At 37.4% G+C, this 58,875-nt stretch overlaps 2 protein-coding genes across 3 annotated transcripts; one reads left to right on the forward strand and one right to left on the reverse strand.

Moving 5' to 3' along the window:
* The first annotated feature begins 2,027 nt into the window (after positions 1 to 2,027).
* On the forward strand, positions 2,028 to 31,505 carry COQ2 (coenzyme Q2, polyprenyltransferase). Of its 2 annotated transcripts, none has more exons than XM_016156253.2 (7): positions 2,028 to 2,296; positions 9,066 to 9,232; positions 13,245 to 13,366; positions 14,622 to 14,707; positions 16,583 to 16,716; positions 18,665 to 18,853; positions 30,387 to 31,505. In XM_016156253.2, the coding sequence occupies exons 1-7, from the start codon at positions 2,044 to 2,046 to the stop codon at positions 30,558 to 30,560; spliced, it is 1,125 nt and encodes a 374-aa protein (XP_016011739.2). In that variant the 5' UTR covers positions 2,028 to 2,043; the 3' UTR covers positions 30,561 to 31,505. The 2 variants fall into 2 exon arrangements, with proteins under 2 accessions (XP_016011739.2, XP_016011740.2); XM_016156254.2 differs by lacking the exon at positions 30,387 to 31,505 and adding an exon at positions 20,672 to 21,231 and having other exon boundaries at positions 2,029 to 2,296.
* Positions 31,506 to 43,503: 11,998 nt separating this feature from the next.
* On the reverse strand, positions 43,504 to 45,142 carry LOC118608666 (endogenous retrovirus group K member 7 Env polyprotein-like). The gene has a single exon (XM_036227784.1). The coding sequence runs from the start codon at positions 44,126 to 44,128 to the stop codon at positions 43,535 to 43,537; it is 594 nt and encodes a 197-aa protein (XP_036083677.1). The 5' UTR covers positions 44,129 to 45,142; the 3' UTR covers positions 43,504 to 43,534.
* Between the last annotated feature and the right edge of the window lie 13,733 nt (positions 45,143 to 58,875).

Raw genomic sequence — 58,875 nt, forward strand, 5'->3', positions numbered from 1 at the left:
TAAGTTCAACTCCTTCTTATGCTTAGGTGTCAGAGGTGGCGTCATCCAAAGTAAAGCCTAAGACAAGGACTTGTGGTCAGGTATTTTATTTGGGAGATGATCTCAGTAAGCAGGCATGAGCGATCAAGGAGAGTGAGACAGAGGAGAAGGAAAAGACAATATTAAGACTTACTGTTTAGTTTGCTAAGACAGACAATGACAGTGCAGTTCTACCGGCACTGCAGGGAAGCTTATGGGATGCCTCTCTTATTATGCTCATATTTCTTGGCAGCTATCATTTTATAGTCACTTTATTGCCAATTACTATTTTTATAAAGAGCAGCAACTTCACATAAAATTGTTTTAAGGCTTGAAGCGATTATTGTTATTGATTGTACTATTTAAACTTGAAAGTCACTTTTACACCTTTAATATCCTATGTTGGGAAACAAACGATTTTTTTAAATCTAAAATATTTTCTCTCTGACCCACCCCAAAATCAAATGAAACATAGTAAATAAGTAAAAATTGTTCCAAAGATCAAATATTATAATGAATTAAGAAGTGTTCAAAAATGTAGATCTATAAAAATTAAGTATATATATAGAGAGAGAATGTATTGATTGATTTATCATTAAACAAATATTTGCGGAATGAATGAATTTATTCACCATCTACTAGGTAATATTACCTGTATTAAGCAGTTTTTCAGAGAAACAAAACCAATAGGGTGTGTGTATATATAGATATAGACAAGAATTCAATAAATATTTTGTTAAATGATTTAGTCTGAGTTTACAATCAAAATGAGCAAAACATACAAATTTGCGTAATACAAAGACAAATTACTTAAATTCCGTAAAAGAGATAAAACAGTTCTATTAATGTTTCAGAAGAGGAAAATATCTTATATAGTTGTAGGATTATGTCAACAATTCTAAGTGCCATGGCAATGCTAAAGAGAAGATGCCGTTCTCTTGTGTAAGTTTCAGTGGAGGACAGTGTGGATAAACAATAACAAACTCAGAAACTCAGTTTTCACCTTCATCCTGGCCCCAAAATTCAGCTCTAAGGTTCTTTCTCCTACTAAACACACACACACACACTCACTCACTCACTCTGATGGCAAGTCTAATGATTCCTCTCAAGTAATGAGCCCACCAAGGAAGCTAGAAGAAAACTTGCTCTAAATAAGGGTACTCCCACTGATGGTGAGAATTGCAGGACTAGGTCTGGGACTGGCACCTAAGCATCAAGTTGCAGAGAAAGATCTGGACACGATGGAAGTTCCAGTTTCCTCTGTATCTCCCATGAGTTCTTTTCATCAGAGACCAGACAACCTACAGCATTCTTCCAAATTTAAATTTTCTAAAAATGATGAAAAGGAAAGGAAAATGCGGAACCTTTCTCTCAAAGGTGAATCTTTCCTCTAAATCTTTTTGAGAGTCTTCCAAGAAGTATAACTAAGAATCACATCTCATAGATATTTTCCACTTCGGGAACAATCTAAGTACTTGATATGCCTACTGAAACCCATCTTTCCAAAGGCCAAGGCAATGTCTTTGTTGAGCTGGAGTTTGAGAAACACTCCATTGTCTTCTAACAAAACAGGACTGCAATAACTCCTGTCTCCATGCAGTAGATCTCACCCAGCAAAATATTGTAACTTTTATAACTGGAGAAGGATAAGAAGAAAACGTCCATGCCAGATAGCTGGGTTGGCAAGGGCTGCCATTTTAGAACTCTCCTCATCCCCAGAGGCAGGCTTGCAAATCACTAATTGAAATAGTTCTGACATCAGTCTATTTATTTTTGGCTGAAAACTGGCAGTCTCTGGGTTCAATAGGTTTTTTGCATGTTTGTTTGTTTTTCTAGGACTCCCTATAGGGTAAAAGTGACCATGCTACTCCCTATTTCAAGTTACTCGAAAGGCTCGGACCACAACACTGCCGGGACGGGACAGGAACGGACAACCATCCCGCCGGCGTCACTGCGCATGCCTAACCGTGACCGGGCGCCCTGGAATTAACGTCAGGCCCTGCGGGGTCACGCCTTCCGAGCGCCATGCTGAGCTTGGGCGGCGCGGGGGTCGCGCACGGCCTGCGGGCCGTGACGCAGGCGTGGCTGGGGGGCTCGCGCTACCGCGCTCTGACCCTGGCGCGCGCGGCGGGCGCGTCCAGCGCTGGGGACGAGCGGTTCTCGGCGAGTCGGGGGCAGCGCGGGCGTCAGCTCAGCCTGTCGGCCGCGGCGGTCGTGGACTCGGCGCCTCGCCCTCTGCAGCCCTACCTGCGCCTCATGCGGTTGGACAAGCCCATTGGTGAGTGTGGCGAATCGGCGCGCGGCGCGGGATGTGCAGGGGATGCGGCCTTACAGGAAATAAAGTCCGAAAGGCGGAGCTTCGCCGCCCGGCGCAGGATAGTTTCGAGACACCCGAAGCAGGCGAAGTGACCTGCCGGCCGTCACGCCCTTTCGAATCTTGAGCCGGGCAGTAAATTCGCTCGTTCCACAGCCCTCGTTGAAGTAGTGAATCGAGCAGAAATGCCATGCTCGTGTCCCTGCATTTGCACAGATTTACAGTATTGAAGCACTTATACTTTCCTTACGTTTGATCTTGTCCATAATCCTATCAGGCTGTCAGATCACATAAGACAGTAAAGACGCTGAGGAAACAAACTAAAGCTCTTCGGCAGGGCCAGAACCTAGTGTTTTGTTGCTGAATTCTAGCTCTTTGCCCTGCACCACCGGTACCACCGCAGCACGTACAGCACTGATGGACTGCCATATTTGCTCACAATCGCCTCCTGAGGATTTCCTCGACCTTCCTATTTAAAATATCACCTACCACCTCACTCTCTATCCCTATAACTACCTCCCCCGCCCCCCCCCCCGCGTTTTATTCATAACACTGTCCACTAAACTAACCTTATGCATTTATAGGTTAATTGACTTCTCTAATACAGTATAAGCTCCACATAAATGACATATTTCTTTGTAGTGCCTAGAACAGAGCCTAGCAGTAGTATTGGAAGTGTTAATAAATTCCTACAACATCACGTGACTAGCCTTAGGGCTAGGGCTATGGAAACTCCCTGCTCTCAAAGAACTCCCAGTCTAGTTAAAAAGCTGATATACGTGATACAGATAGTATAGCGGGAAAGATTAATTATTGTGGATCTTCATTGATGGAAAAAGTCAAGAAGAAGGTGTAACTCAAGGACAGGTAGATTTTGCAGAGGCGGGAAGAGATCTTGATTGGTGGGGGAAATATTTTTGCAAAGATCCTAAGGTAAAGTGTTAGAACACTAAGAATATAAGCTGATCTGGAACCCCAAGTGGATGTAGAAGTAGTGGGAGTTCAGGCTCCTTGCAGGACACTGGCCAGTGCCAGCCAGTCCATGGCCTGGGGCTTGGGGACCTCTGTCGATAACATTTGCCGTTGCAGTGCATAGAAATGCAGTCAAATGCATAAATTTTCTCCACCGTTTTCCTGCTAAGACCCCAAATTAGGCCTTGTTTTTGGCACTCTAAGTTTATGCACTATCTATTTGGGATCAGAGCACTAAGAGTTTATAACAATCAACAATTAAAGTATAAAAGCAAAATAAATAATAGAGACAGCCCTGCTATCATGACCCCTTACATTTTGGCACCAGATATGAATTGATAGGCATAAATTTTCAAGGCCAGTTCTAATCTGAAGCCTAACTATAATTATGTTCTTAGGGTCTGTGTCATGGAGCTGCAGTGCAGGCTTCCAGGCATCCAAGACAGATCAACAGCTGCTGTAATTCTTGTTTCCATAAAACTCTGGCTTCTATTTCAGTGGTTAGACCACCCCACCACCTAGTAAGAGGCTATATAGGAGTTACATGTAAAGCTCTCAAGCCAAACCTTTTAGTTTGAATCTTCCTTTTGCCCACTTGAGGGACCTCAATTAAGTTACTTTACCTCTCTGGGCCTTCATTTCTCATCTATAAAATGAAGATACTAATAATACTGACCTTTATAAAGTTGTCATGAGAATTCATTAACATAGGTCAAGTCTTTAGAACAGTGCCTGACATAATAACTGCTCAAGAAAGTTAGCCCTTATTACTTGAGAAGTGAAAATTGGATAAGATCAGGCAATAGTTAACTATGTGTGTTAAGAAGATACCAGCCTGCTGTGCTGATTCTAAATCAGGTGACGAGTACAGGATTTTTAAGACAACTTATTAATAGTTCTGTTACAGATCATTTAACAAAAATTTTTTGAGCCCCTATATATGCCAGGAACAATAAAGTGACAGTAGTGTAATCCCTGTTTGATATTTCTTTATTTAAAATCTTTTGTGGGGTAATTTTATGTTCATTGTTTCACTTTGTTGAAGTTTAATCTTACTATCTTCATAAACCAAAGTGTATTTCATTATTTTTCAGAATGGATTACATACAACTTACTTTAAATGGGTAACAAACTGTTATTTCAAGAAGTTTCAGTAGATGGCCCTCTTTCCACTAAATTGGTGGTATATTTTTTTTTTGTTTTACTGCATTTGTAGGTGAAATTTATGTTATCTTAAAGATAATGTGTAATTATTGAATGACTCCGGACTCTATTTACTCAGCCTCTTTGGTTTGCCCATCACCTGCCCTAAGTTGCTCATTTTCTTAAATCTTTTCCTCAGAGTTTTCCCTTTTTCTACAATAAACATTTCTTTATAAAACCTATCTGTATCCTCACCACTTCTGCATCTTTCTTCATAGAAGACATAAAGAAACTGTCATAGGGAAGACAGAAAAAAATGTTGCCGAGAATCAGGAAGGCAAAAGAACAATAAGAGTTTAAGGGTGTATAGAGATTTGGGTATAGAGAATGATAGTATTGTCCTTTGGACATAGATTGGAGCCAGACTGCCTGGATTTGAATTCCAGCTATGCCACATTTTACCTATATGACCTTGCTTCAGTTTCTGTCTTTGCTAAATGGCTATAATAAAAATAGTGCCTATATCATAAATGTGTTGTGAGAGTCAAAAGTGTTATATGACAGCACCTGACATTTGGTGCTATATATTTGTTGTTATTGTTTTCATTTTCATCATCACCGGTATCATCTTTTCATAACAACTCTGAAAATTAGATATTCTTTTCCCTCATTTATAAAAGAGGAAGGATGAGCCTTAAATTTAATATACTTTAGTGTCTGGTGCTACTCCACTTACTAGTGGCAGACATTAAACCAGACATCTAACTTTCCCCTTTATTAGAGGAGCCCTTCTCTTCTGTAGGGTCACCCTACAGATTCCTATTAGTAAGTGAATACATCACCTGTAATTCAGACTTAAGGCCAAGAAAATTTTGTTACTGACACAAAATACTATGGGTGCTTACACGTCTTTTTTCTAGAATTTTTTTTTAAAAATGGAACCTTTTGTTATGACCACACCAGGAAAATAATGCTCGTGAAGACATGGTCTTTCTTTTCTATTGGGGCAGGATCAAGCTACTCCTCTGTCTCTCTGAGTTATAAGGAAGTAGTTAAATCCATTGTTTTACTTAATCTGTGTATATCTGTTGCCTCAGCTGTAAAATAGGAATAATAATAGTGCCTACTTTATAAGGATGTTTTTGCGGATTAAATTAGTTTGTACATATAAACTATTTACAGCACTACTTGACATTTCACAATCATTCAGTAAATGTTAGTAGAGTTCAGAAGGAGTTGCCCCAAGATGTGCCTCTGTGGTATGGGGATTATTTTGAGCCAAAGGCAATCGAAACCCTGCAGGCTTTTACCTCTCCCTTAAATTTCAAATTGGAGGCCTTGCCCGTAACAAGAGTTATTGCCAAAAATAACTTTTTATGACCTGTCTAGAGGGTAGGGCAAACACCTAACTACTTAACATCTGCTCTTCTTAGCAATCTGTGAATTACCCGCTCCTCTGAAGCCCCAGAGCTTTTACCTCATTCCTTAGCTCAGGATGTCATATATACCTCATTTTACTTTCTATCTCTGAACCTCTCATGTTTGTGGGGCTTCTGACTCTCTCTTATATGTGGGGTTCCTGTACATATGTATGTAATTAAATTCGGTGGTTCTCTCTTATTAATCTGTTTCATATGAATTTAATAATTACACTAGCTGGAAAAACCTTGAAGAGCCACTCTCCCCAATGAACTTGGTGGCATAAGCCTTTATAAGACCTTTTACTTGCCCTGTTGTTGAATTGATCTATTTTATTGTTATCGTTTGTTGAACTGTGTTTCTTCCTTTTGATTTATAATCTGTGTAAAGGCAGAGACCAGCTCTCAGTCACCATTGTATTCCAGTTCCTAGCACAGCCCTGGCACAAAATACATGTTTTATAAATATTTGCAAATGAATAGAGCTTAAACTTAAGCTGTTGATGTAAGAAACGTCCAAACCTGCAGAGAATTTTCATGAGTTTCTTTGAACCAAACTGACAATAATTGCCTGGTAGCAAAATTTCAACAGGTTAAGAAAATGCCCCCAGAGAAGCATTTTTGCAGCTTATTTTATATATTAGAACCAAAGGAAGAGACATAGGAGGGTTACATGAAATCCATTGGCGGTAGATTAAAGTGGTGGGAGAAAGCAAGCAGGGAAATCCCTGGGATTTTGGACAAAATAAAACGGAGGGACACGTACTACTTTTACATTGACGAGTACAGGGAGAGTTAGTAATTAACATTTACAGCACTTAGAGATGGTATGCAGGGAACAAGATAACCATGAGGGGTTCTGTGGTCTCCTGCTCTGTTGCAGTGGGTTGTACCCTGAGGGGTCTGACATTCCAAGGGTATATTTATTATCTTAGATGCAAAAAGAGGATAGACAGGCTCACTTAAGGTAAAGATTTACCTTTATCAAGAAAGCTCCAGGCCTAGAACATGACTACCTGCCATGATCTGCTTTAGTTAGGAATTTTCTTGTTCAGACCACCCTGCATTGTTAATTTCGGTCCCTGAGTTTGTAGGGCCCACCATGCTGACCTCTGAGCTTGTCAGGTTTGGCATATGGCCCCTTTTTCATCCACAAAGCTTAAACATGATTATTAGGACTTTGTCATTTGACTTTTTGTACGGGATCTGATCTTTCTTAAGCCACATATCTTTTTTCTCTTATATTGCTAAATGGGGAAGGAAAGCTAATAGGCTTTCTAGAGTTTATAGAGTTTATCTAATAGGCACCATTTCTAAACATTCGTTGAAAGACTTTCTTTTGAAACCAGGAAACTCCTTAAAGTTTATGTATGAAGTCTCCTGTCCCTACAATCTGTAGTAGTTGCCTTTATACATGGTTTCACTTTCTGTGGTTTCAGTTACCATATGGTCAACCATGGGCCCAAAATATTAAGTAGAAAATTCTAAAAATAATTCAGTAAACAATTCATAAGTTTTAAATTGCACACTATTCTGAAAAGCACGATGCCATCTTGTGCCATCTGGCTTGTCTACCCAGGATATGAATTGTCCATTTGTCCAGCATTTCCATACTGTGTACACTGCCTACCCATTAGCCACTTAGTAGCAGTCTTGGATGTCAGATCCACTGTCGTGATATTGCAGTGCTTATGTTCAAGGAACATTTGTTTTACTTAATAATGGCCCCAAAGCAGAAGTGTAGTTCTGCTGGCAGTTTGATTATGCCAAAAAGAAACTGTGAAGTGCTTCTTTTAAGTGAAAAGGTGAAAGCTCTCAATAAAGAAAGGAAAAAACATCGTATGCTGGGGTTGTTAAGATCTATGGTAAGAATGAATTTTGGATCCATGAAATTACGAAGAAGGGAAAGAAAATTGTCCTTGTTTTACTGTTTCACCTCAAACTGCAAAAATTATGGTCATAGTGCATGATAAGTGCTTAGTTAAAATGTGAAAGTTATTAAATCTGTGGGTGGAAGACATGAACAGAAAACATGTTTCGATTGACGGCATCCTGTTGTGCCAGAAAGCATTGAGCCGATACAATGACGTCAGTAAGGAACACCTAAAACGAGTGACTACGTTCAGGTAAGTTCTATTGTAGTATATTGTTATAATTGTTCTAGTTTATTAGTAGTTATTGTTATTAATCTCTTACTGTGCCTAATTTATTAAACTTTGACATAGGTATGTATATATAGGGAAAATGTAGTGTATGGAATTCAGTACTGTCTATGGTTTCATGCATTCACTGGAGTTCTTGGAACATATCCCTTTCAGATAAGGGGAAACTGTTGTATTTGGTTTTAGCTTAATTTCATGTGGTTTATAGACTAAGTGTCAAGAACTCATCCCATTTGTACATATAGTTGCAAAATATTAAAAATAACAAGGTTAATAACCTCCCTGTCCCCAAATTATTTTATTGCATTAATAACTGTAAAAAGAGTTAATTTTTTTGAGATAATACACGAATATAATACAAAATTAAGGAGGTACAGCAGTGTAGAGCGAAAACTAAATCTCCCACCGTTGTCTCCCAGCCAACCAATTACCCTCCCCAGAGACAACTATCGTTATCAGTTCCTAATATAGTTCTAATATAGCCTTCCTGACATGGTCTGTGAACTTACTAACATTCAAATGTATATATTTTATATACATGCGTGTGCGTGTGTGTGTGTGTGTGTGTGCGCGCTGGGGGTGTACACCCACACACACAAAATGTTCAGATTGTCCTTTGTAAGGGTTAGACCGTTTTGTAACCTCATTAGAAATACATGAGAGTATCCCACTCTCCAGGGTTTGTTGTCAGACCTTGAGTTTTGCCAATCCGATAGGTGAAAAATGTTATCTCAGTTTGTACGTCTCAAAGTTGATTATCTTTTCATACATATAAGGGCCATTCATATTTCTTTCTGTAAACTTCTATCATCTTTTTTGTCCATTTTTTCAGTTGAACTGTTTATTGACGTCTTTAGTTTCTAGGAACCTTACATATTAGGATGAATAGTCCTTTGTGATATGAGTTGCGAGTTTATTGTCTCAGTTTTGTCATGTGTTTCGACTTTGTGTTTTTTACTTCTTTGGGATGTGGTGTTTAAACAAATGAAAACAATTAACTTGAATTAGTACCTTTTTTTTCTTTTTACTTTTCCTTAGGAACCTGGCTGCTGTATCTGCCATGTACCTGGAGCATTGCTTTGGCAGCTGAACCAGGTTGTTTTCCAGATTGGTACATGTTATCTCTGTTTGGCACTGGAGCTGTTCTGATGCGTGGAGCAGGCTGTACTATTAACGATATGTGGGACCAGAACTATGATAAAAAGGTGATTTTGTCCTGGAAAGGATCAGAGAGGTTCCTCTCAATTCTGCAGAGTAACATGGTGACATTACTTTGATTGTCACATAAAGCAATTGGATCGTTTAGTATCCTCATGTGTTACAAAGGACACTGTACTTTCTTTCTCAACACAAGAGCAGCCATGGGGGCAAGGTGCGTACTTCATTCTTACAAAATGAACTAGGATTTAGAATGCTGGGGTAAGGTTAGTAGGAGTATAGTTAAAAATTTCATCTGAACCTTTGAATGTCTGAAAGAACTGCCACCCCTTCCTTTCAGATATATATATTGGAGCTGTACTATTCATATTTAAATCAAATCTTAATGTAAATGAACCAAGGCACTTCTATTGTTATTTTCTCAAAGGAGATCCATCTCATTTGCCTTTTATCCTAGCAGCCACGCCATAACAAGTACAAGATCATTAAGATCATTAAATGCTTGAGTAAATAATCAAATAAACTCTCAGTTTAAAAGAAAGCCATGGGGAACTATATAAAGTGAATAATCATCTCTAGTTTGCCTTTCACATGAGTGAATTTTCCTTAAAGAAAGCACACCTATAATCATTTTTAGTTTATAGAACAGTATCATATTAATATATTTTTTAAATCACAAACCATTTGTTGACTACTTACTGTGTGTGAGACACAGTGACAGGTTCTAGGACTGCAAAGGTGAAAGACACCATTTCTGACCTCATGCTTTTGTAGTTGTGATACAGCAGCACTGTCATGAGAATGGTGTTCACAAGAGGACTTAACAAAGAGCACCTACCTGAGCCAACGGGAGAAGGTCAGAACTTTGAACTGTGGCAGAATCAGATGGCAAGAAAAGGGTGGGCTGCAGGATGAAGTTCAGTTTGGGCAGAGAGAACAGCAGATAACAGAAGCATGGCTGTGAGATAAAGTATATTATGCTCGACGACTGGGGTTTACTTGTGGCTAAAGAATAGGTTAGTGGCAAGGTGGCAGGAACTGCGTGGTAAAGGCCTCTCTATGCCCCACTGAAACAGGTGGGATGCCTTGATCCATGCCAGGAGATGCAAACTTTTTTGATTTGGGGGTTCACACATCCTGGTAAGTTTTTCATTCTGCATTACTGTGTGAATGAGGCTTCTGGCATATGTCATTTCAAAATAATGCTTGAACATGTTTAGAGCAACTAATGCCTACATCCTGGTTGTCATATTTTACTATTGCAAGATGTTGTCCTTGGAGGAACTTGGTATTGGGTACATGGGATCTCTATATTTTCTAAAATACAGAGATTAAAAAACAACTGCATGCAAATCTACAGTTGCCTCAAAAGAAAAAGTTTATCTAAAAAAGTAACATTCAAACCAACCAACTTTTTCCAATTTTTTAATTAACAAAATATGACCATTTCAGTTCCCCCCCTAAGTGATTTTTTTCTCCCTAGATCAAAGGGAACTGATTATATATACTTTACATCTCTCCCAGGATATTTTTCTCTGATTAGAAGAATCTAGATTCTATATTGTCATGCAATAGAGTACTTATATGAGTGTTTTAGTATTATTGAGGTGGTTTTGCTAACACACATTTTAAAAGGCTATGTACATCTCTTTTAAAGGATAAGTTAAAAAGCTCGGTCAAATTGTAATGCTTATCTCACAGTTTCTTAAAGGTTGTATTTTGTTAAGGACACGTTTATGGCTCAAAGTTTTAAGTGAATTGCTATTAGGGTATCTAGGTTAGGTGTGTTTTGTTGGCGTCTATAATCTACCAGCCATGCGATAAACATTAGGTCCATAAACATTGAAATAATCTCACATAGGTTATATGTGAGATTGGTTTTGTAAGCTGTGAGCACTTTAATTTCATAAAAACCACAAGAATATGTACTGAAAGTGTTAAGGGTGGAAATTTTTCAAATGGCCAACTTCTGCTTCTATAATCTGCTTGCTTGTTTAATGTTAACCAGGGTGTATTTCTAGGAGATATCCTGTGCAAAGATATGCTAATGGACAACTTCAGCTTCTGTAAACCTGCTTGCTTGTTTGATGTGGTTTTAGGCTTTATAAGCTGCCTCCTCTGGAAGCTCTGGACTGATCTCCTCTAACCCTGTGTGGTAGAGTAAACCTGCTTGCTTGTTTGATGTGGTTTTAGGCTTTATAAGCTGCCTCCTCTGGAAGCTCTGGACTGATCTCCTCTAACCCTGTGTGGTAGAGTAGAGAGTCAGTCACCGGCCGGCTAATAAAGGCTCACAATTCATCTCAATTGGCTCCGTGGGTCTTAGATTTGATCGCACCACAACAAAAGGTCGGTGTAGTCTTGTGGTTAGTAGTGTCATCAGTGGGACTGGACTGACTTGCTGCTGTACTATCTGTGACTTTGGAAAGTTTCTGAACAAATATATATTATTTGTTCACAGAAGTTTTCTAAAACTTAGAAATAGCAAGACCTTATGAGTGGTTAAAAGATAGGGTTGTTATGAGTATTCAAAGATGTGATGCATACATATAGCTCATAGAATACTGGCACCTTAAATACTCAGATACTTGCTGGAATAATAATATCCTAAAACATGTATGAGAACATAAATATTATTTCCAATTAATATTATAGGGACCAAATAAAAGGTAGACGATCCAGTTCTAGTACTTTAACCAAAATAAGTAATTATAGTTTGACAAACTGTTTTATTACAGAGTTAAGCATACTAAGAATTGGGTCAGCAGTTTTTTTCATAGAGTTGGGTAATAAACATTTTAGGCTTTGTGGGCCAGACCGTCTTTGCTGCAACTACGTGACTCTGTTGGAGCAGGAAAGCAGCCATACACAGTATATAAACAAATGGTGTGTCTCTTTTTTTAATAAATCTTTATTTTTAGACACTGAAATGTGAATTTCATATTTTCATGTGTCACAATACATTACTCTTTTTTAAAATCAATATTCAACCATCTAAAAAAGTAAAAACCACCTTAGCTCATGGGCTGTATAAAAACAGGCAGTAGGCTAGATTTGGCTCACAAGGCATAGTTTGCTAACCCTTGATACAAATTATACAAAAATATATTACTAATAATTAACATTTATTGCATGCTAATATGCTTCAGATACTGCATTTACTCTGAGGTCGATGATATTATCACTCCTCTTAGTTCTTCTCCTCTGTTTTACCTTTAGCAGGTAAGAAATAACCTAAGCCTAAGAGAAGTTAAGTAATTTGCCAAAACTCACACAGTGATGGAATTGAATTCAAATGCTGGACTCTGATCCCAGATCCTGAGTTCTTAACTTTTAGCAATATTGAAAATTTTGGTTATGTTCTTTATTTGTGGTTGAGTTTAGAGTAATCACATTTTGTGATCTCTTAAAAGGAAAAGAACAAATTAATATATGTTATTTGTTCACACACTTACTCCGTTCATGTCCTTATAGTGGGTTTGCCCTTTATATTTGAGTGCAACTAATATATGATAGTAGACCCATTCCTAAGTAGCCTGGCAGAAGCGCTCCCACTTTCAAAACCAGATAATCTGTCTTCTTTCTATTTTCACATCACTTCCCATACTCAAAACAGTCACATGATATCAGCCTTATCTTCATGCACTACAATTTTTTTTCTTGAGAATTCTCATTATTATTGTTCCTCTTTTCTCTCTGGAAATTGAGTATACTTGCTGAGTAGCTAAATAGCTAAAAGTAGAGTTGCTTTGTTTTGTGTGTTTGGAGGTAGGAATGGGAAATGGAAAGAGGGGAATGAGTAGTGGGACTTTTTAGTTCTTTTCAAAGCTATTTTAATATCAATTTTTGATTCTTGGCAATATTTCCACTGTTGATTTCACCTTTTATTCATATTTTTGCCTTAGTACTTACGATGGCTCAGTCTCTTGATGAAATGTTTAAATAAATGATTGACGTCTTAAAACTATGTAACTGTCTAACCAATGTACTGTATACTTGAAACTAATAATTTAAAAAATGATCCATTACATAAGGCTAACATATCTGTTTTTATGTGTTAAGGTTGCAAGAACAGCAAATCGCCCAATAGCTGCTGGAGACATTTCTACTTTTCAGTCCTTTGTTTTTCTTGGTGGACAGCTGACCTTGGCACTGGGTGTTCTTCTGTGTCTGAATTACTATAGGTATAGTAAATGTGCTCTTCATAATTATGTATAAAATCTCTCCTTTGAAATGGAGGAAGTAGGAATAAAGTAAAATTGAAATACCTTTATCACGAAGTTGTTTATTAGCTGCCTATCGAGTATCGATAAACTAGCAAGTATAAATCACCATACATTGTAAAATCAAGAATGCTTTCAACCAAAAGAATTAACAAATTAGCATTTAATTTATTCTGAGACATCATCAGTACTCATTCCACATGTTCCCAAAGGACGTAAAGCACTTCATAGGTTTTCTAGGTGTATGCATGGATGTGTGTGTTTATATACCTATATATGTAATTTTATTTATCCTGATAGAATCTCTGAAGTAGATAGAATCTCTGAAGTGATTATACTCATTTTGCAAAAAAGAGGAACTGGTTCTTTCCCAGAGTCATGTTTCTAGTTATGACAGAAGAAAAAGTAAAAGAACTTATTCCTATATTTCTTAAACAGAGACAGAATTAAACTTCTGTGCACCAGATGGCTATTTATAGAGTGCTTCAATAAGGCAAAAAAGAGGAGGTCAGCAAATAAACATTACTTTATAAAGACTAGACTTAATGTATACCTTGCCCTGCTATCATCAGTCACATAAAAACACTGGAAGATTATTCCTGAAGGGATGGTGGTAGGTAAGCTTTGAGGAACATCTTATGTTATCATTTCTTTCATAAGGGCTTTGTGACCTTATCTTCTTCTAGAGAAATAACACCCCATTGTTCTAAGAAGGGATCTCTTAACTCTAATTATCTGTTCGGATATCTCAATTTACTAGCTGTAGCATATGGTGGGTAATAAGTTGGACTCTGGAGCTAGTTTGCCTTAGGTTTGAATCCTGGCCCTACTACTAACTAGCTTTATGACTATTTGGCAAATTAATCTCTTTGTGCTTTAGTTTTCTCATATGCAAAAAAAAACAAGTAGAATAAAACTACCTGCCTCTTACGGTTGTGGTGATGGTTATAATGAGTTAACATATGTAAAATAGTTAGAACAGTGCCTAATACATAAACACACTATATGTGTTAGCTGTTACTATTTTCCAGTCATCCTTTATCCTAAACAAAGTCAAGATAATTTTACATCCCAAAAAAGTCAAGTAAGTTAATGTTAATAACAAAACATAGAATTTTTAAGATAAATTATTTTCTCAATTAGTGTTACTCTTGCTGTTTTAGTGATTTTTAATAGGTGATATATTAACTTTTTTAATGGTTTTTCTTGATTTCAGTATAGCTCTGGGAGCAGCATCCCTACTTCTTGTCATCACCTACCCACTAATGAAAAGAATTACATACTGGCCTCAATTATTCTTGGGTAAGCATGAAATAACTTTAAGTACTTCCTTTGATACCCTCAAACTATACTTTTAGACATAATATCATACATTTATATTTAATGTGGCAGAGATAAAATGTCAAGTCAGTCATGAAATTTTCCAAACCAAGAACAGATTTTCATATTTTAAAGGACAATTAACTATTTCTGTTGGCTAAAAAGTCTTACATATTTATTAAGATTGTCATTATTTTCTGAAATGCTCTTTTAAAAATCTAGATATGTCATGAAGAAAAAAATTAGCTGCCTTGACTCTGTCCTTCTCTTTAGGTAGTTGATCTAGACACCCTGAAGACTTTGGGGACTGGTGTAGAAAGCACTCTGAGCTGGAATGAGAGTTAGTGTGTATGATGGCTTAGCTGGCTTCGCAGGGCTCTCCTCTTATAAAACCTTTTGACCTCCTAGGAAAAAGTTATAGCAAATGGGCCCCCACAGCACTCTGATGTGGTACTTACTCATTTCAACAGCGTTAATTCAACGTGAAGATATTGAGAGCTGCCTCTGTCTCCCCATTAATAAATTGTAAATGCCTAAAAGAAAAGCATTCTTTACATATGGATGGCTCAGCATCTAACAGCACTTGATAAATCACAGGAATTCAGTAAAAGGTCGTTAGTAGAGAGAGAGGAAGATTAGTAGGTAGGTAGTCTTTTAGTAGAAGATTAGTAGGTAGGTAGTCTACTAGTCTTTTCTGTTCTATTCCTTGAATAATCTAGAATGTTCTTAAAACTAGTTCTTGAACTTTTTTTTTTCTCCCAGTAAATAAAAGAACCAAAAGACACTCCAAGAAATTGATGTGGGCCTGATGTGGAAAATTGTTATGGAATATTTATCTTTTTGTAGGATCCTCTCATTCAATGTTGTGTTTCTTTTTATTATTTAAAAAAATAGGAGATTATCGTCTCAACTGACCTGGGACTCTTTTGATAAAAGGATAAGCATATCCTATTTATAAGATAATATTAAGAAAGCTGGTATATTTACTTCAAATATTTACTGAACCCCTGACTTTTGCTTTGTGTCAGGATTCACATCATGTGCTAAGAAAATTAAAATGACTAAAACACATTCACTCTCTTGAGGGAGTTAGAGAAGACAACAGATAAACAGGCCATTACAGTACATTATACTGGCATGCATGAGTGCTGTGGGAACACAAAAGAGAGGTCCATCATCAACTGAGGAGAGATTCTGAGTGGAAATAAGTAACAGAAGTGGAGAGAAGACTTTTGGGATCCATTGTGTTTGAGGTACCTGAGGGACCTGCAGGTAGAGATATCCAGCAGACAGTTCAGTATCAAGTCTGAAGCTCAAGGAAGTGATCCAGCTTGTATGGAGAGACTTTGGAGTTGTCAGCGTGTAGATGTTTACAGTCCTCAGAGAGGGTGGGATTGTGGAATAAATAAGGATCCCTGTCTATATACTCTTGTTTCTGTAGTTTATAAGGGAAGTAGAATGCTAATGGAAAGATCACAAGACTTTTGACTTCAGGTCTCAGTTCAGACCCCAGCATCTACTGTTCATTGGCTGTGTCAGGCATCATACTAGGTAGGATAAATGTTCTCATAAAATCTACTTATCAGGGGGATATTATTCTTTTTATTAGCTCTGTTATTTTAATTGTTAACTAACCTCTCTGAATCTGTTGGGGTTTTTTTGTTTTGTTTTTTTTTGTTTTTTTTGTTTTTTAAATATACCTAATAACTATCACAGAGAGCTGAGAGAATTTAAGGAAGAAACGTATTAGAAAATAGCATACACAGAAGCACTTACTACATGCTAATGCCCCTTTCCTTTCCTTTGGAATTCTGAAGTACATTTAGACATTTCCTCTATCTGTTTCACTCATTGTAGGGTTCACTTTTAACTGGGGAGCATTACTTGGATGGTCTGCTGTGAAGGGCTCCTGTGACCCATCTGTTTGCCTGCCTCTTTATTTTTCTGGAATTATGTGGACCCTAATATATGATACTATCTATGCCCATCAGGTAAAGAAATTTTTTTTTCTTAACGTTGGTGTAGTTGTTTTTTAAAAAAACTTTAAGAACCTAATTAAAGGAAAAGTATTTTTTGTTCTGAAAAGTAAATCATTTACACTTACATGGCATCAACAAAGTTTTTCTGTTTTTACCAAAAAGGTCACCTCATTTATTTTATTTATAATAATTTAAATAGTATTTACTATGCGCTAGACACTCCAAATACCAATTTAATCCTCATAAAAACCTGCGAGGAAAGTACTTTTATTATCCTCATTTTACAGATGAGGAAAACAAGCATAGAGAAGTAATTTGTTTCTGTCACACAGTTAATGTGTGGCAGAACTGAATTTGAACCCATACAGTCTCCAGAGTCGGTGCTTTTAATTGCTGCCCTCTCCTGCCCTTCTATTGAGGCCTCTAATCGTTGCACCAGGCAACTTTTTTTTTTTAGGTAGTATAAGTAATAAAAGTTTTTCCATATTTTTATCTTTTTTTGTCATTATTAATTTAAGGCTGCATAATAATTCATTTATTTAATATGCCATAATGTTTTTTTAAATTAACAATTTGTCTATTTTGGCCATTTAAGTTGTTTCTGAGTTTCTGCAATTATAAATGACATTGTTCTAATTACTAATGTCTTTATGACTGAGCTTTTTGAGTAAATTTTTAGGAGTGGTGTTACTTATTTAAAGGATATAAACGTTTATAGCTTTCAATATTGTCTTTTTATAAGTTTAATAAAAACTTTTTACTTTTCTTGATTTATGTTCTTAATTTTCTTACATGTATATGAACTTTGAAAAAAGGATTTTTTCTTAATATTTTTCTGAAATATGATTGAATTCTCAATCATTTACTTAAAGAATATGTCATGATTTAATGAAATTTTTTCTAGTACTTCAGTCTGGATTTCATCTTGCTTTCTTTCTATTAACCTCTCCCCTCCACTACATTTATGTTACCATGAAAAAGTTTGCCAGTTCTATAATCAGCCTGATTTCCTGAAATGAAACTTAACTAACAGTTTAAAAGAGATCCCTATACTTTTTGCAGTTGGCTTTGGAACCAGTGGTCTGGATAACTGTACTCCAATTAGATTAACTTCTTCAGTAAAACACACATACTCTTTGACACTTTTGTGGTCTACATAATTAAAAACACAGTTTACACCCTCAAGGTGCTTGCAGTGTGAAAGGAAAAACATACACAAACCTCACACTCATTATAACTTGGATTTGTGACTTCAAAAGATAGCTGTCCACCAGCAACTGGTTGCACACGCAATTCAGCAGGCAACCTCTGATATCACAGGACCATAATTACAACTAAAGCTGCTGGAGACCAGTCAGATAGATGTGAGCGTATCAAAACCTAGCTCTACTTAAACAGAAAGGAGTCCATGGGAGAGGCAAGGAATAAATTGAGCTGGAAGTGAAATGTGAATGGTTGTGGTTAGATGATAAGTGAGCATTTTTCTACATTGATTTTATTTTAGCAAGATTGAAACTAAAATGTACAGCAAATTACTGAGATTTGAGAACTCTGTGGGAAGGAAGAGCTATGAAGAATTTGAGTTAAGTTTTACTTCTAAGTAAAAGTTTTACTTTTAAAGTATAGTTAACAGTTATTATAGGATTATAAGAAATACAGTGACATATAGAAATAGAGCTGGAAGTTCATTTTACCAGTTACATTTAACTTTGATTTGGCCTGCACATCCATCCCTGACTGATCAACCTGTGTTTCTGAGTTCACTGTCATCTTTAACAGTTCATGGTCTATCTTTACATTTACACATCAGTGTTCTTTAAGAGACAGTTTCCCCTGGAATTAGATAGTGGTGATGATTGTACAACTGTATGAATATACTAAAACCATGAATTGTATACTTCAAAATGGTGAATTTTGTGGTTTTAATATAAAACAGACAATTTTTTATTTCTGACGTTAGGACAAGAAAGATGACACTCTGATTGGTGTTAAATCCACGGCACTGCAGTTCGGTGAAAACACCAAGCCATGGCTCAGTGGCTTCAGTGTGGCCATGCTGGGGGCGCTGAGCCTGGTGGGAGTGAACAGTAGTCAGACTGTGCCCTACTACACTGCTCTGACTGCTGTCGGCACCCATCTGGCTCACCAGGTTTGACCGTCTTATTTTTTCCCTCATTCTTCCTTGGTATAAATTATAAATATTATTTAAACAAAATGACCTCTGGATTTACCCACCAAGGTACTTCTCAAAACAAACACTTGCCTTGAACTGTCTTATACGGCCCTCACCCCCGCCCCAACTTATCATATGAAAGAGCTAACTATATTACTTTAGAGAAGTAACCTAAAACTGAACATATTTTTTTCCTCTGATTTTTCTGGAATTACTTCCGACTTATGTCTGGAAAAATTTCAGCACTGTCTGAAGGTTGTGGGTTGAGCTGAATTACTCTGAAAGCAACTGATAAACACAACTACATTTTTTAAATGTGGATTTCTAGTAATGATTAGCAAAGTAATTATTCATAGTTTTGTGACCAACGCCAGATAAGCCATGAAATGCTGCCATGTCAGAGTTCTACCTAGATAGTAAAAAACTCATTTCAGGATATGCCCCCCGCACCTCAGCACCTGCAAGCTTATATTATGAATCTACATTATTGACTTTTGTAAAATGAATGGACAAGATCTAGTTTTAATTAAGTAGATTTCTAGTAAATAGACTTTTTGCATCAATGTTACCATTATTTTCTTTGAACACAATCCAATAGATGTTAGTGATATTTTATTTAGATGACCTATTTGATACAGATTATTACAAGTTATCAGTGTAAACAAGACTTGCATAACATGGCATGAAGAAACCAAAATCCGATGTCCATAAAGTAAACCCCATGCTCTCTATCACCTTCATTGTTTAGCAAAGCTAAAAGGATTCTCCAGATTTCATCATTCTCCTCAGAATTTCTCAGCATCCCCTTTTGGTTATAACTCAGCTCAGTGGGGTTGTCGTCATCAGTTGATTGTCTGGTCAGGATAATGGTGATTTAGCAATACTTAAGCACCTGTATGTTAGTGGACAAAGGCAAAAGTTTTGAGGGCCATCACAAATATTATAAAAATGTTTAGAGCCACTTTATATTCTCAATTGGACTTGTGGTCCTCTCTCCAGTCTTTGACACAGTATTTTAAGATGGACATAGCCTTCCAGTGTTTGAAAAGACAGGAAATCATGATGATTTTAAGTCTGCAGGCCACATAATAAAGAATAGTTGGGAAAATGCAGGATGCTGATGCGTAAGCCTAGGGAAGAGTAAGATGGGACATGAGACTTTCCTAATATATTTGCAGGACTACTATGGAGGAAAAGGACTATATTTGTCCTAGATTGCCAGCTGCAAATCTAGGTCGCTAGATTCCCTTCTCTATGTGGGGATAGGAGGGGATTTACACATGTATGGAGGTATTTTTGATTATCATAAGTGAACTGAAGGACTTATTACAGGCATTTAGTGGATGAGGGCCAGGTATATTAAATATCTTTCAACACGCTAGACAAGCCCGTACAATAGAGTTGTCCTGCCAAAATGGGACTTGTTCTCCTGTTGAGAAACATTGCTCCAAAAAATAAAGCTAGAACTGGAGAGTAGGAGCTGTAGAAAGTAGATTTTAGATCAGTCATTGGAAGGAAGAGCTTCCTAAATAGAACTAAAAATTTCATGGGTTGCCCCTTAAAGTATTCATGCACCCTTCATGGGGAAGTTTTTAGGACACAGCGTAGATGATATCCAGTGAGAGAGAGATGGTAGATTTTTCTACATCTTGAAACTGTTTGGGGAACATTAAGGGCTTCCCATTGCTTAAAATTCTATAACAGGGTGTTATTCTTTGTGTTGATATGTTTATTTGTAAAGCTAAACAAAAGAATGGGTACTCAGTACTCATGCACCATTGTGTTGTTTTACAGATTTACACTCTAGACATCCACAGACCTGAGGATTGTTGGAATAAATTTGCCTCCAGTCGAACAGTAGGACTAATAGTTTTTTTAGGGATCGTCCTTGGAAACTTGTGGAAAGAAAAGAAGACAAAGGAAACAAAGAAAAATATAGATAGTAGAATAGAAGATTAGCAAATGAAGTTTATGTAGGAATTTTTAAAACAAACTTTTACAACACACTCTCAAGGTTATGTTACTACATAATTAGATTTAAATAAACAGTCTTATGATATGTTAAAGAATTAAGAACCAGAAGACGAAGACTTGCATATTTGCCTGGATTTTAGTTCTAGTATTTACTAGCAAAATTCTTCCCCTGTCACAGAAACCAGAGGGACTCTTCAGGATATGAGATGACCTTGAGTATTTAAGTTGATGCATTCTTTTGTTCATTATAATTCTCATCTTTAGTTATGGGAACTGTATGTATTTTGGCACTTTAGAAGAAACCAGACGTGTATCTCATCTAAATAAATGTATGAAAATAGACTCTTTAGGGAAAAATAAAAGCCGCTACAGAAAGTTGAGGTTTATTCTTTATTGTGACCTTTATTCACTGCCAAAATCTATAATTCAGAAAATTTTTGTTTTTTATTTTTTAGGAGAATTTGAGTAAAAAAATTATACATACTATAATTCATACATACTAATATTCATACGGAGTAGTGTTGTTACCAACCCTGACATTTATTTGGGAACTCCAGTCTGTGTGTAGCCATGGTGACCAGAATGGGTAGGCAGGCCAGCACCAGGGACTTTTTTTTTTAATTCTCATCTGATTGTAATTCACAGGATAGTGGCATATTAGTTAAATGTACTGTCTCTTCTCTTGCCCCCTTAAGAGTGTTCTCAACACAGCAGCAAGAGTGATTTTCTTAGAATCTATGTGAGATCATGTCATTCCTCTGCTCAGAACCCTCCCCAATCTTCTGAGGACACTTAGTACAAAGTAAAAGTCCTACCATCTGCTAGGCCCTCCCTGACCTGGCCTTATCTGTGACTACTCTTCTTACAACCCTCTTCAGCCCCACTTGCCTCCTCACTGCCCCTCAACAGGCTGGGCAGACTCCTGCCCCAGGCCTTCGCATTTCCAGTCTCCTTTGCCTGCAGTGCTCTCCTTGAATGATGTCTTAGTCCTTTTTCCCCCAAATGTTACCTGTTCAAAGAGGCTTTTCTTAGCCTGCTTCTAAAATTTCATGTACAGATTCTACCTACACTTCATATTCTCTTGTTTTTTTTCCTTCAGAACTTAACCTAAAATATATTTTACTTGATTTAAGTTGCTCCCAGGGACAGTGGAGTATAAGGGAGATAGTCATTTGTGTATGTGGGTTGTGGGCAACACTACACACTAAACTGCATCATAATGATGATAATGGTGATCATGATGTTGCAACTAACGGAGGACGTACATATGCCATGCGCTGATAAATAGGCAGAGGAAAATGTACTTAACTGTTTATTCAGTAAATACCCACTGAACATGAGTGTTCAGACTTAGGACAGGAGTAGCAGCAATGAGTTGAAGACAAGAAATAGAAACATACCCTACTTTTAGTATGTTTTATCTATCCTGATACAGTATCAGAATTATTTTATCAGGATAATATTTTTATGTTGATTTCTGTTTTCTTACAGATATATATTTTTTCCTTTTGAAAAGATTTAGCAAAATCTATACCGTTTTTCTAGAAAATACAGTAATAAGAATAAAATACAGAGTTTAAACAGGTAGAAGAGTATCTTTAGTAACGAAAGAAGTGAGAGGGAAAAAATCGAGCTTAGAAAAAGGTTATGCCTCTTTAAGGTATGCCATTTCTCATAAGAAAATGTTGATCTCTAAATGCCGTTTTCCAGGAATGGACTCTGGAAGACAATGCTGAGCCTGATAACTGGGGCAGGAGCAGGGCCAAAGGGGGCACAGAGGCCTGGTGTAGCACCCTCTACATTGTGCCCTGGAGGAAGCCTTAAGGCAGAATTTTTTTTCTACTTCGAAATGAGCTCCAGCATCTATCTAAAAGGGCAATGATTCTGTTGAGGAATGGCTAGAATTTGCCAAAATCTGCATGATCTGCTCACGAGTGCTACATAATTTTCAGATCACCCTATATTTTAGAATGCTTAAAATCTAAACCCCTTAGCACCGATTCCATTTATAGGAGGGTAAGTGCAATGCGTTTCAATTTTATTTCATTTTCTTAAGTTGATGAAAAGTTAATATGGAATAAATCTTAGAATTGGTAAAACTGTAGCCATTTGTGATAAATGGGGACAGGAGAATATAGTTAAAAATTCATAGATTGATTATCTTGCTCTCAAAAAGCTGCTGAAACTGATATGAGTTAGTTCTCTTTTATTTTTCCTTCTCTCTCCCAAGTAGAAAGGCTAAAAGAGTAATATAAATGGTTATGGGGTAGATGGGGAAGAAAAGATGAAGTAGATTATTGGCCCCTAAAATCATAGACATAAAATAATTCAGGATTGCAACGAAATGCAGTCATCTATCTGATATCAGGGTTGTCGATCTCTGCGTAGCCCGAGGGGTGCCGGGTGCCGTAACTTGAGATGGGTGAAATCACCAGTTTACTCTCGAGCGGTAAAGAATTTTGTAAACAGTTATCTTGTATAAATTTACGGTAGGGGTGGAGTTAGGGTGGGAGCTACAGGAAACCTGGCTACAGAATCTGAAAGTTACATCACAAGTGCTGCCTCTCCCTCTTCCTGGACTACTTTGCTAAATTGCTCTACGCTTCTTCCACGTTGTAAAAGACTTCTAGTCTGGCCACACACTACTATTTACCCCAAATCAATGTACCCTCTTGCCCTTGGGCTGGTCCTTTTACTGTCGCAGGCCACGTTCATACGCCCCCCTCTTCCATCACAACTGTTGATAGGAGGGTGAGGGCCTGCCCTTTAGAATAGACAGGCTTTCGTGTGAATACTCCCTCAAACACCTGCCAACTGGGAGACAGGCAAGGGACAAACCATTCTCAGCCACCATACTCTTATGTGCCAGATCTGAGCTATGCGAGCATTAAACAGTTGCCATATGTTAAAGCCTATTATGGGCTAAATTGTATTGCCTCAAGATTCAGATATTGAAGTCCTAACCCCCAGTAGTAAATGTAACTGTATTTGATGATAAGGTCTTTTAAAGAGATTGTTAAATAAAAATGAGGTCGGTCATTAGGGTGAGCCCTAATCTACTATGACTAATGTCCTTACAAGAAGAAATCTGGACACACAGGGACACCAGACGCTTGTGCATGTGAGAGATGACTGCATGAAGGCACAGGGGAGGGTGGCCATCTGCAAGCCCAAGTGAGGGGCCTCAGAAAACCAGGCCTGCTGACACCTTGACTTCAGACTTCTGGCCTCCAGAACTGTGAGAAAATAAATGTTTTTCAAGCTACCCCGTCTGTGATATTTTGTTGTGGCTGCTATAGCAAACTTAATGCAAAGCCCTACTACTGAACCTGGGATAGAAAAGTCACTCTACAAATAGGTTCACTTGAAAGCTCTCACTTTTCCACACTAATTCTATGTTTTTGTCCTAAAGTATAAATTTTAGCCCTTATAATATCTACAGCAGTGGTTGGGTAACTGAAACCCTCCAAAGATGTCCATGTCCTAATCCCTAGAACCAGTGCATATGTTACCTTATATGATAAAGGGGCTTTGCAGATGTGATCAAGAAAGATCCTGAGATCGGGAGCTTAGCCTGATTTACCCAGGTGGCTCAGTCTAATCACAAGAGTCTTTATAAGAGGAGGCAAGAACAAGAACATGGAAGCAACAGGTTATTGTTGTAGGAAGTAACACCCGACAGAGGAATTCAGATGCTCAGACAACTTTGTCAGAGGAAGGAGAATTTATTAGGCTAGCGGAGCGCATGGGGTTAAAAACTCCAGGCACAAGCTCGCTCTAGTTAGATTTATTACAATTTATATACTTCTGCAGTGTCCATGCAAGGGGTACATGATTCCTTTGAGGTTTCACATGTGCCTCCTTACTCAGGATGGGGATGAGGAGCTTCGGGTGGAGGGCTGCAAGGGAGGAGGAATTTCCAGGCCATTGATCTTACAGGTCATTTTGTTTTGTGGAACTCATGACCTTGTTTTCAGCACCATTATAAGATTCTTGAACAGAGAGACGGGACTCCTAGGCTATAAGTAGGAAGCAGCACTTGATGCCAGCAGCTGCTCAGTGGATTCCTATCCAAAGGCTGAGCTTTAATTGTAACATAGCAAGCAGTTTTATATAGTTTTATTATTCCTACACAACTACAGAGATAAGAAAAAACATCAGTTGGTTGGCAAGCCATGAATCAACAGATGTGAACTGGAAAGTCCTTGAGGTGGGGGAGGTAGCTATGGGAAAACATGTCAGCTGGAGAGTCCTGGAAGGCAGAGAGGGCAGTCAGGAATGGACTTTAACCAGCTAAGTCAGTCATTTCTTGCAAGCCCTTTCCTTTGCTTTTTTTTTTCAGATGCCTCCTGTCCTCTCATTATAGTGATGCAAGGAAGGGGTCACAAGCCAAGGAATGCAGGTGGCCTTTAGAAGCTGAAAAAGACAAAGACACAGATTCTCCCCTTAGAGCCTCTAGAGAGAACCAGCCCTGCTGACGCCTTGTCTTTAGCCTGGTGAAACTAAGTTTAGACTTCCCACCTCCAGGATTTTAAGACCATAAATTTGTGTTGTTTTAAGCCACTAAATTTGTGGTAATTATAACAGCGACAAGTAAACTAATACAATAATTATTTGAGCTCTAACTGGCCTGTCCTGAACTGCCAGAGTACTTGGTTGGTACCAGTGAAGAAGCTGCTAACAACGCAAGTCCTGGAGACGTTTTGCCTGGATTGGAATATCTTTAACATCTGCCGGTTGTATGATCTTAAGCCAGTTATCTGATCTCTCTGTGGTTCAGTTTCTTAATGGGCTAATAATAGTATCTTTCTCATGGATTTAAAAATCATGTCCATCTACTAGGATGCAGAGTCCATGAACTGGGATTTTGTCTTATTCACTAAAGAAGGCCCAATACATCATACTGTAGGTATTTGTGTCTTATCATACGCCAGTAGGCTAACATTAAGTATTTGATAGAACTGGTGTTAGGGGCAATGGTTAGAAATTAGTAATGTCTTTCAACAACACATAAAAAAGTTCACAATGTGAGGTACCATGATAAAAATAAAAATTTTTCACATACATGTGATTAAAACTGTAAAAAATATTTAAGGGAGATTAAAGAAACAAAAATAGATATTTTATGAGTAATGGGTTAATATAATATTGCTTTATAATAAAATTAGATGAGCAATGGTCCAAAATTTCATGTTTTAAGCTAATCTGTGAATGTAACCTCTAGTTCTTCCAGTGTTATTTTTACTTTTTAATATTTACATTTAAAAAATAAACTTCAAAATAACCAATGTGTAGCTCCCACAAAAACAAAGAAAAAGGTGATGATGATGATGATGATTTTAATAAGTCCTTTCCAAAATAAAGGATGGGTTTGAATACTAAAGGAAGGCCTTTAGCTGCAGCCTCAGACTTCCTTGTCTTCCTTTAAAGGATAATCCTTGCCCACGTCTGAAAAAGAAATTACGGTCTTAAGAAAGTAATTTCGACAGAGCACCGAAGGTGAAGCATCCCCTTGGTTACCAGCAAGTCACACTATGAAACAGTTGTATCTCCGTTTTACTATGGAGCCAACAGTTTTGTAATCATCGATGTCTAAATGCCTCCCATAATGCTAGTTTCTTAACCAGCAATGTCCAAAGTCTTCTCAAAACGTTAGTTTCTTAAACAGTAATGTCCTAAGTCTTCCCATAATATTGGGAAATGGGTTGCCACACCTTGTTCCTTATCAAAAACATGTGGCCGAGAATAGCAATGCCACCTTTCTTGTCCTCAGGAAATTGAAAGTTACCTATAGCTTTCTTTTCTGCTATCTTTCAAAAATAATATTTACTGCATTTTTTCCTCATGCAGAAGTAACATATGTACATTGTGGGAAGTCTAAAAATACAGAAAAACACAAAAGGGAAAATAAATTTTATTTTTAACATCGTTATACAAAGATATGCACTATTAGCAGACTGATTGTCTTCTAGACCTTAATAGGCATATAAACATTTTTAATATGGAGCCACACTGTACTTCCTTTTCAAAATATGTTTATTGGGTGCATAGGTTTTTATCATATGCATGTACTATTATCTAATTAATCCTATTACTGAATAGAGAGGGCTTTTACTTTTTTCCCTTCCTCACAAACACTGGTGCTATGAATAGATTCATATCTTTAGGCACTTCTCTAATTATTTCCATGGGATAAAGTCTGGGAAGCAGTACGTCTCTGTGTGTACATTTCCAAGGATTATAGGATGGGCATACAGGGTTGGACATTGGGGTATGTACATTTTTAAGATTTTGGCTGTTTTCTCAAATTACCTCCAGAAAGTTCTATATTTTTGTGCGTAGTACAGGAAGGCCTCTTTCCTCAGACTCTAGCCAATACTAAGTCACAGTTGTTTAATCTTTGCCGATTGAAGATTAACACATTGTTCTGCTTACATTTCTGTGGTTACTAGTGTAGATGAATATTGTCAAATGTTTATAGGACATTTATATTTCTTTGTCAATTGCATGACTTGCCCATTTGGTTATTGCTGTTAATACATACTACCTAGCTGATCACATCCCTCCAAAGTCTGTTATTTGACATACTTAGACTGTGTTCTCATTTTTCAAGATCATCATTTTATTAATAGTTAAGGGATTTTCTATTTCATGCTTTAGACAGAACTCTCCCATGGAGAAACTAACGTGTTTAATAAATTTGTAGTTGTTCTCATCAATGTGTATTATTCAGTCATCAAACATTTGTTGAGCATCTTCTATGTCCCAGGCACAGGGTAGTTGCTGCAGACACAGAGATAAATCAGATAGTTCCTATCATCAAAAAGCTCACAGTCTGGTATACAGAACTGTTTTGTCCAACACAGTAGCCACTGGCCACATGAGGCAATTAAACTCTTGAAGTGTAGCTTCTCCAAATTAAGATGCCCTGCGAGTATAGAATAAACACCAGATTCCAAAGACCTAGTATGAAAAAATGCAAAGTATCTCATTGGTAATTTGCTTATTGATTTCAAGCTGAAATACTTTTTGTATATTAAATACTATATATTATTAAAATTAGTTTTGCCTGTCTTTTTATTTTTTAAATGTAGCTACTAGAAAATTTTAAATTACATTAGTTGCTAGCATTCTGTTTCTGATTTATAGCAACACAGTATATGAGATTATCGATATTCAAAAGTTTGACCTTAAAAATTACACAAATTTAGATCTTCTGTTTCCTTATCTGATAAACATACAGAATAAAATTTAACTTTATTTGGTTGGTATGAGGCAAAACTGAGATAAAGTTCCTGGCATGTGATAAAAATAAAAAATGTTAGCTCTTTATCCTCCTACTCCCTTGCTTTGGAAGGTAAGCAGCTATTAAAAAGAGTATAGTATTGGCATAAAAATAGACACACAGACCAATTGAGCAGAATAAAGAGCCCAGAAATAAACTTACACATATATGGGCAATTAATTTATGACAAAGGAGTGAAGAACATACAATGGGGAAAGGACAGTCTCTTTAATAAATGGTATGGGGAAAACTGGACAGCCACATGCAAAAGAATGAAACTAGGCCACTATCTTATACCATACCAAAAAAAATGAACTTACAATGGATTAAAATGGATTAAACACTTGAATGTAAGACCCGAAACCATAAAACTCCGGCTCTTTGACATTGGCCTTAGTGATTTAAAAAATATCTCTTTTTAGAACTGACTCCAAAGACAAGGGAAATAAAAACGAAAATAAACAAATGGGACTGTATCAAATTTAAAAAGCTTCTGCACAGCAAAAGAAACCATTGACAAAACAAAAAGGCAACGTACTAAATGGGAGAAGATATTTGCAAATGATACTTCTGATAAAGAGTTAATATCCAAAATATATAAAGAACTCATACAACTCAACATCAAAAATACAAATAATCTGATTAAAAAGTGGGCAGAGGACATGAATAGACATTTCTCAAAGAGGACATACAGATGGACAACAGAGACATGAAAAGATGCTCAACATCACTAATCATCAGGAAGATACAAATCAAACCACCTCATACCTGTAGGAATGGCTATTATCAAAAAGTCAACAAATAACAAGTATTGAAGAGGTTGTGGAGAAAAGAGAACCCTCGTGCACTGTGGGTAAGATTGTAAACTGTCCAACCATCTGTCTGTCCATCCATATAAATATTGATTTGTTCATCACCAATTTCTCAACTTATTCATGAAAGAGCACCCAGACAGATAACAAGATAATACTGTTGGTGGCATAAACTTTAAAAGCATTGACATTCTGGTTTATTTTAATGTTTTCCTTTTCTATTTTTATGCCAATACTATACTCTTTTTAATCACTATAAATTTGTAGTATAGTTCAAAATCAGGGAGCATGATACCTTCGGTTTTGTTTTTCTTTCTCGAGATTGCTTTGCTTTGGGATCTTTTGTAGTTTCATACAAATTTTAGAATTATTTTCTTTATTGTCTGTCCTCACTATCTAGAATGTAAACTCCTTGAGGGCACAGATGTTTTCTGTTTTAATCAATACTTTATGTCCAATGCTTGGAATAGTTCCCTACAGAGTAAGCACTCAATAAATATGTGTCAACTGACTCATGAATGTAAAGCTTTTAACAGCATAGTTTATGTTCATTAAATATTGTTATTTGCAGCCATTTTCAGCATTTTTTTTTACCTCTCTGAATTATTTTTCTTTCTGGAATCCATCTAGGTGGAACTATGCACTTAAGAGATAGCTGATTTTAAGGTTTTATTTTAGGAGAACTATGTGAACATTTAGTTCCTAAGCCTGAGTTTCTTAAATGGTTTCAATTTATTAGAGGTAGAGACACGTGGAACAGAAAATGGAGAACTTGTCAAAATTATGGACAAATTTTAAAGGGAATATTCCACCCAGTAAAAAAGTATGAATTCAATGCAAAAAAATTGAAAGTAATTATGCAAATGCTAATTAGATTTCTATTTATTTACTAACCAGTTTAAAAATCCAAGAATTTTCTTTTAAAAATTAAAATTATTCATTATTTTTTCCTTAGGTAGCATTGGGCATTTATAACAAAAGTAAATTATCATGACTCTTACTTCCTTAATACTCTGTCCACTTTTTAGTCAGGTAATAAAATACTGACACTTATCTGTGAGAGAATTACTGAAATTCAGGTCAGATCAGATTACAGGAATCCCTCATAAACACAAATTGCTTTAGGTTTCCATTATTGCCTTGAAGAGAAAGGAGAACAACTTTAACATTTTAGAATCAAGAGTGACTTTATGTCTCTAATCAGCATTTTAGTACTAAAAATACTCTATAAATATTTTAAACAAATTCACTTGAAAACATGTTACATATAAGAAAAGTTTTAGCACAAATTAATTACTAATTAAAAATTGTTAATATCTTAGGATATGCAGAAGAATATAGAAAACAGGTATATGGTTTTTTAATTTTCCCTCATTTATGCATTTATGTTTCTGATTTTCTTCATTTTGTTTCTGGTTCGTCTTCATTATGTGTGTAGACAGGCCCTCCTCTAAGGTCAAATGAAAATGGAAGCTACAATAACACACGTGAATGTGTTCCAGGAAGAAGGAACCGCAAGTGTAAAACCTTGAGACAAACCAAGCATATTCAAGGAAGAGGAAGTCAGCTTTCTGATCTTATCTTCATAGTCCTGACACATGATAACAAGTAGTGGTGAGGATACAGGTGGAAATGCAAACTGGTGGAAAGTAGTTTGGCAGTTTTGTATATTTAACTATGCATTTATCGTGTTACCCAGCAATCCCGTTCCTGGGTATTTATCCAAGAGAAAAGAAAACTTAGGTTCACACAAAACCTGCACATGAATGTTAACAGTAGTTTGATTCATAATCACCCCAAACTGGAGAAAAAAAAAACAAATGCCCTTCAATTGGTAAAGGGTAAACAAACTGTGGTATATATATATAATGGAATACTACTCAGCAATAAAAAGGAACAAACTACTGCTACATAAAGCCACATGCAAGGACCTCCAATGCATTATACTAAATGAAAGTAGCTAGACACCAAAAGCAATGTATTGTAGGGTTCCATTTATATAACAATCTTGGAAAGACAAAACTATGGGGACAGGAAACAAACCAGTGGTTGCTAGAAATGAGGTCAGGGGAGCAGTTGACTACAAAAAGGGTGTGAGAGAATTTGGGGTAGATGATGGAACTGTTCTGTATCTTGATTGCAATGAGTTTACACAATTGTATGTATTTTTCAAAACACACACACAAAGGTGAATTTTATTTTACTTTAATTATACCACACACAAAGTGCATGGAAGTCATTTTCATCATGTCGGGGTACTAATAATCAAAATGCAATCACATTGTTGCCATGCTAACTAAGGTAGGAGCTAAAGTTCTCTTGCTATAGATCTGACTGCATATAGACTTACGTTTCTGAAGAATTACCCCTTTTCTGACTCCTACATCATTCACATAATCAATATTTATCAAATAGCTATTATATGCCATGTACTGTTTCAGGTTTTGAGGCTACCTCAGTGATGTGTCTCTACCTTCCTAAAGCTTGCATTTTATTAAATAAATAAGCAAATAAATGCATACAACAAATGCAATAAATAAATATACTGCTTAAAATAACATAATTTGACATAGTGATAAATTGTTACAAAGAAAAATAAAGCTTGGTGAAGGGAAAGAGAATTATGGAATAGGGAGGCTTTTTTTTTTTTTTGCATTTTTAAAGTTAATTGGGGTGACAGTGGTTAATAGCATAAATTTCAAGTTCTATAATACATCGTCTGTACATTGCATTGTGTGCTCACCACCCAAAGTCTAGTCTTCCTCCCACACCATAAATTTGACCCTCCTTTACCTTCTTCATCATCCCCCCAACCTCTGCCTATCTGGTAACCACCTTCCTGTTGCCTCTGTCTATGAGTTTGCTTGTTTTATTAGTTTGTTGCTTTCCATTTTATATCCCACATGAGTGAAATCATATGGTTTTTGTTCTTTTCTATCTGACTCATTTCACTAAGCATGATATCCACAGGAACCATTCATGTTGTCACAAATGGCCGTATTTCATCATCCTTTCTTATGGTTGAGTAGTAGTCCGTTGTATCACATCTTCTTTATCCTATCATCTATTAAAGGACACTTAGATTGTTTCCATATCTTGGCTACTGTGTATAATGCTGCAATGAACATAGGGGTACATATATCATTACAAACAAATGTTTTCAAATTTTTTCAAGCAGATACCCAGATAAGGGATTTCTGGGTCACATGATAGCTCTATTCATAATCTTTTGAGGACCCTCCATTTGTTTTCGAAGTGGCTGTACCATGAATTGGACAGTTTTTAAAAAATGAATCCAGTAGTTACAAAAAAAAAAAAACTTTTTCAATGCTTTGGAATAAATTATATAGAATAAAAATGATATGTTTCTGACTTTTGTTTTGTCTCTGTTTCTGTAAGCCAACTACAAGTCAGAATATTTTTCACATTGCAATAGTGTTTTTTACTAACTCTTAAAATATTCATAATAATTTACTTTGTTTTAAAAAAGCACTATCTATTGTCAATCTCTGGCAGAGAGCAGACACTCAATGGACATTTTGAATGAATAAAGGAACTAATCAACCTCGTGCCTTTCAAATCTTCCACCAAACATGTTCCACCTCTTGTATTTAGAACTCAGTTTCTATGTGGGGAGATGAGGAACAAAATAAACAATTAACATTAATCGAGCTTCTTCTATTAGCCAAATATTGTGCTAAGTCCTACCATTTCAGAGCAATTTAATATTGTCCTCAGCTACCCTTCACTCCCAATCTATATCTTATATTCGTAGCTCCAGTTCAAACTAATTCTACTCACAGATACGCCTAGATTCCTACCTTTTGCTCTATCCTCTCTTTATATTGCCTTAGTCCTCTGCCTAATGCTCTTACCTGGACACCTAAAGAGCCTCCCATCTGAGCCCCCTGCTGCCAATCTCTCTTTGTTCTTTACGCCTTTAACATTCCTGTTAAAGTTATCCTCCAAAAAACCCTCAAAAACATTTATTTCACTGACCTGATTTTAAAATGTCGATTATTCTTAATTAGTTTTAGAATGAATTCGAAATCTAATTAGTTTTAGAATGAATTCGAAATTCATGTATCCTCATTTTAACCTATATTTACCCACCCTCATTTCTCAACTGTCTCCCACCACGGCTTACCCTCAACCACCCTTGTGTTTTGCTGCTCCTTAATCCTTTAAAGTCCCTTGTCCTTGACTCTGTTTGGAATGCTCTTTCTACCTTCTTCTCACAAATTTCCGCCCATCCTTTAAAATCCAGATCAAATGTCATCTCCCTTTAATGGACCTGCTCTCATGTTTCTAAGTACTGTTACTTAATATCTCTCTAATGTCACTCTTCATAGTACTTTTTTAAAAATAACTTTTTATTTTTCAATTAGAGTTAACATACAATATTATGTTAGTTTCAGGTGTATAACATAGTGATTAGACATTTATGTAATTTATGAAATGATAAGTCTAGTACCCATTTGACACCATACATAGTTATTACAATATTATTGACTGTATTCCCTAAGCTGTACTTCACATCCCCATGACTATTTTGTAATTACCGACTTGTACCTTCTAATACCTTCCCTACCTTTACCCATTTCCTCAACTCCCCTCCCCTCTGGTGACCATCAAAATGTTCTCTGGTTCTATGAGTATAATTCTGTTTTCTTTGTTTGTTTCTTTGTTTTTTTAGATTCCACATATGAGTGACATCATATGGTGTTTGTCTTTGTCTGACTTTTTCACCTAGAAAATACCCTCTAGGCCCATTATTGTTGTTACAGATGTCAAAATTTCATTTTTTCTTATGGCTGAGTAATGTTCCATTGTATCTATGTGCCACTTCTTTATCCATTTATCTATCGATGGACACTTAGGTTGCTTCCATATCTTGGTGATTATAAATAATGTTGCAATGAATATATGGATACCTGTGTCTTTTTGAATTAGTCCTTTGGGTTTCTTCAAATAACTACCCAGAAGTAGGGTTACTGGGTCCTTCTTTATCTCTTGTTATAGTCTTTGTTTTAAAAGTCTATTTTTGTCTGTTATAAGTATTGCTGCCCCAGATTTTTTTTTAATTTCCATTTTTATAAAATATGTTTTTCCATCTCTTTACTTTCAGCTTATGTGTCTTTTAATCTGGAGTCTCTTGTAGGCAGCAAATGTGAGGGTCTTATCCATTCAGCCACCCTATATCTTTTGATTGGAGCATATAATCCATTTACATTTAGAATAATTGTTGATAGATATGTAGTAATTGACATTTTATTATTTATATTTTTTCTTTTTCTTCTCCTTCTTCTTCTAGCAGTTCCTTTAACATTTCTCGTAATGCTGGTTTAGTTGTGATAAACTCCTTCAGCTTTTTCTGGGAAACCCTTTATTTGTCTTTCGATTCTAAGTGATAGCTTTGCCAGGTAGACTAATCTGGATTTCAGGTCCTTGCTTTTCATCATTTTGAATATTTTGTGCCAAGCCCTTCTGGCCTGCAAAGTTTCTGTTGAGAAATCAGCTGCCAGTCTTATGAGAGCTTCTTTGTAGGTAACTAACTGCTTTTCCCTTGCTGTTTTACGATTCTCTCTTTGTCTTTAACCTTTGGCATTTTAATTATGATGAGTTTTGATGTGGGCCTCTTTGGGTTCATCTTGTATGAAACTCTCTGTGCTTCCTGGGATTGTATGTCTATTTCCTTTGGCAGGTTAAGGAAGTTTTATGTCATTGTTTCTTCAATATGTTTTCAATTTCTTTCTCTCTTCTCTTTCTGGTAATCATATGATACAAGTGGGAGACAAAGGCCATCTATAAGCCAAGAGGAAATCTCTCAGAAGAAATCAATCCTGAAAACACCTTTTTCCTAGACCCCTAGCATCCAGAACTGTGCGGAAATACATTTCTGTTGTTTAAGCCTCCAATCTATGGTACTTTATATGGCAGCTCCAGTAAATATTCCAGCTGTACACATAAAGGCAAGCTCTCGGCCCTGATATAGCATGGTGACCTCATTGCTGCAGCCCTCCTGATATCAAGCCTCATGAGTCTCAGCTGGAAAATGTGTTCTTGAGGCCCGAACTGCCTACACAAGCCCACCCACCCGCTTTCATCCTCCTCACTCAAGTAGTTTGCTAGCTTTGCCCACATGAACCCCAGAGGATGTTTCCTGCTTGCATCCAGGTCCTGATTGTGGTTTCCTGGCCAGGTTCAGTCTCCCTGTGCCTAAGAAGGGTATTTCCTGCTCGTCTGGCAAACCAGCTCTGACTGAGGGCAACCCAGCAGCATAGCCATTATCCAGTGGACTGTAATTACTTCTCCAACAAAGTGTGAGCCTCAGCTCAAGGTGAGGGACTCCTTCCAAGTTTGTTTCTTCCTTGGATACTTTTCTCATCCCCAGGGTATTCTTTAGAGTTCTCCTTACCCTTTACAGTTATTACCTTGTTAAAGTTAATAATTCTTTATATTAAACTTTCCCATAGAGAAGATGGAAAGGTGATGGGGCATTAGAATGATTTCCTGAGTCCCTGAGTGATTGTATGTACAGTTTGACTGATACAGAATTAGTACTGGGACCAACCCTGGGAGGCAGACCTGCAAAGATGGAATTTTGGATATGGTTTGGTCATGTCCTTGGATTTGAACACAATGCTGAGCTCCTGTCTATGGGAAATGGGGAGCTAGTAATCACTGGCATGCTGGGGCATCACAATCACTCACCCGTGTTTGACTATAATAAAGTACAAACTGAAGTAAGTGTCTTAGGAGACCAAGTGGTTGTTGTACTTGACTATTATGGCAGTCAGTGATGACTATAAGGAATGTGGTGTGAGACTGATTTTTCTGAGTGCATCTGAGTACTTACAGAAAGAAAATGGCAAACTCACCATGATGTGGGTGTTGCGGAATGCACATTACATTCTAGGTAACCAAATGTCTTGGTTTGCCCAGTACTGAGGTGTTTTGGGGGACATAGAACTTTCTGTGCTACAAATACAGCAATCCTGGGCATGCCATAGCCTCCATAATTCAGTAATCCAGTCACCATTCCAGCAGCTATATTGCCTAGGAGTACAGGAAAATAGAAACATGAATTGCTCAAGTCTTATCTGACTTTTGTTCTTTGCAGGATAAAATCAAATGTATTAATCTATGTTTAATTTTTAAATAAAGTACACTTTTATATTTTATATATCTTTTAGCCATTAGTATGGATTCCAATATGAAGGTAGTAAAATATTTACTACCTTTATAAACTGAATAGATGAACAGTTAATGTAAGCAACCTCACAGCCCCAAGTTACATAAAGTCTTTTGTAAGCAAACTTGACTTCAAAATAATTTCCTCAGAATTTTCAGAACATCTTAACACTAAGAAAAATCTACAGCTATTAGGGTACAAGTTGTATATAGATAAATTTAATCCCCAAGCAATGTGGAAATTTTCTTTCAGACTTTCTTTCAACAGCTTCCCACTAAGTTTTTTTCTTTAAAAATTTTATTTCAGTCCTTTTTTTTACTCCTTAATTCCTTCATTTAGAAAGGCTGATAATCAGTTAAATGTCTAAAAGGCAGACAACAGATAAAGGACAAAAGAAAAGTGATTTTTTTTTATCCTAGAATCGCATGTTTATGCATCTTAAATTTCCAAACAACCCCTGCAGCTACCTGACCCTGCGCCTGCAGTTACGAAATGGAAAGGTAGTATGTGTGACACATTAAGAATGATGATTAAAGTATGAGTATTTGTTACTGGTTTACTTATTAAAGTGGAGAAGATTCAAAGTCTCACAATCTGTAGGTGTGTCAAGAGAAACTAAGGATAATAGTGATATCCATATAGTGCTACTGCGTGTCAGGCACTGTTCCAGGAATTTTGAACCTATTAACTCATTTTACAGGTAGGAAATGGAGGAAAAGGGAGGTTGGATAATGAGTACAAGGTTGGGGTAATGAGTACAGTATAAATGATGGTGCTGGGATTTAGTTCCCTACCATCAGGGTCCAGTGTCCTTGCTTTAACACATCCGTTACATTGCCCCTTCCAGGCAAGAATGCAATTACATGCAAAAGGATTGAGGAGTCAGTGGTCAATGACATATGTTTTGAGCCAGAGCTAAAGCAAGTAAGAATCACTTTCGTTTATAATAAACACCCAGAAACAGGAAGTGAGCATCCCCAAATAGCGTGGGATGAGAGCAGTGTCGGGCACCAAAAAGAGGATCCAGGCCGTCCTGAAAGTATTCCCCTGACTACAGAGGTTCCTTAGAGGAGAGGAACTGGAAATGGACATCAGGACATTTAGAATTGTGTAAAGTGCAGAATGGATTCAATCATTCGTAAATCCCTTTGTCTTCTTCATAAAATCTCCTGAATTATAGAATCTCTCTGGAAATATATGTATGTTGATAACTGGACAGAATAAACCTTACAAGATCATTACCATCTCTATTCTGATATGTAGGCTTCTGTATTTCGTGTGTGTGTGTGTGTGTGTGTGTGTGTGTGTGTGTGTAAATGTTTTCAATATGTGTTAAGAGCATGGATAATGTGTGTGTGTGTGTATATATATATATATATATATATATATATATATATATTTGTTAGTTTTAATCTAAAGATAGTAATTTAGCATTTGAAATCCTCTAATCAGGAATTTACTCTCCAGGGTATATTTGAAATGCCTTTAACAGGTCTCCATATTCCAGAGAACCTATTACATGTGATTTAACTATTACTATCTCAACATGCTAATTGTTAATGAATTTAAGTAATGAAATATCTTTGAGAGGGATCGTCTTAGTTCAGGCTCTTATCTGAAGATTCTGCTACTTGCTCAGATTATTAAGCAAGCTGAACTTATTTCTAGAATATTATTGCATTTGCCTAGCTAACCCTCTTGTGCAAGATATTTGACAATGTGCCTGTGGTAGAGACAACTGGTTGTCTACCAAATGAATCCATCTGCCTTTCTTCCTAGATGCATGGCTACACCACGCTTACAGCCCACCTAACGGATAGGTGTGGTCACATGGCTATGTTTTGTCTGATGGAATGTGAGTAAAAGAATGCGTGCCTAGATTTTTGGGCCTAAACCTTAAGACAATGAGTATGCCTCCTCCATGTTCTCCTTCTCTTCTAACCATTTGGATGACTAGGGCTTTAGCCATTCAGAGAACAAAAGACCCTGGAAATGATTTGAGTATCACTTAGAAGGAACCTGAGTCCCTGAGTGGTTGCATGAAGCAGAACCACCAGCTGACTTGAGATGTTCATCTTAGACTTTTCCTTTAAACTATTGCGTTATTGTTGGGTCTCTTTATTACATCAGCTTTGCCTTACCTCAATTAATATTGTACCTAATAGATTGAGCTGAGATTATAGGAACAGGGTACTTTCTTGTGCTAATAATGATAGGTGGAGCAGAACTCAGTCTGACACTTGCTACTAGAGTAACATTCCAACTATGAGTGAATTTGGGTTGCAACAACATGAAATCCTCACCTCTCTCTAAATGTTCGAGGTCTTCAACACCTCCCAATCAGAATCTAGCAGTTGTTAACAGCCAATTAGATTTAGGTCACTTTGCAACATGCCCTGTCTTAGCTTAGTGAGAAATAGAGAGACACCAAGAATAACTCAGGTATTCTTGGGGAGCTAGGGGACAGGATAGCATTTTCTAAGTGAAGGTTGAAAGAGGATAAGTTCAGTTTGGGATATGTTGAGTTTAAGGTAACTGCAAGATTTCCAGGTGCATCCAGAGTGGAATATTTAAGCCTAAATATCAGGAAAGGGATATCTGCTTTAGAGATAAAGGTTTAGGAATCACCCACCTATGGAGATAACCCCAGAGGAGAGTATGGAGTTAGATCCAAGTGGCCAAGACAGAGCCCTAAGGGAAGCTGGCATTTAATGGATGGGGGAAGACGAGGAGCCTGCAGAGAAGATGGAAAGGCGGTAGGATATGAGAATGATTTCCTGGAAGCCAAAGAGGGGACATATCAGGAATAAGACTGCAGTTAATAGTTCCAGATGCCAGAGAGAGGTCACAAAAAGTAGGGCCCGAAAAGTGTCCTCTAAAATTTGATGGTATGTTGCATCAAGAGCCAGACTGTGGTGGATTTAAGCTAAGAGTTAAGAATAGAAATAGAGACAATGTTTCAAGAAATTTGGCTCTGAATATGAGGAAATAAATAGGACGAAATTTGACAGTACAAGGCCAATATAAGGAAGTTTTTTTGTTGTTGTTTTGTGGCTCTGAATATGAGAAAATAGAATAAGACCTGATAGTGCAAGACCAATCTAAGGAAGTTTTTTGGGTTGTTTTGTTTCGTTGAGTTCAAATGAGGGAAATTTGAGAATATGTAAATACTGACAGGAAGGATCCATCAGAGAATTAGGGCTGAAGATGGGGGACAGGGTGGAGGCAGGTATGAGATAGTTGGTATGCTGAGGTCCCTGAGAGAGCAGGAGTGGAAGCACAGGCGAAGGAATTAATTTTTTCAACTCAAAATGTCAGATGGAACCTCTAGCTCCTCGTGTTCATTGTGCCCAGATGTACAGCCTCTAAACTCATTCCACATCAACCAAGGACTCGGAGTTCACTTCTTCTCCAGTTTCTAGGGGGGAAAAAAATCTAGTAACCTAGGTATTGCATAATTTTTGTAAAATTTACTTAGAATTTGGAGGACCCATTGAAACGAGTCTATTGCGCAATGTCCCACACAATGCCATCCTTAGGCCTGGCAGGAAGAGCACTCGTGCTAGGTTCCGTGCTTTAGAGAGCCATACTCTGACCCTCTTCTAACTACACCCTCTCCACAGGGCAAGAAGTCATGAGGCCAGGGAGGCAGGAACCAGGTGGGCCCATTCTATACCAGGCTCCGGATGCCTGAGACTCCAGAATTATCTGCCCAAAAAGCCTTGAGCCTATTTCAGGGCCAGTGAAGGAAAGTCCTCATCCTGGTTGGGTCTACTCAAGGGCAGACTGCTCAGATATGTAGCTTAAGTTGTCCACATATGTGCTCACAAGACCCTTTGCAATGTGGGATGGGGCAATGGGTAGAAATAGAAGAGAAACTGCCTATAAGCCAGGGAGGGGTAACCAGAGAGCCAGCTGCCCCTTTCTATATTTTGTTGTGGAATTCCAAGGAGTCTGAGAATGCTAAATTTGAACCTACCCTTCTCAAAGTATACTTACTAAAATAGGAGGGTAGAATGTATTTGATTTAACAAATTTGTTATCCTGACATATAACTTTTAAATAGTTAGACATAAGTTATGTCGGCTTCCATTTATACTCTTGTCCCAGACCCAGAGGTGTTCTGGGAAACAGGCTCTTTGAGGAAGGGTAGGGTTGGTGAGCCCTGGTTGGTAGCATTTTCCTATTTCTGTGGTATAAGTACTCCTGCAATGGGTTATTTTGATTTATCCACATGACGTCACTGATGTAGTTGCACAACTACCCCTCCTGAGCAGGCCACACTCCTGGCCAAACCCGCAGATATTCTAGGCTGGACTGGCCTGCGCTGCACGATTTTGCTTGCCTCTCTTCTTATCCTATTCTTTCTCTTACCCTTTTTTCCCTCCTTTTCCCCTCTTAAAAGCAACATAACTTCTCCTTATAGACGTACAATAATTTTACAACTGTATTACATGAACTTGACCTTAGGTTTTAACAACTCTCACTGGCTTTCAAAGTATTTCTCTTTTTCTCGAGGGTTAGTTTTTTATTTGTCTTACTTTTCTATGTATAGGTTATAGCAGGAAACTTTAAGCAATATATTGTTTACAATTAAATATTTTTTTGGTCTCGATTTTTATTCAAGTGCCAGGTTAAATAAATCTTCAAGCTTCCACGGGAATTCTTCGTATTTATTCTTCCCACATCCCAAAAGGAGTTTGCTTTCTGTAGGGCATAAAGGACCTTTGTTTTCTTTCTTGTCTCCCATTTTTCTTTATTTTCTTCTCCCTATCTTGCTCTTCACAGTCTTCCAGTAAACAGGAAACAAAGCCCTTAGGTAAGTTAATGCAGCAGAGCTTGCAAACCAGAAGTGCATGCCCACCCTTGAAGCATGAATGGGCAACAGTAGCTGTCTGCCCTTGTCTTGAACTACTTGTTTGTTCAAAATGTGCTTAATCCTTTGGGGTTTTTTTCTCATTACTTTTTTCTCATATTTTTTTATAATAAAAACATCTCATGTTTTTATTTCTCATGTTATTATCATCTTCGACAGAAGGTGGTCTCTTTTTTAAATTAAATTTACTGAAGTGACATTGATTAATAAGATGATATAAGTTTCAGATACACGACTCTATAATACATCATCTGTAAATTGCATTGTGCACTCACCACTCAAAGTCTTGTCTCCTTCTGTCACCACATATCTGATCCCCTTTACCCATTTCCTTCTCCTCACACCCCCTTACCCCTCTGGTAACCACCATACTCTTGTCTGCGTTTATGAGTTTGTTTTGTTTGTTTGTTTTGCTTTCTGTTTTATATCCCACATGTGAGTGAAATTATGGTTCCTGTCCTGAAAGTATTTCTTTAAAAAAAATTATCACTCTTCTTGAGAGAACTTTAGTGAATTTAAATTTTCGTGTTTTCAAGCAATGGCTTGTATAATAACTTGGTCTGGAGATAATTCACCCTCATGACAATAGTAAACTCAAAACAAAATGGATATTAAGAGGCTTTTGAAATCGTAAAGCTGCCCCACTTACGTTGCCCCAGTTAACCAACTCTTTGCAAATTATGTAAAGTTCATCTCTGTTGCTTACCTGGCTCCCACATCCTGAAGAACAGATGAAGAAATGAGTCTAACTTGGGGTGAATCCAATATTCACTTTACAACAACTGAGAGTGTAGTTGTCATTTGCAACAGGAGGCTCCCACTTGGGTACCTGCCTCTGAATCCTAGTCTGAATAGCTGGTTTTAAATCCCTTCCTAGATGTCGTCTGCTGAATGTCTTGGGGACTAATTTCCTACTTCATCCCTCGTTCTGGAGACAGTTCCTACAGAGATGCTGTGTGAACACCAGACATCATCATTATTTTTATTTTAATGAATATTTAACCTTAATCAGGTACTCATTGGGCTTAACCTAGTTGACTGCTTAAAATCATGGAATGTCTTTAATACTCAAGAAAATGAAAACAAATATTAAATTCTAGAAAAGTGCTAACAATCATATGTTAAAAGTCAATAGGAAGCTTCTATGAAAGTTTCTTTTTGACAACAATTCTTTCTTGTGAATTTAAGCACTTTTTAGTGTGTATTTCAGGAATGGGCTATAAAAATAAGATAGTTTGTTTCTGCTATCCCAGTCTTAAGACAAAAGGCTACATCTCACATCGGTTACCTTTGAAATCCATTAAGTTAGGTCTCAGATCCTTTGCAACCTGAGCCATCATCTCCAGTGCAGGCTAGACTTCTAATTTCTCAATTCTATGTGTCCTTGCACTCAGAGCAGAGGACACAATGGGAGGTTTCTTTCCAAATTCTTAGGAGACAATCACAGCAAAATGTGTTCACATTCAAATACAACTGGTTTGGTCAGATATTGTAAACAGAACAAGTTGACTCTTCTTAAAATCTAGTAGATTTGCAGGAGTCATCTTCCTCATATGATGTCTATAGTCAAAGCTCTGAAACCAACCCTCAATCACCAGCCTTATTTTTAAAATAATTTACAGCGTCTCCCTCACCTTTATCAGTGAGGAAATGATGGAAGTTGGTGGGGCAGAGGCCATAGGCTAATTAAGTTTTATGAGACTGAACCCACCAATTTTAAGCCTATGGGCCTTAAATACACTATCTCAAAAGTCCTTCTCTGTCAGCTCAGAGCACACTATCTCAGCAAAGAGGACTTCCACGTTTACTCATTATTAACTCCTTGGCTACAAGGGGCAAAACCTACTCTTTCCTTGTTTTCAGTTCTTTTTACATCATACTGAGAAAACAGACGGAGGCACACAGACTATTTGATTCTATGTACATGAAGTTCTAGAATCAGCAAAACAAATATATAGTGATAGAAACCAGGTCAGTGGTTACCTGGGACCTATTGGGTGAGGTGTTGCGGAGACAGGAAGAAGAATCGGAGTCTGGAAATGCTTTTACTAACATGGATAAGGGAGAGGAGGAATGGCAAGGAATGGCGATGCTAGCATCCCCCACCCCTGTCTCCATGGCTTTTTATTCTCTCTCACAAAGCTGGCCTTGTAATTTATTATTACTATCAGGTTAGTAATTACAAACTACAGCCAACTCCCAGACTCAGCCTCAAGGCCACTACCATGTTTTCAGCTATTTCTTCTCAGGTATCTTTTTCCCACCCTCATCCCTAGAACAAGAAGTCCCAGAATAGGTCAGGTGTGTGCACCCTCCCTGCAATGCGTCCTTGTGTGCAAGTCCACACCTGCTTCTGATGACCTTGTTGCTCCAAGCACCAGGCAGCCTGCCAGGACTGCAGGCGTCTCTCACAACATATCCCCCTTTTCTTTGTGCTGAATTTTATTCAGCATTACTGAGAACACAGCGCCCTGAGTCTTTCTAGATCCTTGGCTTCTTGAGAATCTCTTCTAGACTAAAAGAAAAAGAAGTAACAAATTATTATCCAAGAAGCGATAGATGAGCCCATTAACCCATGAATTTGTGGAATAGGATGTAAGTCTTCAATACTATTGACTACGCTTTGTAGCACTGCGATCTCCTGTAATTCAGGAAGCTGTTTTTGAAAAGTGTCAGCAATATGTGTTTGTAAATCTGTAATTAAACCTGAAGCATAACCATATCCTAAAATATGCTGTCTTACTTTATCCCATTCAAACATACTTTCATTATACAATACAGGAGTTATACAAAAAGTAGTATTCCAATCACATTTAAGTTGCACACGTTTCTGCAAACTAACAATTTGATCTCCTAACGATATAACTACTTGCTGTAAATCTGCTACTTGACTTTGCAATACAGAGTCAATTTGTCTTTGAGAAGTCCATAACTGTTCAGCATCCCGATGCCAGGTTCTAACATGATCAGCAGTCTGTACAGATTGATGCAGAGCCACTCCAGCTGCAGCAGCAGTAACAGCAATGATACCCACAACAGCAGCAATCAACATGCCAAGGAATCTTTTAGCTCTTCTTTTAACATGGTCCATCAGTTGCTGCAATATCATAGTGGCAGGGGAGTCCTGCCAGGGTCAAAACAATTTAACCAGCATCCATACTCCAGTTCTAGCTCTAAGAATATATAAGCTTTCATGTGACATGTTAAAAGGAATAGAAGAGTTAATACAAGTGTAAAAGGAACAGTATTTACATGAAATATAACCTAAAGTTTCATTCCACCCCACAGTATCCTTCATAATGATATAGGGGAGCCAAACACAGGCTTGAGCAAAATGAGTAACATTCGAAAGGTGATAGGAGAACTCCCAGATTGATTTACAGAACCCTTTCAGGCATGCATGGGAAATAAAGCAGCTCCTAACTTCCATATATGATTCTGTAGCCCTTGATGGGGTAATTGGGGAAATGGAAGGGAAAAATCCTCCATCATGCCAGACGACTGATGAAATGCTTACTGAACCGTTCTCTATCTTTGGTGCCACCGCAAATTTACTTTTCATCCCTTCACTTGGGCGGAGCCAGAGGACTCCAATCAATGACCCTCCCATAGGAAGTATTAACTAAAACCTGAGCCTGTTCAGCTCAACACTGAGTCCACTGGACCCAATGTTCAAGCATCTGAACTTTCGGAGTGGCACACCGCGGCAAATCTGGTGGAGAGGTGTCATCCACAGTTTCTGTAACATTTTTAAATCCTTCCATACTTAACAAAAACAAGTGACCCACCCCAGCATTCTGTTCAGAAGTCTGCAAAACTGTCAGCCACACAAGAGCACCCAACTGTAAACAGTGCTCTCCAGCTCCCATGCAAATTGGCATCCCTTCTGTTCCTACCGTGTAGTTCTCAATCACTCTCCCTTCTTCTTCAGGCCTGAGAGGCCCTCTAGTATCATAAAACCTAAGCATCTAATTAGAATCATTAACATAAACTACCACTGAAGCATCTCCCTATCCCACTGCCTTATTCAAAGGGGGATTGGGCATATACGCCCAATTTCCTGTCTCAGCTTATACCCCACTTACCTGTGCTGTAATCAGCTTGTACCCCACTTACCTGTGCTGTAATCAGGGCTGTCATTGCAAGGAATAGGGAAGTTGGAGTCATCTCCTGACCTGACTCACTGACAACCTGCTGCTTCTCTCCGCTCCTGGAGCCTGACATTCTTGGTTGGGACCCAAAGCTTCTCTGTTCCTGTAGAGATAGATATAAGCAAAACCTCGGCCCCATTTCGGTACCTCAGCAGGCACGCAATCCCCTTTTAGATCCTTGTAGTATACAGGTTGCTGCAAAGGCTTACTGGCCTGTTTTACCCAAGGCCAATGAGCCGCTGTGCCACCTTGTTCATCTTGATTTTAAAAATTTAAAGTATATAATGCTCTATTAAGCCTTTGTCTCGGGGTAGTCCAGATTCCCCCGTTTTGTTTTATAAGCATATCCTTCTTAGAAATGTCCAAGGGTGTCTTCTGCGAACTCTGGTTTCCCCCCATCACTTGCACAGAGAACACAAAACAGAGAACACAAAACAGACCCTCAGACAAGGACAATTACTGGGGTGTAGGTGGACCCAGAGAAGTTCGCCACCTCCATCCTAGACAAGACCAAAGACAATAAACAGAACCTAACAACAGGGCAGAGGAGGCGGCGTCCCACAGCCTGGCCATGTTCCAGGAGATATGACTGCGTCCAGTCTCTCCACGGACCCCCCGGTGACCGGTCAACAGAAACAGGAACAGAAAGGTACCTTAAAAAGCACTGAATTTTGTAATTTAGTCATTACTTTTCTCATCTCCAATACAAAATCATGTTATCTTCACTGTTGAGTCTATGCTAAAATATCCTAAGTTTTAGACTAATTATCTAATAAAAGAAAAAGGAAATCATTAATAGGTTTTAAATTTCAAGTTCGAGAAAGAAACTTTATTACACAATAATGAAACCTGAGCAATGCAAGTTTATGACTACAAGAGTGTCTTTCAGTAATACAATTTTTAAAATTCTTTTTCCACCAGTGGCATTAGTTCCCGAGGACTATCTAATGCAGTGGACCCCTCTAAAATAGAGAACAAATTAGTTAAAGCATATGTGGGGATACTGAGGGAAGGACGGAGCCAATTAATATCGCCTAATAATTTTTGAAAATCATTAAGAGCATTGAGCGCATTCGTCTAATTTCTATCTTTTGAGGAGTAATTTTCTGTTGCAAAATTGTATATCCTAAATATCGATAAGGAACGGAATTTTGTATTTTCTCAGGAGCTCTCTCAAGCCCATACTTTTCCAGAGCAATTTTTCCAAATGAAAATATATTTTTAAATATTTTTTTCTTTTCATACCCCAAAAGAATATTATCTATGTAGTGATATACAAGTCCCTGAGGGAACTTTTCCCTCCCTTCTTCCAAAGGCATATTCACAAATGCTTGGCACATGGTAGGACTATTAAGCATGCCTTGAGGTAATACTTCCCTTGCTATCGCTGAGTTGGCTGAGCATTGTTTAAAGTAGGAATTGTAAATGCAAACTTTTCTCTATCCTGAGGCTGTAAAGGAATAGTATAAAAACAATCTTTTAAATCAATTATCTTTAAAAACCAATTTCGGGGAATTAATGCAGGGTTAAGGATCCCAGGTTGCAAAGTTCCCATAGGCTGAATGACAGCGTTGATTCTTCTTAAATCTATTAACATTCTACATTTTCCTGACTTCTTTTTTATAACAAATACTGGTGAATTCCATGGAGAAGAGGAGGGTTCAATATGATTACTGGGCAATTGTTCATCCACTAGTTGCTGTACCGCTTCTAATTTTTCTTTTCTCAGAGGCCTGTTCCCTACGAGGGGGTTTTGCATACACACTTTTCCTTCTCCCTTATTCCCTCTCCTACAGTCTTTTTGAAAGTTCTTCAGTTTCCCATATTGATAACATTTCATTCGAGAACTTTGAAACCCGTTCTGTAAAGTTCCTGCTAACAAATTGTATCAAAGAGCCAACATCATGACAAGCTTTAATATATTCTTCCAAAGGTGTTCCTTGAGCTTTCAGGGGCCTTAAAGCCCATTGACACTCTGCATTTGCATTTTCCTAAGCTAGAGATTCTAAGAGTAATTCTTGGACTTCAGGAAGAGCCACTGCCCTGACAATGGCCATACATAGCTGGCTGAGACAAAAAAAAATCAGTGGAACTCTCCCCGGGACTCTATAATTTTAGTGAACGACTGAGGATGCTTCTCAGGTGGCTTGACTCGAGACCAAGCTCTTAACACTATTAATTTCACTTGTAACAAGGTTTCTTCAGTCTAATGACATTGCTGAGTAAAGTTTCCTATACCTGTCAGCTCTACAAAAATAGCCCCTGGAGGGTTTCATGTAGCGTTTCTATGAGCCACCTGTTGGGCTTCCTCCCTCCACCAGGTTTTCATTTGCAAATAAGGGCCTGGTTCTAACACAGTTTTTCTAATAGCTTCCCAATCTGACACTAACAACTGTCGTTCTCTGGCTATACTGTTTACCGCCTACTATATTGATTGATAGATTCTTTAAGTATTCTCAGGAATTTATGTTCCAATGGAGTATATTGCACATTGATACCCCCCTGGGGAAATTGAGCATTGGGGGAAAATGCCTTTCTCACTATAGGGAACCCCATCAGCTGAGGAGTAGCTGTCTGTCTAGGAAGATTTTCTCAACTACTCTCTTCATCTATTATTTCCTTAGTCAAATCAGGTGAAAGGGGAAAAGTAAATGAAACAGGACCAGCAACAGAAGGCTCGGCCCCAAATCAAGTATTTACAGGTGGTGCAGAGGGCTTTCTAGATTCTTGGACATATCCTCCAGTTATCCCCAATTGCAGTTGCTTCAACCTCTGATTTATTGCCTTTACTTGGGCCAAAAGAACCTGATATGACTCTTTACTCTTTGCTAATTTTCAGACTCTATTCCTATAGGATTTTCATAAATAGGTTCAGGTTTTTCTTGGCGTGTTGCCAAGTCACTTACAGCACCCTCAGAGTCAGATTGCAGAGGCTGTAAAGCCTGAGAAAATAAAGTGCATAAAGACTAAACAGAAACAAGGATAGGATCCCCCTGTTGATGAGCTATCTGTAAAGCTCTTATGACTTGTTTCTACACTTCAGTATTTAATTAGGATTTTCCCTCTGGCTTGAACCAGTAGCAATGTCTACCTACATACAAAAACAATTCACAAAATTGACTTTTCTTCACAATTACTAATTCCCTGTGTTAAAACTATGCCTAAGGTATCGCTTACCATGAGCGGTCTTACCCCTTTCGGTTTCCAGTGTTATCTGGAAATGTCCAAAAAATATGCCGAAGCTATCACTTACTCTGAGCAGACTTACTGCTTTTGGTTTCCAGCGTAGTTTCGCACCCTCTTCTTCGAGCCCCACGTTGGGCGCCAATTGTTGCGGAGACGGTTAGGAAGAAGAGTCAGAGTCTGGAAATGATTTTACTAAACTAACATGGATAAGGGAGAGGAGGAATGGCAAGGAATGGCAATGCTAGCAGCCCCCACCCCTGTCTCCATGGCTTTTTATTCTCTCTCACAAAGCTGGCCTTGTAATTTACTATTAGTTACTATCAGGTTAGTAATCATGAACTGCAGCCAACTCCCAGACTCAGCCTCAAGGCCACTACCGTATTTTCAGCTATTTCTTCTCAGGCTCTTTTACCCATCCTTGTCCCAAGAGTAAGAAGTCCCAGAATAGGTCAGGCGTGTGCGCCCTCCCTGCAATGTGTCCTTGAGTGCTTCTGATGACCTTGTTGCTCCAAGCACCAGGACTGAAGGCATTTCTCACATCAGGGAGGACTGACTGCAAAGGGCCACAAAGGAATTTTTGAGGTTGTTGAAATGTTCTGTATCTCTTCGGGTGTATACATTTGTCAGAGCTCATTGAACTTAAGTGTATGAGTTTTATCGTATGTAAATTATATCTTAATAAATTTGATTTTTAAGTCTTTTTTATTGCCTTTGAAATTTTTCACAAGTATCACATCATTCTAAGGATTAAACTTTCCTGACAATTGTCTTTCAATTCAAGGCCACATTTGAAATTTAATCCTTTTGTGCATGTCCTTTGATATCTGAGTTTACTAGAGAATTTACTAGGCTGCCAAATATGTCTCTTTAGATAATTTCCCTTTTCTTCCTATCCATCCTTTTTTGCAACATTTAGAATTTTATTTTTAAGCACTTTTCCCAAATACTTGTCATTTTCCCTTTGGGATCTTTGTCTAAGGAATCCTACCATTTATCAAAAAACATTAGATGTTTCTTACCGAAGTCTAGGATACATACCTAACCACATCCAACTTTCCCTGACTATCATGAACTCTAGAAAAACCTGATCATTTTTTCCCATGAGTTCATGTTACTCTCACTTCTCTGACCAGTTTCTTCTTGTGGCCAACATTTGGAACCTACTTCCCTCTACTTTCCGAGAAACTATCCACTGGAGCATGTTATTTTTAGACAAAAAGAATCTTAAAAGTCAATAACGACCCTGTCACTTGTTATATAAGACATCCGAGGTCTTAAAGGCTGAAGTGTTTGGAATTAACATAGATATATATTTATAATATTTATATTATATTTATAATATTTAATAATATAATATATACACATACTTAACAAATACATATACATAGATAGATAGTTCCTGGAGGAGTTTTTATTTTTTTTATGATTAAAATGACAGAGAGATTTACTGAGAATGTCTAAATGTACACACCTCCATTTTACTATACATAACTCAAGGTCCTGCTTCTCAAATTAAGATAAGTACCTCCACCAGGGATGTGCAGTAGAAGGCTAAGAGGTAAGCAAAGTGCACAGGAGAGGTTGGATCCTACAGGAATGATTTAACCTGGTGGAACACAATATGAAAACAGTTTTATACTGAAACAACTATAGCAGAGTAAAATAAAAAATCCACACATAATTTTTTAAAGCATGCATATGACTTCAAAGAAACTTTGAACTATGGAGTTCAAAATAGGCTGCTTTGGCCTATTTCCCCTAACCTCCCAGAGATGCTTTTTCACTTCTATGTCCTTAATGTTATATCAATGTGGAAGCTGAGAAGAGCTAGCTTTACGATACATATCTGTATTTTGTCCATGAAGAACTGAGGATAAGCTTTCTTCCAGTTTTCTAGTGTCTAAAGGAATTGCCATTGTTCTCATGTTTCAATTCTGCTGACTATCCCCGCTGCCAACCAATTTTGAGAGTGATGTTCATCAAGATATGCTAGGTTCATGTTACATGCACTAGGATGGGCTTCCTTCCTCATAGTTCTTATTATCATACCTTTTTAAACATACCTGTTCCATGTTCGACTTAAACACCATTTATTTGGTAATTTCTACAAAGCTCATGCCCTTTAATAACCTCCGGAAAATGCAGGTCTTATTGTCCTTGCTATGCCAGAAATGGCACCTCACAGTAATGCGTGCCCTTCCTGGATCAGCCCTCCCCATTTTGGCAACCAGCAAATCACTGATCCAGAAAGAAGACATACAGCCACACGCCATCACTGGAACCATCTGTAGCTTTGAGTGGGAGCTTGATCGTCCAGGTGAAAATAGATTTCTCTCAGTTGCAATTAGTACTGAATTACCCAACAGACTAAGCATGCATTTTGACTGCTACTAAAGCAGAGGCATCCAAAAACAGTTTTTAGTAAACTAGTTAGATTATTTTCCCCAAAGTATCGAATTTATCACCATAGGAAAAATCAAAACTTTGTTTGGCCACCTAATACTTATTTTATGATTTGGTATAGTTGTAAATTTTAATTACATGAAAGGGTAAGAAAGGAGAAATCATCTCTTCTGTGCTCCAGGTCTCTGCTGGTTAGCAGGGCCCTGGCCATGCATGCCCCATATGACACACTAAGCATCCTTCCCTTACTATCTCCAGCTCAGGTTAACCTGGTGTGGTCACTCTTCTGTGTGCTCTAGAACTATTAGAAAAGTCACAGATTTGAAAGCGTATCTACACTTCCCTTCATTGTAATCCTTTGTTGGAAATGCACTTCTGGTTTACTACCTTTGATCATTAAGTACTTCTAACTATGAGAACTAAACTCACTGTTAGTCTACTGTCACCTTAGTTCCTAACCATGGAGAAGGGAGCACAGGTAATAGATGAGAGCACAGCTCTAGGATAGGGTTCTAAACTGGGGTCCAGGAGTCTGGATGAAGGGAAAAAGTACATTTTTATTTTCACTAACCTTAAAATAAAATTTATCATTTCTTTTGACTATGAATGTAGGCAATAGACCCCAGTAGTTTTAACAGGACCTGTAACATATTCACTAGTAGAAATCACAGATATTTTCATACCCAATTCAGTTGTTAGAAATGTCTTGAACTATCACTTCAGTCACTACTAGTTCAAAATTACTGAGGTTTTTAGTTCCTTAATAGGATACCTGTGGTTGCAGTCTTCTTATGTATAAACACTATCGAGCAACTATGAGCCTAGGTGTCCTGTATTCTATATTGGTTGCCCAGAGATATCCATTGCTTCTCTGCTGGTTCATATCTAAAAATCTCTGTTCATTTCTTTGAAAAGAAAAAGCTGAGAACATCTGGAAACACTTAGAATTCTTTCAAAACTTATTTCCATCCTAATGCCATCCAAGTTGACCATAAATTTACAATCATTTTCTTTTTCATATGAGTTATATTGAAGAGGTTGATCTATTGACCTTTGGACAAAATACTTATTTCAAATCAAATTGCACTTAAAAAGTCTTTGATAATTCTGGTGTTGCTCGTAAGAAGCCTCCCATGTTGCTTTGTAAAATGAGATATAAGCACTGTCTTTTCATTTGCAATAAGACCTTTCCATGAAACAGTATTCTTAAACCTTGTAATTATCAAAACAAAAAATAAAAATGAGCCAAATGTCTATTATGATATGCATAGTGCCTTATTGTTTTAAAATGTGGATTTTATTATTATTCCTGTGCAGCACAGCCAATAGATCAGCAGACGATTGCCATTGACAAGATGGTTGGTTATTGTATTCATCTGTTCAGGCTGCTATAACGAAACACCACAGACTGGGTGGCATGAGCAATAGAAAATTTATTTCTCACTATTCTGGAGGCTGGAAGTCCACCTTCAAGTGCCAGCAGGGTTAGTGTCTGGTGAAAGCTCTCCCCTTGGGGTGTAAGCAGCCACCTTCTCATCCTGTGCTCACATGGCCTTTTCAGCTTACTTCCTTAGAGGCTCATCTACAAATAAAAACCACGTTGGTGGTTAGGAATTCAACATATAAATTTTAGGGGCACAAAATTTAGTCTATAACTGTTATACTCACAGATCTCATGGGGTGGGGGATAAGGTTACAGAGGAAGCACTGGAGTCAGTTAGGAGGTAGAGAGACTGGGGGAAATTTCGGACAACAGCCTTTTGTGGTTTCCACAGGTGAGGCAGGATGAGCAGGCTTAGGATTAGCTGGTTTGAATAAATTCAGTGGACCCTGGGGGAGGGGCTGCCCCTCATTTTCTGATATCTGAACCTGGAGTGATTAAGGCACGTGGATACTGACCCTGAGTATGAGAGCCCAATAAAGGAACTGATTGGGTATAGGCCATGGACAATTGGTTTGAATATGAAAGGCATGTCATTTATTACCCCTAGGAATGGGCTGGCCTCTCCAGGGTCAGCGAGACCTCAGATGTCAAAGCATCAAATACAAAAACTAGAAAATAAAAAACAAATATAGAAACTAGTGGCTATTACACTTATCAAAGTTTGTTCCACTTTTTAATGTTCTTACTCAAGCTACAGAACAACGGCTTTGACACCAATGTGCCTTAAAATACACAATCTAACTTTAATTTACATGTGTTTTAAACATAATTCTCATGACAAAGTGTCACATGTCTATCCCAAATTTATTGTACTTTAAGGTATTGATGTACTGATTATTTATTGCTACATAATAAGTTACCCCAAAACTAGCGATTGAAAACAACAGACAGTTATTATTTCACAGTATCTATAGTCAGGGATTTGGGTGCTGCTTAACCAGGTGGTTTTGGATCAGATTCTTTCACTTTAATCAAGGTAGCAGCTTGGGCCTCAGTCCTCCCCAGGCTGACAGAGAAGAATCTGCTTCCAAACTCACTCACATGGTTGTAGGCGGGCATCCGTTCCTTGCCGTGTGGGTCTCTCTGCAGAGCTGCTACAGCGCCATGGTGCAGGTAATGAGAAAGAGAGAGAGAACCCCAAAGACAGAGTCTTTTTATAACCTATTCTCTGAAGTGACATCCCATAATTTCTTCAATATTCTGTTCATTAGAGATGAGTCACTAGGTTCAGCCCAAACCAAGCAGAGGGGATCCTCCCAGGTGTGAACACCAAGACCAGGCTCCATGGGTAGGCCCCTTCAGCACTATCACAACTAATAACTATATTTTAATACAATTGTTTTCTTTGTAATTTTACGTATTTTACTTTCTGCATTTAAAACATTGTTCTAAGTTTGAATTCACCATCCCCTTCTGTGTGTTCCATCACGTGGTAGTTCTCAGTTGAAAAGCCTAAGAGCTTTTTAAAAAACGTCCACATTCAGGCCCCTCCCCAGACCAACTGAATGAGAATCTTGGATAGGAGGGGGTCAGTATGGGTGTTTAAAAAAAAAAAAAAACTTAGATAATGTTAACATATACTCAGGATTGAGAACTTCCGCCCTGGTACTCTATGGCGCCAAGATTCAAACACTCACCCTAAAGGTAAACACTGAATAACTGATTACAAAAATGAAAAAACACTTTCACATCTTTTATCTCATTTGCCTCTGGAACAATCCTGTGAGCTGGGCATCACTGCCTAAAAGAAGAATGAAGAGTTGAAGTGCTAGAAGTTACAAAGTTTCCCTTGAGCTTTATGGTTCTAGCTTTGTGTTTGACCACTTCCCCTGAGATGAAAGCCAGATTTAATATCTCCCACCCATATCCTAGCACAGCACTTTACATGCAAGTGGTGTTCAACCACAATTTATCCTCAAAGTGAAGAATGAGTATTCCAGCAGGGCCGTCAGGAAGTGTCTCTCAGTCATCAGAGCGGCTCACGGTCCTGAGAGGATACTCAGATTGTCAGTAAGAGCTTATATCCCTATATCTCTAACTGCTAGTTTACACCTATCAAAATCACCTAAGTTGCATGTTCAAAATGCAGATTCCTGGACCCTGGATTTACAGAACTAGGATTTCTGGGGAGGACATTCAGAGATACCTATTTTTGTTTTGTGTGTGTGTGTGGGGGGGGGGTAATGATATATACATAACACAAAATTCACCATCTTGACCATTTTGAATTGTACAGTTGAGTGACGTTAAGTATATTCACATGGTTGTACAGCCGTCATCGTCATCTATCTCCAGAACTTTTTGATCTTCTCAAACTGAAACTCTGTATCCATTAAGCAATAATTCCCCATTATCTTCCCCCAAACCCTTGGAAACCTGTGTTCTACTTTCTTGTTTGTACAGGTTTAATCACATTGATTACCTCATGTAAGTGGAATCACACGGTGTTTGCCTTTTTTGTGACTGGTTTATCTCACTTAGTGTAATATCTTCAAGGTTCATCCGCACTGTACCATATGACAGGATTTCCTTTTTTTAAGACTGAATAATATTTCATTTTATGTATATGCCACATTTGCCTTATGCATTTATCCATCGAAGGTTGCTTCCACTTCTTGGCTATTGTGAAAAACCTACAATGAACATGGATGTGCAAATATCTTTCTGAGATCCTGTTTTCAATTTTTTAAAAATATATAAAACCAAAAGTGGGATTGCTGGGTCATATAGTAATTCTATTTTTAATTTTTTGAGGAAACTCCGTACTGTTTTCCACAGTGGCTGCACCATTTTACATTCCCACCAACAGTATGCAAGGGTTTCAATTTCTCCACTTCCTCATCGAAACTTGTTATTTTCTGTTCTATTTTGAATAATAGCCATCCTAATGGTGGTAATGTGTTATCTCATGTAGTTTTGATTTGCATTTCTTTGATGATAGGTGATTTGGAACATCTTTTCATGGGCTTATTAACCATTTGTATATCTGCTTTGGAGAAATCTCTACTCAAGTCTTTTGCCAGTTTTTGAATCAGGTTGTTCGTTTTTTTTGTTGTTGAATTGTATGAGCTCTTTACATTCTAGATATTAACCCCTTATCAGATATATTATTTAAAAATACTTTCTCCCAGTTCCATATGTTTCCTTTTAATTCTGTTTATTTTTTTACTTTGCTGCACAGAAGTTTTAAAGTTCGATGTATTCGCTTTTGTCTGTTTTCACTTTTGTTGCCTATGCTTTTGCATCATATCAAGAAATCATTCCCAAATACAATGACATAATGTTTGACTTTATATTTTCTTCCAGGAGTTTCATAGTTTCAGGTTTCACATTTAGGTCTTTAATCCATTGTGAGTTAATTTTTGTGTATGGTGTAAGCTAAGGGTTCAAATTTATTCTTTTGCATATGGATATCTAGTTTCCCCAGCACAATTTCTTAAAGAAATTAACCTTTCCTTACTGGGTATCTTAAAACCCATATTGAAGAAAATCTGACCATATACGTAAGAGTTTATTTTGGGGCTCTCTAGTCTGTCTATATATGTCTTTATGCCAGTACCAAATTGTTTTGATTACTGTGGCTTTGTAATATGTTGTAAAATCAGAAAGTGTAAATCCTACAGCTTTGTTTTTCTTTCTCAAGATGATTTTTGTCTATTCAGGGTGCTTTGAAATTCCATATGAATTTTAGGATGGATTTTCCATTTCTGCAGAAAATGACATTGGAATTTAGACAGGATTGCATTGAATCTGTTGGTCACTGTGGGTAATATTAACATTTTGACAATTTAAGTTTTTCAATTCATAAACATGGGATATCTTTCCATTTATTTGTGTCTTTTTGACTCTTTGGTTAAGTTTATTTCTAAGTATTTTATTATTTTTTATGTGATTGTAAATGAGATTTTTTTCTTAATTTCCTGTCCAGGTTGTCCATGTTAGTGTATAGAAACACAACTGATTTTTCCACATTAATTTCGTATCCTGCAATTTTCTAAATTCATTAGACTTAACAGTTTTTTGATGGAATCTTTAGGGTTTTCTACATATAAGATCAGATTATCTGTAAACAGAGATCATTTATCATCTTCCTTTCCAATTCAAGTGCTTTTAATTTCTTTTTTTTTGCATAATTGCTCAGGCTAGGACATCCAGTACTATGCTGAATAGAAATGGTAAAAGTGGGCAGCCTTGCCTTGTTTCTGATCTTAGAGGGAAAGCTTTCAGTTTTTTACCATTGAAAATTAGCTATGGGCTTTTCATATGTGTCCTTTATTATGTTTAATAATTTCTTTCTAACCCTAACTTTTTGAGTGAATGAAAGGATACAAAATTTTTTCAAATGCTTTTTCTGCAATCGAAGTGATCATGTGGGGTTTTTCCTTCATTCTGTTCATATGATGTATTACGTTGACTAATTTTCTGTGTTGGATCATCCTTGCATTCCAAAGATAAATCCCACTTGGTTATGGTGTATAATTCTTTTAATGTGTTGTTGAATTAAGTTTGCTAGTATTTTGTTGAGGATTTTTACATCAATATTCTTCATGGATATTGGTCTGCAATTTTCTTCTAGTATCTTTGTCTGATTTTGGTATCAGGGTAACACTAGACTCATAAAATTAATTTGGATATGTTTCCTTCTTTTTAATATGTAGGAAGAATTTGAGAGGATTAGTGTTAATTCTTTAAATGTTTAGTAGAATTCTCCAGTGAAGCCATTTAGTCCTGGGCTTTTCTTTGTTGGGAAGTTTTTAATTAGTGATTTGATTACTATCTCCTTAATAATTATAGATCTATTCAGATTTTTTATTTCTTCATGATTAAGTCTTAGTAATTTGTATGATTCTAGAAATTTAGCCATTTCTTTTAGGTTATCTAATTTGTTAGCATGTAATTGTTAATAGAAATCTCTAATGGTTTTTATTCCTGTAGCATCAGTTGTAATGTTTTCTCTTTCATTTCAAATTTTGTTGAGTCTTCTCTCTTTTTTCTTTGTCTAGCAAAGAGTTTGTCAATTTCATTGATCTTTTCAAAAACACAATTCTTTGTTGATTTTTTCTATTGTATTCTGTTGTCTATTTTATTTCTACTCAAATATTTATTATTTCTTTCTCCTAATAATTTTGGGTTTAGGTTGTTGTTTTTCTAGTTTTTTGAGGTATAAAGTTTGGTTGTTGATTTGAGATCTTTCTTCTTTTTTTAAGTGTTTTCTACTATGAAACTTTTCTCTGGGATATTTTGCTGCATCCCATAAGTTTTGGTAAATTTGTGTCTTTGTTTTCATTTTTTTAAGACCGTTTCTAATTTCTCTTGTGACTTATTCTTTGATCCATTGATTCAAGAACTAATTTCCTAGGTTTTTTTTGGGGGGGGGGGGCGGGGGGGAGGGGGAGTTTCTAACTAAATGAGGCTGAAGACCAGGCGCAAAGCAGTCAGGGCTCTCCTCATGCATAACATGTACATAGAAAACCTAGGCTATGGGACATCCACAGTCTAGAGAAGAGTCATCAGAACCAGCTATGGAGACTATGGGGCTTATTAAGTGTCTTGATCGCTATCACTACTCGAGGCTTTGTGTGTATCTGCATCTGTAGTTCTGTCCAGGCAGAGGTTTGGTTTGTGGTGCAGTGACTATCCCTAGAGCTCAGAGAGAAATAACCACAGGCAGAGAGATGGTCTGGAGAGAGGCTCACCAACACAGGCTTCAAAGGTTTCTAATGCTGAGTGGTAAATTGTCTGTCTGATCTTCTTACCACTTCTTCTATCTACTTCTTCCTTGGAAATCACCTATCTCCTTTCTTTTCTCCACTCTCTTCCCTCATTCAAAGGGAGGAGAAAGAGTGAGAAACATACCATGTGCTTTATACGCATTATCTCCTCAAAAACTTACTATTATTATCCCCATTTTATAGTTGAAAGAACTGACGTGCAGAATGGTTAAGTAACTCGCTCAATCATTATTAAATGAGTAGACAGTAAGAGGAAGAGATCAGACTTCAGAATAGGTCTTTCTGGATCTAATACCCAGACTTTTCCCATTACGGCTATCTCTCCCATTCATTCAACAAATACCTATTATGTGCTTGCCCTGTGCTAGAGGCTCAGGAAGCTACAAAAACAACAAGAACAAGATATGGCTCCTGGAATCGAAGAAAACCACTGCTAGTAGAGAAGATAAATATTAAATCTGGAATTATAACATATTTTTTAAAGTGTTACAGAGGTTTAAATACTATGGGAGCACAGAGAAGCAAGGATTCTAGGGTATAAATTGAAAGAACTCTCACATTTAGGGCAGGTTTTCACCAGAAAAAAAGAAAAAGAAAAAACATTTGGAGTTTTTTGGGCTTTTTTTAAAATGAAATTTCAGATGGCAAATATTTTAGCCTCTTCAGGCCAGGCAGTGTCTGTTGCAGCTACTAAACCTTGCCACTGTAGCACAAAAGTAGACACAGATAAAATGTAAACAAATGAGCATAGCTGTGTTCCAAAAAAAATTTAATTTACAAAAACAAGAAGCATCTGGATTTTGCCTGGGAACCAGAGTCTGCAGACCCCTGCAAAATCAAAGGAGGTAACTAAACCAGAGAATTGATCATATTTTTTTCTAGGAAGATTACTCTAGCTGATGTAGAGAAAAGACTTTATGTTCTCACTATTCTTTTCCTT

Source organism: Rousettus aegyptiacus, unplaced genomic scaffold (assembly GCF_014176215.1).
Source record: "Rousettus aegyptiacus isolate mRouAeg1 unplaced genomic scaffold, mRouAeg1.p scaffold_m13_p_10, whole genome shotgun sequence".
NCBI lineage: Eukaryota > Metazoa > Chordata > Mammalia > Chiroptera > Pteropodidae > Rousettus > Rousettus aegyptiacus.

Bases quoted from the DNA above. Each gene is read 5' to 3' on its own strand.
- COQ2 (XM_016156253.2), top strand. From the start codon at position 2,044: ATGCTGAGCTTGGGCGGCGCGGGGGTCGCGCACGGCCTGCGGGCCGTG. The intron at 13,367-14,621 runs GTATAGTAAATG...TCTTGATTTCAG, and splicing joins CTGTGTCTGAATTACTATAG to TATAGCTCTGGGAGCAGCAT. The intron at 16,717-18,664 runs GTAAAGAAATTT...TTCTGACGTTAG, and splicing joins ATACTATCTATGCCCATCAG to GACAAGAAAGATGACACTCT.
- LOC118608666 (XM_036227784.1), bottom strand. From the start codon at position 44,128: ATGATATTGCAGCAACTGATGGACCATGTTAAAAGAAGAGCTAAAAGA.